Genomic DNA, 71,834 nt, shown 5'->3' with positions numbered 1-71,834 from the left:
CATCATCATCATCGTCATCATCATCATCGTCATCATCGTCGTCATCATCATCATCGTCATCATCATCATCGTCATCATCATCATCGTCATCATCATCATCGTCATCATCGTCGTCATCATCATCATCGTCATCATCATCATCGTCATCATCATCATCGTCATTATCATCATCATCATCGTCATCATCATCTACATTATCACATCAGCAACATCTTTATCATCTGATCATCACCAACTCAACAGCACCACACCCTTATACTCATCTTCATTGTCATCACCAAGCAGTGGCTGTCTCCTCATTAGTATATGCCATTAGCATCTCTAGCTGTGGCATCATCATCATCATCATCATCATCATCTTTATTATGTCATCATCATCATCAGTAGCAGCATGGGTATCTTCATCATCATAACATCATCCATTACGTCATCTTTATTATTATCGTATTGTATCACCATCATCATCATTACGGTAAACAGCAACAGCAGCACTCCTATCAAGTAAGGAATCTTCGGTGCCTGTGCCTACCGGCGCTGAAAGGCAGAGCGAGGTTAATCTTAGAACTCGCCAATGCATGGGCACCCTGTGCCTTCGTTGTACTGTTTATTCACCTCTGATCCCCACCCCACTGCTGAGTCGCAAATCTGTCTCTCTCTGGGCCTGTCTTGTCGCTGTGAGACCTTCCTGCTGCCATGCCCACTCTGCTCCCTTTCCTGACGTCCTCCTGCCTTCTATGCTGTTCATTGAATCAGGATTACCCTCAACTCACATCTTGGTAGAGATCTGGTTTCTGGGCATTGAAGATGAGTCCCGGTTTCCCTCATCAGGGATGGCAGGAGGTAAGAGGGGCTCACACTGAAGGCCAGGCATTGTGCTGGGCATGAGGGCTCTGGCTTGGCTCAAGCTTCATCTCCTCACTCAGGGCCCAGCATGGGGCTCTGCATAAAGTACCTGGCTCAGGAACATTTGTGCAGTAAATTAGTGCCTTAGTCTTTCTCCTTGCCAGATAAGACCTACTATTTAGGGAATGTGTTTATCTTTCTGAGAAGAAAATGCAGAGAAGCTCGGAGTTGGAAGGGCACCGGGGCCCAGGTGCTGGTGACAGGCTGCATGGCAAGGCTGATTGAGTTTCTGCATGGGAGCTGCCAGCAGAGAGGGCAGCATGTAAGGTCCAAGCCTGTGGTGGCTTGGGACAACAGGTGCCAGAGCAAGGCCATCACGTCAGATAAAGGAGGTGGCTGTCAGGCTGGCTTCCATTAGACCAAACTGCAGCATGTCGGTTCTTAAGAGTGTCAGTTCCAGAGCTGGAGAAGGATCCAGAATTCTCAGTGTGAAATTGAACGATTTTCCGGGGACCAACATGAAAGTCAGGATGGGTTCATGAGTATTTAAAAAACAGCTTTTTTATGTCTTTATTGATTTCACAAGGGAGAGGCAGATGTCTGATACGTGGAGAGAAGGCGACATATTGTGGAGGGAGAGGAGGAACTGAAAGAATAAACTAAGGGTCAGATAAGAGCCTGGTGGAGGAGGGCCTGCCAGGCCAGTGGGTGGTGCCCAGCTGGGATTCGGGGAATCCTCTGAAGAGGTGACCCTGAATGGTAAGGAGGATGGGCCCTCTGCAAGACCAGACAGAGTGCACCCAGGCGGAGCACACCCAGGCAGAGCACACCCAGGCAGAGTACACTCAGGTGGAGCACACCCATGTGGAGCACTCCTAGACAGAGCACACCCAGGCGGAGCACACTCAGGTGGAGCACACCCAGGGAAGCACACCTATACAGAACACACTCAGGCGGAGCACACCCAGGGAAGCACACCTATACAGAGCACACCCAGGCGGAGCACACCCAGGGAAGCACACCTATACAGAACACACTCAGATGGAGCACACCCAGGCGGAGCACATTCAGGTGGAGCACTCTCAAGTCCACTCAGGCAGAGCACAGCCATGCAAATTGTCAATGCAGCACACTAGTGACTCACCAGGAAGAGAGCTGCCTGGAATCAAGGAGGTAGTGGGACTCAAAGCTGGATGAAAGTCAGGCTAGGGCCGTGGGTAGCATTGTCTTCTGAGGGGCCTGCAGGAGAGTGGGCCACGAGTTACCAGTGCTGTAACCATGCTAAGCCTGTGCCCAAGCGGACCTCGGTAACCTAGCCCATGATGTGAGAAGGAGAAGCTTAGGTAAGATATAAGACCCATTTCCCCACTACTCTGCAACTGTTCCCACTCCACTGTTCTTGTGTCCCTGTCAGACCTGCCTTGGGCCTGAGATGGAGTCTTCCTGTCCTACTGTCCTAGCGTGCCCCACCCAGAAGATGGTCTGTCACGCTGTCCCATGGGGGGAGAGAAGCATCCATAAGACAGTTTGTTGCTGAGATGTGTTCTCACGTCTCCCAGTCTAGTCTGGGACTTGCTGTACAGAGGATGAGCTGAGCTTTTCATCATCCTGCTCCTACCTCTCAGGGCTGGTATAGCTGTGCACACCTGAGCCCAGTTTATCCAGTGCTGGAGACTGAACCGGCCGCTCCCCGCATGTCAACTGAGCTACGATGGCTGCAAGGAACAGTATTCAACATCATGGCAGTTGCCAGAGTGGAAAAGGTTATGAGACATTTGAGAACAGGGAGAGGGTCGTTGGTGGGTGGTTTTGTGAAGCCTCATAAATGAGGGAAGGAGAGAGTGGGGACACAGACTGGGGCACCCTAGGTCTGAGCACACCATGGAGCATGGTGACCTGAAGAGCACACCTACCTGTGTTTCATCACCAACAGTCTGCAGCAGCATGAGAGAAACCCAGTGCTAACTCTGGGGAGCAGGGGGGTTGGCACAGCAAAGCAGAGCAGGAGCTCCTTAGGGTTCTGTGCCTGGGGGCACAGTGTGGAGCCCAGGTGTTGGCTGGAGGTGAAGGTGTGTTATGCCCAGATTGCGGAGTCCCCCGAAAACCAACAAGAAGACTGAGTCCCATATATAAAAGCAAAGAGCCTTTCTTTAAGTCCAAACTCGAACTCTCTGTGTGTTCAATGCATTGGTGCCATGCACCGTGCCCCCGTGTCTGCGCTTGGTGCACTATTACCCAGTTCGCGAGCTTCGGGCAAGGGGCTGGAGGTTAAAATACACAGACACAGACAGACAGAGAGACAGCGACACTGGTCATCCTTGAATTCCCCAAGAATGCCCCCTTTATTGTGTTCAGGGGCAGATTATATAGAGATAACCACGCCCTAGCCAAACCCACCAGAAACCACCCTCCTGCCATCAGGAACTCCTGAAGGTCTCATGCTCAGAGCAGCTATAGGCACTTCAGATCAGGGGAAAACAAATTGATTACAAGAAATTCAGGATTTGGGGTCTCACTGCTCCCAACACATTGGCACTATCAGAGACTCTTGAGCTCAGACATTAGGTACCCTTGCATGGTCTGCCTGGGTGGTCTCTGTTGAGCCTGTAATGGCTGGGCCCTAAAGGTGCATGCTGGGAAAGAAGGCCATAAAGAGGGGTAGGTGTGGAGGCTATTGACGTTGCTGAGTCCTAGTTTGGGTCATGGTGGCTCATGATTGACAGGGCATTGTTCTACCTTTTAGAGTTCCAACAAGGGCTGGTAAGGGGGTGATGAAGTTTCTGAGGACAGGAAGGCACAGGGTGGCATGGGCTCTTAGGGGAAGTGATTCAGCATTCAGGAAGCAGAGCCATCACAGAGCTCAGGGCTCCGAACGGCCTAGACTTCAGTGATGGCAATGGGAAAGCCATGTGATGGTGACAGTAAACCTGACCTTCCTTGCTGGTGGCACCAAGCAATGTGCCAACAGTGTGCAAAGCCATTTTATAACTGCCCAGACAGCTATATACAAGTGTATCATCTCACCCAACCACTCCATGGCTCAGGAGAAATGAAAATTATGCCCACTCAAAACTGTCCACGAATGTTTGCAGGGGCATTATTCACCATCAGCAAAAACTGGGGACACTCCAGATGTCTGTCAACTGAGGAAGGGTGGATTAACCAAAGCAGAATGTCCTCACAGGGAACGTCAGTTGGCCATGGGAAGGAATGATGCACTCATACATGCTCCAGCAAAGGTGAACTGGGATTGTGACACTCCCTGGAAAAACCACACACGAGGGGCGGATGTGTGATTCATTAGCAGGGAATGAATCCCCAGAGGGGGCTCTCTGTGGGAATGAAAGCAGATTCTAGAATACCAGAGGGGGTGTTGTTAATGGACTGGGGGACATGAGGGAGTTAGCGGGAGACACAGGGTTCCCTTGTGGAAGAAGTGAGGTGCTCTTAAAACTGTTTGTGGCTGCACATTATCTGAACGTATTAAAAAAAAAACCCCACAGAATTATACACTTCCAAAGGGCAGAGCGTGTGCTTGAGAGGTAAGAGCTCAGGCTGTTTAGGAAAGGCTATTTCAAAAGCACAAGCCTGGGGATGAGAGACGGAAAAGGGAGGCTGAAGCTGCTGGGTTGTTGCTGCAGGCTTGTGGGTGCAGAAACCCACACTGTTCTGCTTCAGAAGGGGCACAGCAGGAGGACTGGCCTGAGGGCACAGTCCAGGACTGGAGATGGGGAGGGGCATCTGTGCATCATTTAAAAGTGGATCAGAAGCAGATTCCTTCCTGCCCAGTGACTTCTGAGGTCGGGGAGATGTGGTCTGGCTCGCTCTGGGCATCTGGGCGGGTTCATGCTTTGAAAGCAGCAGCAGATTAGAGAGCCAAAAGCAACAGCTCAGTCCAGCATGTCTGCCTTGGGACGGCAGCTCCGTCTATTGCTTATAGCTCAGCAGCACATCAGAGGTCACCAGCAGTGTAAATCTCTCTAGAAACATTTGTGCTCAGAAAGCAACAACAGCAAGACTTACTGTAAAGCCAGCATGCCTGTCAAACCTTTGGAAAATGCTGAATGTTGAGGAAACAGCCCTGCCGAGGCCACACAGCCTCTTCCCTCAGGAGACACCTACAATAGAAGAAAGTGTTAACAGAAGAAGGACACTAGAGGGGCAGGCGGGGACACCCCCACCCCACGTTTCCTACTTTGCAAGTGTTCCCGTGGTTGTGAGGTGCTGTCTGTCACATGACAATCTTTCCTCCGGGCAAAGCTGCTTCAGATCTGAGCCGCTCTCTTCCCACCCTTTTTATGTGGAGGAGGCCTAAATCAATAGGTGCATCCACACCCCCTTGGTGCCCAGAGAGACTGGAAAACAGCAAAGCCAGTTAAGAGACAGGCTCCTTTGAGGTTGGGCAGGCGATGTTTGCCCAGGCCTTGCCACGGGCCATCTTCCATATCGATTCCCAATGTGATACTTTACGATACAGACAGAGGAGAGGTGTAATTCTGTAAATTAGGCAAGGCAGGGAGGTTTCGGGACATTTAGGATTGCTGACCAACAGATTCCTGGTGAAGCACGCCACAAGCATAAACTGGTGAAACAGAACACTCTGGTGATGAGTCTGTCTGAACCATGCCCTCTTGCTGCCTCTGCTGGGAGCTTCTGCCTTCCCAGGGCATCTCTCCTCTTTTATTAATATGTCTGCAAATGATCAATACAACCCAGGATGGAGACCCAAGAGAGGAAGCCACAGATACATAGGAACGAGAACATCAGATACACAAATAGTTGACCTGAGCAAAAAGAAACACAAGGCTTTTCATCATGGAGATGGTTTTGGGGGGCTGGGGTAGGGAGCATGGGAATGAGGATGCAAAATGAAGAACATTGCCAGGACATGGTCCTGCTGGCACAGCAGCAAGCATGGGAAGGAGCACTCCCGGAGCACCGGAGCACCAAGGTTGGGTGCAGGCAGGCTTACGTGCCTGAGAAATGGGCCTTTGTTCCCTGAGGCAGCTGAGAGCCTTGGATCTTTCTTGGGTCTCAGGCATTGAGGGCAGAGAGAAGAAACTGAACCTTGACAGCTCAGGGAGAATGAGGGAAGCATTGGATTCCTGGTGATGTCCTATTGGACTAGAGAGAACCGGTGTCCTTGGGACCCCAATCTGTCGGAGGCTGGATGGGTGGTGCGCCCATTGGCTTGGCGTGGGTAAGAGAAGTGCATGTACCTGTTGGAGCTGTGACCTCCTGCAGGGAGTAGAGGGAGGGGAAAGGCTCAAGGCTTGGTGGTTGCAGCACTGAGCACCAGGAGTGAGGCTCAGGGGTCTGGCTCCTGAGAACCTTGGTTTCTTTTGCTCTTCGCCTCACGCTCAGGGGTGGCCAAATTGGGCCAGCAGACAGAGCCTTTCCATCAGCAGAGACCGTGCTGGGAAGCCCTGCTCTAGGTGCGATTGGGGCTCCCATAGGGAAACAAAACCAGGGGTATGAAACAGGGCTCGGCTTTCAGTAGCATTCTTCTCACCGAGGCCACTGTGCTGTAGGATAAACGGTGCCCACTGACTCACAGGTACCAAACCTCAGGACAAATGTACCCAGCACAATGGCAGGCACTCCACACCATGGCTGGCAGGGCTCCGCTATTGGTATATGCCCGAAAAGATAGTGTATACAGCTCATCTTGACCACTTTGGAGATGGATACCAGCCCTTGGAGTACGTTGATACCCTCCCCAACCCGCCCACATAGCAGGGTAGACACCTGGCAGAGGAGGGAGGATGCCATCCCTGCTGAGCATCCCTGCTGAACAGGCTTTGGGTGGTCCCCAAAGTCACGTGCATCTGTCCTCTGTCCTTTAGGAAACTCACTGATTCTGTAAAGCAGGGCTGTGTGGCTTACTGGTGCACTTGCCTTCAGGGCTGGCCTCCGGACGGCTGACATAAATTCACACAGGATAGAGTCCCAGGAGGACCCAGGCAGCCTCTCTCTCTTGCGGGGGAGCAGGTGTTCACTGCCCCAGCCTGTATTTCCTTCCAGGTTGAGCAGGGGATTTTAGGACAGGTCCCTCCCCTGTGATGGCACTTGTCAGAGGGTAGCATGAAGACACATGTGCAGTATGTTTGCTGAGGGCTGGGGGTACCTTTCCGTCTGTACAATCACCCCAGCTTCCGTGGCATGTGTCACAGACGGTGGCTCACACAGCAGACGTATATCGTTCCCAGTCCTGGGATCTGGGACTCAGAGTTGGAGGATCACCATTGGCCGAATGAGTGTAGAAGGCCCACCCTGAGTGTGGGCAAATGGTCTAATCTTCCTAGTATTCTGGACAGAACAAAAAGGCAGAAAAAATGGGAAGGCGCTGTCTGTCTTGGACATCCCTCATGTCCTGGGACAGGATGCCAGTCTCTGTCTTGATGCTGTGGGAATTCACTTCGCCAGTAGCTTTGGGGTACCAGCCTTAGGCTTGGCCTTGTGTTCCGCATCAGGACTGCTAAGCGGGAGAAGAGCATGCTCTCTTTCTTGGGCTGGCTGGTGCTTGTGTGCTTAGAGAACCAAGCGGTGGACAGATGGAACCAGATGCGGCTTCAGCCCTACTCTGGATTTCTGAGTTTGTTCTTTTCTTTGCACCCCTTAAATAAATCGCTTTTTTTTAACCTGTTGTGGGTTCACACATCACCCTGATTCTGCTCTCTCCATCTTCTTAGGACCCCAAGATCCATTTCAAGGTCTCAGATTTCACAAAACCTGTAAACTTCCTTCACCAGTGAGGGGGGATGGCATCTCCCAGGAAACCCTCAGGGGCACCAGACAGGTGTATGTCTCTAGGCCTTCACACGGGACAGTCATAGTGTATAGGTTTGACCCACTCATTGCTACTAGTCTCAAGTGGAGTTTGTAAGATATCTTTTGGATTGGTCCTTGGTCACCTGGAAGGGATACATCTTCCTAGAATCTCTCACTGGTAAATAACGCCCGGGGCTGGCACTGCCCACACAGGCCCTGAGTCGCTGATGTGAGCCGTCCAGCTGATTCCTACATACCTCACATCTCATGCTGGCAGCCCCTCAGCCCACCCTGAAGGCACCTGCTTCCATCCTTTCTCCTCACACCAAGACCAGCCCTGTGGAAAGCAGGTCACCCCACCCCTCCAGCGCTTTATTCTCTGGACACACCAGCTCCTTGGATATTTTAAGCCCTGTCACTTGACCACTTCTCTCCTTTCCATTTCTGTTTTCTCTTGGTCCCTTTCACCCTTCTCTTTTTAAGTAGAAAAGAAAGAATACAGCGAATATACTGCTCTCCCCCTACTGAAATGGGAAAAAAGAACCCACACAAATAAGATGTTAGGAAGCTCAAGCGGACAATTTGGGCCCATTTAGTGTGAAGTCACTCATTTCTGGGCCCACACAACCCACTCCCTGCCAGGGCGTCTTTATTGCCAAGGGTCCCTGCTGGGCCCCACGAGAAATGCAGATAGAGACCTAGTGACCCCAAAGCAGGATCAGACGTCTTTTACTGATGCATGCACTATTTCAACCCACCGTTCATGAAGGCTAGAAAGAAGGGGAGCGTGGAAAAGACAGAAAGAATCAAGAAAGGAAATAAATTATAAGCAGCTCCCAGATGGGTATTTTTACCCAGGTCTTGCTTCTGTGACTAATCTGAGTGCTGTCTGCGGTCGAGAACTCTGGGTCTTCTCTTAGGGGCCAGGGCTGGAAGGCGGCAGTAGGTTTGTCTGACCGTGAAGCCTTGGCTCCCAAAGACAAACCAAGTGCCACCTCACCTGGATCTCCAAGCAGGGGTTCTCTGGCAGAAAGGCCAGGAATTATCTGTATCAGGAGAGAATTGGCAACACTGCCTTTCATTATTCAACATTTGGCCCGTGTCTCTTTTTCCTTGGCGTGTAAGGACTTGGGAAACCGTGTCTAGTCACCATGGTCCCTGTCTCAGGAATGCTTAGGCAGTCAGAGATGTATGGCCACAAGGGGGCGGTGTCTGGCTTCTCAGATCTGCTCCCCTGGTGGCTGTTTCTTGCTTCCTGCAGGTAAATTGTCCCCTTGCCTTTCTGCCTAACCCTTCAGCAAGCTTACTGAATCTGCCAATTATTCAAAAGATGGAGCCAAGCTGTGAGCTGTGTGCCTGCTCGATTCCGGCAGGTAGGCGGGAGAACAATGAATCTGGAGCTGTCGGCCTCCGGCAAATACTGTATGTGCTGCCCACAGCAGTGATCTTTGCTGGGAGTCTTTCCCTCCAGGACTTTCAGAGTGTCAGTGTGTAAGTTCCAGAGCCAGGGTGAGGCAACCGGGAGGGGTGGCCCCCCAAACACAGCACCACCCCTCGGGGTTTGGGTACATGTTCCTGTGATCACTTCTTTTATGGAGAAACATTTATCTTTTTACACCCAGATTAGCTTCATTTCCAGTTCCTTTGCCCCCTGATGTTGTAACCAAAACAAGATGATGCTCCCAGCAGGGAGGGGACAGCACACAACAGGCAGATGAGTGAGGGGCTCGGGAGTATCAGTACCAAGTGGCAGACTTGGGGTCATCAGCTGGTGACTTGGAAAACATTTAATTACTTAGAGCAAACAAGATGGAGGGGGAGTCAATTAACAGAGAAAGATGCTCTTTAGAAGCTGGGAACCAGCCCCCAAAGAGTCAACTGGTTTTCTAGGGAAAGGCTGGGCGCATGTGGGGTGCCTCAGAGCAACAGGGAGCATGGCGGTCCCGCTTCCTCTTTTTCTTTCCCGTCAACTAACCCAACCTGTTGCTGGGCTTCTGTCCTGGGAAACTGGTACCACCATGGATGCTGTCCCAGGGGTTGCCTCCAGCATCCCCTTCCAGCACAGACCTGCCCGGAGGATGGAGCCTGATAGGCTCTTGGGGTGCAGGTGAGAAGCTGGTGGAGCCCTGAGCATGGACAGGATTCTGATCTGAGGTGATCAGCACATCTCAGGGCAGGGGAGGGCATTGCCCTGCCGATGGAGGCAGGATGTGGGCACAGGAGCTAATGCCCATGCCCACAGCAAGGCCTGGTGTGGGCTGATGGACTGAGGAAGATGGGAGGGGAGGCCGTGTGAAGACAGGCAGGTTTGGAAGCGATGCGTCTCCAATCCAAGTGTTCCCTGCTTCACTTCTGTTGCTGTGATAAAAATCAACACAGGGAGGAAGACGCTTATTTGTCTTGAATTTCAAGTTGTTGCTGCAGGGGAGTCAAGCAGTTAGTCATGGCTCACCCTCTGCTGAGAGCAAAGAGAGAACAAACATATCCTTGCTGCTCTTAGCCAGCTTCCTCTTCTCTTATACTGTTCAGGACTCTGCTTTGGGAGTGTTGCTGCCCATGGCGGACTGAGTCTTCTACATCAGTTATCAATCAAAACAATCCCCCAGAGACTAACCTGATCTAGATATTTCCTCTCAACACTGTGTGTCTGCTTCTACCAATCCCTACCTTATTTTCTGAGACAGGGTCTCTACTTAAATCTGGAGATCACCTCTCTGATTGGCTGGCCAGCAAGCCCTTGGATCCTCCTTGTCCCTCCATTCCAGCACTGGGGTTTCAGGTGCACTGGTGTATTTGGCTTTTTACACGGTGCTGGGGTTGTGAACTCTTGTCTGTATCCAATGGCAGCAGACACCTTACCTACTAAACCATCTCCCCAGCCCTTCAATTACTGTTTGTTTGTTTGTTTGTTTTGAGGAGAAAGGGACGTGTTGAGGATTTGACGTGTTGAGGTCTTGTCTGTGCGAAGCAAAGTTTGTGCTACTGAACCACATCCCAAGCTGGTGTTTGCTAATTTACTCAATTAGTGGCAATTGTTAGGGCATCCCCCAAAAGCTGGCACAATAACCTGGGGGCACAGTGCTAACTCTGACCAAGCGATGGGATAACAATCCATATTTTCTCACAACTCTCATTCCTTCTTGGTGAAGTGGGTCCCTTGACAGCCTCTAAAAGTCAGCACTTAGGCATGTGGGAATCAACACTATCCGACAAGATCCTGGCAGTAGTGCAGTGAGATCCAGACGGAATTCCTCTGGGACAGAAGAAATTCTCTTGCTTCCCACTCTCCCCTTTCCCTCCTCCTCCCTTCCCCCTTTCTCACCAAGGGACGAGGCACTTTTTCACCATATAACACATTAATACGGACTTCGTGGTCTAAAATAATGGACTTTTGTTCTCTGCATTCTCAGTGCCAGAGGCCAAAGCTGAGGGCTCACCAGAGCCAGTCCCTCCTGGATGCACTAAGGGCGTGGTCATCGATGCCGCTTTGCCGGCCTCCCCTTGCTCAGCCCTCCTTGTTGCCCTTGGCTTGTAGACTCAACTCTTTAGTGTCTACGGGCTTCTCTGTGTGTTCAGAGAAGCAAGTCAAACCTCACCTTGGCTTGCTCTTGGAAAGACACCAGTCACTGGACTGTGGGTCCAGCCTACATCGAGCATGATCTCACCTCAAATTACGTAATGTGTCTATAACGGTGAATCAGATATTAATTTATATGTTGTGGGAGTTAGGACTTGGACATATCTCCCCAGAGACCACTATTTAGTATATATGGGTTTCCATATATGCACATGTACAGCCTATATATTATACATATAACATGCCATATTATACATGCATGTATAATTTCCTTCATGTTCTAAAATTGCACCTACCTTTCAGTTGCAACCCATGTATGCATTAGCATGGATATTTGCATATTCTGAGCTGTCATGACTAGAACAGGTAGGCTTTATATTTGTTCCCAGCTTCGCAGTGAGGACCATAGAGTCTGAATTTAACCTTCTCTGCTGTTTAACTACCCTCTGAAAGCTGGACTCCTGGGCTTTCCTTCCCTTGTTGCAGAGTCTCCTTTCCCCGGGAGAGGTTGTCAGATTCAGCTTCCTGAAAGCCGTACAGGTCTGACCTGGGTCCTCTGCGTATATGTTCCTGCTGTGTAGCTTGGTGTTATTGGGCACCCCAACAGTGGCACCCCAGCAGATTCTCTGACTCTTTCACCAGCTTTTGGGACCCTTTTCCTCCTACTGGGTTGCCTTGTCCAGCCTTAATACGAGGGAGATGACTGCTCTTCTAGTAACTTGTTATGTCATGTTCGGCTGATATCCCTGAGAGGCCTGCTCTTCTCTGAAGGGAAATAAGAGGACTGGATCTGGGGGAGAAGTGAGGTGAGAGGTGGGGAGGGCTTGGAAGAGAGGAGGAAAGGGAAACTGCAGTCAGACTTAAATGTATGAGAGAAAAATAAATAAAATAATGTCAAAAAACATAAAAACAAAAAAAAATATTGAAAGTCTCCCTGATCCAGAATGGAAATGAGTGTGAGTTAGCTGGAAGCTGAGGCCTCAGCCGAGAGAGAGCAGACAAAATGATCAGCGACCGATGGCCACGCCATTCCCAGTGACCTCCCAGGCTCTTCCAGGTGCTTCATTTACTATATGCCCTTTCTTTGTTTCCTAGGATGGAATCAGTTTTGACAAATGCAGTCTCTGTTCCTGTCATCTGGATGTGGAGATATGTGGTTCTTAAAAATCAAAATGTCCAGGGCTCTACAGACACGTGGCAGAGGTCTCCAGACCCCCAGCAGGTGAGTTCCAGGGTTCCCAGAAGACTCTGTATCACAGCCGAGGAGGAGAAGGAACAGCAAGCACGTGTTTTGTTGGAAAGGAATGTTTTGTGGAAAAACAGCACTGTACAGTGCAGGAACGAAAGTCAAAAACAGGCTCCGGAATGGGAATGACCCGGAGGAATGACGTATCAGGATATACATTATTCGAATGCTGCAAAGAACCCTTGACTTGTCAGCTAACTGGAAATATTATGGAAAACCACACAAGCCATGTGTGCACCCGTGTGTCACATAGGCTATGGCCAAAGTAAGAACCACTGGTGGCAAATTGCTAGTGCCATTTGAAAGGGAACAAAACTTTGGAAAGTTTTAGCTTGACATGTCCCCTGAAGTTAGACTCAGAACCGCCTGGCTTTCAGATTGTCATCATGTAATGTCTCAGTGACAGGGGAAAGTAATTGACCATGTTTAAGGAAAATCAGATTAGAAAAATCAATTACACTTAACGTCTGTTCCTGCAAGGCTGCGAGCCACTGAGACCACAGCTCCCTCACCGCGCTGTCTGCGGAAGTGGGAAATGGGTCGTAGCAAATAGAGGAAAAGAAAACAAAAAGAAATGCTTATTACGGAAATGTTCACGCACGCTGCTCAGAATACTTGGGTTTGACACTCAAAATTATAGGAAGCAATCACCCGAAAAGCTGTTTGTATGCGACCAGAAAAAGGATTTAAAAGTTATTCTTTCCCCAGGAGCCTGAGACAGGACTGCAGCGAGGTGAAGGCCAGTCTGGGCTACAGTCAGGCAGTCTGAGATGCGGACCGAGGCCTGTCTCCAAACCAGACATTGTTTCAGCACTGTCTAGGTCGCCACCCTGTGGCCTCTGCTCAGGCCATGGCTGCAGGTCACATCAATAACCTGTTCCCCAAACAGACAGAGCCACCACTTTAGCTGCACTCGGTGAACAGTTTGTATGTAGCCCAGCCTCGACTCTTCCTCTATTGTTCCTGTTATTAATAAGATATGGCAGGCACTCTGACGTGAAACAGACTTCATTTATACATACAAAGGAAGGGTCTCGAACATTTATCTTACAACATTTTGCTGCACCAAAATGTCACTGAACACACTTGCAATTGTTGTCGGGGTTCAGAGTCCATCCTTTCTGCCTTAAGAAAATGATGTCCCTGGGCACCTTCTTGGTGGCACCAGGTCATAGGAATTACATACCAGGCCATGAGCTTCCTGCTCCCCACAGCACACCTGTTTGTCATGGAGGACAGACGCTCACGCCAAGTTTTCAGTGGGGAAAGTGTGAACCTGAGTCAGGGGCTCCGTTCCCCAACATCTCTATAGAGATAGTGTTTGACTCCACAGGGTGTGCCTAGTAGATCCAAAAACCATGCGTTCAGAGCTTAAAAGAAAAAAGTTCATTATTAGGAAAAACAAACCCAACCTACTATGAATTTTGTCAAGGATTGAGAAACCCCTCCATTAAGGAGTTTAAAATAAAACCTGACTTGACTTATATACCAATGTAAAAATGAGCCAAAATGACTTTCAAATAAATTATGCTTAAGGTATTTTAAAACTGCCACTTTCGGGACTGTGCTCCCTCTGTCACCCGAAGCGCTGTCTCTGTAGTTCAGTGCTGGGGTAGGCAGTGTCTTGCGCTGAGCACAACAGTTCAGTTATGTTTAGAAACTGTACCCAGCTCTTCAGAACACACATCTGCACATCCCCACAAGTGAGAGTGTGGCGGAAGAAAGATCCTCCCACCTCCCGTGGAGGCACGGTTAGATTCGGTTCGGTTGTATTTCACCAATTTGTAGGGAGAGGACCCCTATGTGCTGCAGAGTTTTTCCATTTAGCAAATCACAAGGAAGCCAAAGCACAGAAAACCCAAGGGCATGACACAGCAGGAAGTCGCCCCAGCGCACCTCAGAGGAGGACACGCAGGGAAGCCCAAAGAAATCCCAACAACACTGACTGCCAGGCAGAGAGCACCAGGGGCGCAGCAGATGTTCCAGGCAGAGACATTTCGTTTATTGATTTCAAAAGCTTGCTTTCCAAAAATCGTTACTTTCCCCAGGAGGGTGGGGTTAGTTCTATACACTCACATACTCGCCGTTTTTCGGCGACAAACCTTTTCTTCTGTAGTCTAGGGCTTCATGCGTTTTGTTTTCTGAGGACTACAGCATACAGAATACATCTGAAAAGAGCAACCACTGAAATGTCAGAGTGAATTATGGGGCTGGTTTAAAAGTTCACAGGAATCCGTGACATCTAGCCAGTCCCCCATTCCACTATGGCCGTGATGGCAACTCTGTTCACAGAGTGTCAAATGCAGCAGCAAGATTAGGGCGACTCTGATCTCAGCCAATCTCATGTCACAGGAGCCATTGCCCGAGATCTAGTGACACTGGCTGCAGGTCTATGGAGCAGGAACATCCCACGTCTGCAGGGAAGTGGCTAAGGGCTCCCCATCTCACTGTGCGTGCCCAGAGACCCTGTTCTAGTTAGGGCGAATGCGGCTGTGAGGAAACACCAAGACCAAAGCGCAAGTTGGGGAGGAGAAGGTTTATGGAGCTGACACCTCCGTATCACTGTTCATCACGGAAGGAAGTCAAGACAGGAACTCAAACAGGGCAGGAACCTGGAGCCCAGATCCTGATGCGGAGGCCATGGAGGAGTGCTGCTTCCTGGCTTGGTCCCCATGGCTTTGTTAGGGAACACAAGACACCCAGAACATCACCCACAATGGACCAGGCTCTCCTCTGTCCTTTACTAATGAAGAAAATGCCCTGCAGGCTTGCCTGCAGCCAGATTTTATAAAGAATTTTTTTTTCTAAATTGAGTTTTCCTCCTCTCAGATGACTTTAGCTTGTGTCAAGTTGACATAAACCCATCCAGCACACCCCCTCAGTCCATTCTGCTTTTGTCTAGACTGCTATAATCGTGACTGCAATCTTGTTTCCTCTTGGATCTGCCCTGTCTTTGAAAACTCTGATTTCATCTGTTTGGCCAGCACACTTAGCTCCTGTGTTTGCTCAAGAACTAAGCTAACCTCACTCATTGCTTTCCGGAGTGTCAACACTTTCCTGTTTTTCTATTTCATTGGCCACATGCTGTGGATTAGATGGGTCCTAAGGTTTAATGATACTTAATGTGTGAGAGCCAAAGGCTATAGAAATACTGAGGCATAATGTAGTAAAACACAGATAAATAGATAAACAAACAAACCAATAACCAAACACAGGACTGTACCGAGAAGCCCCTCACAGCAGCTTCCCAAAGCCGCAGCCGTGGAAGCGCCACTCACGCGCCCTCCTGCTTTAGCGTGGAACAGATTAACCCGGATGTTTCCCAGACACCACGAAACACTGGTGGCTGCCCTGATCTCATGTTAGGATAAAGGTATGTGCTCGCATGTGCCCACGTGAACTAGCGAGTGGTCTCATGAGAAGCACCACAAAGTGGCAGAAAACCACACAGCAGGATGGATGACCTTGGCTTTGACTTGACTGATGCTGGCCTGGCCAGGTCACTGATTCCCTGGCCTTGACTCTTTCTCTGTGAAGTGTGCATCAGGGAGAGGCAACGACTGTCCTTACACAGCTGGGGCACAAGTTCTGCTTCCTCACCAAGCTAATTCCTCTGAAATCCCTCATGCTGTTGGAGGGCTCTGATGAAACACAGACATGCAATTTCTACACACAGGGCAGCTCCTCGGGCCATGCTGGACAGTCTGCTTGGGCTGTGTCCTTCCACTGAAATGAGGCCAATGAACAAAGTTCTTGAAGATGGGAACAACAGGGAGTTAGCACCCGCCAGGAGGGCAGTGAGGATCAGAGCCTCGACAGGGATGGGCACAGCCTCGACAGGGATGGGCACAGCCTCGACAGGGATGGGCACAGCCTCGACAGGGATGGGCACAGCCTCGACAGGAATGGGCACAGCCTCGACAGGAATGGGCACAGCCTCGACAGGAATGGCACAGCCTCAACGGGGATGAGCACAGTCTTGACAGGAATGGGCACAGCCTCGACAGGGATGGCACAGCCTCGACAGGAATGGGCACAGCCTCGACAGGAATGGGCACAGCCTCGACAGGGATGGGCACAGCCTCGACAGGAATGGGCACAGCCTCGACAGGGATGGGCACAGCCTCGACAGGGATGGGCACAGCCTCTTCTGTATCTACTAGAGACCCTTCTTTCTTTCACTCGGCCATGGATAAACCCCACTGTGCCATGACAGCCTCCTGCTGAGGAAGGGTCTGACTTATAGAAATGGCTAGAACGTGAGTGATGTAATTTGTGTTGGCTTCCCCTGCTCCTAGGAGTTACCCTCGTGGCTGCCTCTCACACTGGTACTTGTCCTCGGTGTGAGAGAAGAACACTGGGGCATGGAGAGGCACTGTGTCTGGCTGATTTAATGCACAGGACTGGGTGTAAATGCAGGGATGGAACTAAAGGATAGTTTTGTTTTCATTACTGTGCTTCAATCATGTTTAGAGCCTGTCACCGCACTATAACTTGCCAATGCTGTGAGTTGAATCTGTCAAACTCACACGCTAGTCTTTGGTCTCAAAAGGGCTTTCCTTCCAAGCTCTGTGTCAATGTGACATGTATCTAGTTAAGAGATTGCATCTGAAGAAATCCAGGCAGGTGAACAGACACATCAGAATTGTTTGGATATATATATATCTCAACCAAGGGTCTTTTTAACTGGTTTAGATTTGCTTCTCTAAAAACAATGAGGTCCAATTTTGGCAGGTGGCACAATCCTGGGAGCTGAAAAGTTGGGAACTAACCGTTGGATCATAAAATGCTGAATTTTCATGAACGACTCTTACAGGAGTATTGTGTATCACCAGAGCAGTGGGTGTAGCAGCAGAGGGGCTCATGCAGGGCTTTCTAAGATGCTAGCGACTCTTCACCTTCTACAGTCACCCGGTGGACCATGTGAGGTGCCAACGTGACATCTGCAGGTTGTGGCGGGTGCTCAGCATGCTGGGGAAGGGGCTTTGCACTGAGAGGAAGCCCAACTGTGTGCGTTTTTTAGTTCTTGAGGCTTTGCTATGGGGAGATGTTGGGATACAAGTGTCTTCACACACTCACTGTCCAGTCACCTTCTTTTTCCCTGTAGGGGGATGGATCTGTTAGCTTTGTGGAAGTGAGATTCCAGGCAGTGGATAGGCCTGGAGTGAGCTTCCTTCTCACACGGGACTCCACAACAGGCATGGCCTTAAGAGGGGCACAATGAGGCCCACCAGGACGCAACAGTTATGGTCAGTGTGGAGCGGACATGGTACACCTACACTGCCCTACCACGGCACAGACCATGGGGAAGGTGGCTTCTGGTGGGCAGAGTCATAGCAATATTTGGACCTTAAATGATCTCCTAGCATTTTTAAAATTTGAAAATTTACCCATTTCAGTCTTTTTAAAACTTTAATTAAAAACTTCTTCTGCTGTGTGTGGTATTGCATACTCATGCAGAGTCCAGGGACTGATGTTTGGTGTCTGTCCTTGATTGCTGTTCATCTGATTGCTTTGCGACCAGGTCTCTCAGTGAACCTGAGGCTCAATGATTAACCATCTACACTGGCTGGTCAACAAGCTTTGGGGATCTGTTTTGCCCCCACTCCCTCCGAGGCTATAGTTATATGCCTACGCTACTGTGTATGGCTTCTAACGTGGGTTCTTCCAGCTTGCATGGCAGAAACACCTCTCTGAAACATCTCCCTACCTAAAAATGGCATTTTGAAAGCAAACAATTGATTTATTCCATAGATTGATACAAAAATAACACTAGTGGCGGATGGGATTCCCCTCTGTATGCTGCGAATACCATTGGTTAACAAAGAAGCTGCTTTGGGCCTATTGCAGTGCAGAGTGGCGCAAGGCTGTAGATCCAAGCAGACAGAGGAGGAGAGAGTGGGCGGAGTCAGGGGGATACCATGTAGCTGTCACAGAAACAGACTCACTGGAGCCTTGCTGGTAAACCACGAGGCTAGTGCTAAAATATAAAATAATGGAAATGTGTTAATTTAAGATATAAAAGCTAGCTAGAAAGATACCTAAGATATTGGTCAGGCAGTAATTTAATTAATACAGTTTCTGTGTGGTTATTTTGGGCCAGGGAAGCTGGGAAACAAATGAGCAGCCTCTGCCAACATAATGCCATGCAAAATAAACTCAACTCCAGGTGCCAGAAAGAAGTAAAGTAGAGCGTGACACCTTCCCACTTGGTGGCTGGAAGTCACAGGGCCACTGAGGGTGCCACCAAGTCTCCTGAATGCACCTCTGTGCACCTCTGGAATATCCCATCCTAGAACAATGCAGGGAACAGTTTTCATTTAGCCAATAAACTAAAGCAAGTGACCCGGCTTTGCATCTGCATCCTTTTCTCCTGAAAGCATGGGTTGGAAGAGGAGCTTGTCTAGAGATTGTCCCTCTCAGTATCTGAGGAACAGTTTGTGTCCTGAGTCTTCAAGAGCTGCAGCTGAAGGGACGCTGTAACAACCAACAGCCACAGGTGCAAAGACCATGGGCCAAAAGTCAGTATTCAGCGTGGGGATGTCCACACGCTTACTGCCACCTAGTATCTACTGATCATGGCTGCTTTGGAGAAACTTTTATTATTCATGTAGCATGAATAATAAAAACCCAGAGTCAGATATTGGGGTTCAACCTGAAAACCAGAAAAACCAAAGCAGCCAAGCCACTATAGAAGTTTTATATCTACCAATGCTGGGTGATCACAGACCAAGCATCCTAAGCCTCTCTCTCCTCTCATTTGATATTCCCTCTAGTGCTGTGATTAAAGGTGTAGGCCTCTTGGATTTGTTTCTGCATCGATCTTAGCCCAGGGTGATCTTGAATTTACGAAGATCCATTTGCCCCTGTCTCCCAAATCCTGGGATTAAAGGTGTGTGCCACCACTGTCTGACCTCTAGGTCGGGACTTACGTTTGCCCTTCTGATCTTTAATCAAAATTTATTAAAACATAAATGAAATATCGCTATATTAGCAAGCAAATCACTCTTAGTATCTCGTCCTTTTAACCCAGCTGTTGCTTTGTGTATATGGGGAGAGTAAGAAAAGGGGTAAGAAGGCTGGGCGGTAGCTGAGTTGGTAGCGTGCTTGCCTGGTATACATGAAGCTGTGTCCAAGCCCCGGTTCTGAATACACAGGCCAAAGTGATATGTGTCTGTAATTCTAGCACTTGGAAGTTGGAGGCATGAAGATTAGGACTTCAAGGTTTGTCTCACCTATGTAGTGAGGTTGAGGCCCGCTGGGAATACATGAGACCCTGTCTCAAAAGAACTGATAAGAAGCAAAACGACAATACTGGCTCTATCTGGTTGGCCCTCTTGCCTTTGAGATGAGTTTTCCTGGGTCCCCACGCATCTTTGAACAACAAGAAGCCCAAACAGTCCAAGTAATTGCATGGAATCAGCCAAGAAACTGGTACTTCCTTCATAGCTGGGAAACCAAAGTGGCAACATTTGAGGATGGCTAGGCATACAGCCATGCTTTCTGGTACGTTCTAGACTGCTTCCTGGAACTGTCAACCAGGTGTTTACAATACTGGGCTCCTAAGATATGCCTCTGTTTTGTAAAATGTTGCCCCTGACATGTGATTTCATGCAGATGAAAAGCTTCCAGTGGTGCTGGAGAGCCGGCTCCATGGTTAAAGGTACTGACTACCCTTCCAGAGGACCTGGGCTGGATTCTCAGCACCTTCATGGCAGCTCACAACTGTGAGTCCAGTTCCCAGGGACTAGATGCCCTGTAATGATTTCTGAAGGCACCAGGCATGCATGTGTTTCATAGACATTCACAGAGGCAAAACATCTATAATCATGAAAAGAGACAGACAGACAGACAGACAGGCAGAAAGGAAGGAAGGAAAAGAGAGAGAGAGAGAGAGAGAGAGAGAGAGAGAGAGAGAGAGAGAGAGAGAGAGAGAAAGAAAGAAAGAAAGAGGGAAAGAAAGAAAAGAAGAAAGACTTCCAGTAGGTTAGCTCACAATGATTGATCCTGAGGCCGGCTATCAGGTATGCATGGTTTTATTTAAAATGTGTCCAATAGGATTTTCCACTTGGAATGAACATTTTACCTCTTTCTGCATGTTCTCATAAACATTATCTCCTCATTTCATGGAGTTTCTTAGGAATTTCTAGGTAATTTAACAGAAGAGCAAAATGAAAGTGTGGGGAGATTAAATCACAGGAGGTTCACACCGCGGTGAGGGTGCTCCTGCCTCAACCTCGGGGACGCACAAGTGACGAGCGGGTGAAGTAACAGACCGGGTCATGCAAGTCCTCCTCGAGTCACTTGGTGTCCTTTGGCAGTTCTGGTGTCTCCTGTCACTAGCACGGAAGACAAAATGAGTCCGATGACCTCAGCAAATGGGCAATTGTCTTGTGGTGGCTGAGAGATGGATGCAGACGCCCTGTTGTCGAGCATTCCCTAAAGTCAGAAGAGAATGTTCCCTCTGGCTCATCTGCTGTGCTGAGCCCCAGGGGGGTGCGTGCACCTTATGTCCTGAACCTCCCTGGTGGCCGCAGCACCCCCTGCCTCTCATCAAATGGCACTGGTTTATCTGTGAACAGCAGCACAGCACAAGATAAGCATGGGAGCACATTTTAATCGAGAGGGCAGTTGTAGTTTTAAGTCAGCGCTAGAGCCTGGCAATGTTAGATTTGTGTTTTCATGAGCCAAAGGTCATAGCATGAATGAGGTCTAAATATCATCACAGCAGACCACAGGCCACAGAAAGAAAGATATGTCTTCAAGTTATGTCGACCTGCCAGGAAGAGAAACAGATACAGAGTACAGCGAACAGGGGCCAGCAAGGCCTGGTGGTGGTGGTGTGTGGTGCTCCTGACTTGGGAACAGAGCCTTGTACATGGAAATGAAGTGGGCGGGGCTTTGAGATTCCCGCCGGCTGCTCAGAGCTGCTGTCCTGGAAAGAAGCTAAGGGCAATGCAACAGGTGGGTAGGGGGGTGGGGGGTGGGGCTGGGAAACATCACCATCTCGACCTTTGTTCTAAAGTGACTTAGAGACGGTCATTTATTATGGAAACACAATCCCGAACAGTTTGCTCTTTCTCTCCGTAAACACATCAGTTCATAAATAACTTAAGCGTGTCCTCTGCATTCAGGACACAGTTCTGGCTGGAGTAGAAAAGGGTAGAAGACGCGCAGCGGTGGGAGAAGGTGGCAGGATGGAGTGTGGACGGGCGGCTCAAGCGTCTAGGGTGCGTGCAGGCATCAGCCATCAGACACGGGAGGGGTGACCCAGCCGTATTTCTCATGAGTCTTCACCAAACTCTTGAAGGTTGCTTCGGCTTCCTTGCGGCTGAAGGACTTTTTTGACTTGCCAGCTTTCCTGCAGATCCGTCCCTGCGTGAGATGGAAAGAGACACCAGGTTAGAGGCTCAGCCGAGGACCCGACTCCTCATAGGGTTGTTAAAGGGTCATACGGAGGTGGGCGTAGTTCTCATGTCTGAATCCAGAGGATGTGTTGGCCACCAGCAAGGATGATGGGACACTCTCACGGAGCAGATATGGAGGGATGCAGCTTCGATAAAGAGCACACTGGGGAGCCATGTACTGTAAACATTTTGGGGTGCAGGCACTTTTCCCAAACCACAGCCTCAGCTTTATCCAAACTGGTTCAATCTGTGAGCCTGGAAGGCAGCTTCCCTGCATTCCTGAGACACAGCTGAAGGATCCCTTAGGAAAGGAGCCTTCTCGCCCTAATGCTTCAAGTCTAATTTCTTGGTTGTCTTTGATAGGCATGGAAATAAATACATTTATACATAGATGTGTATATTATGTGTTCATATTATGTGTGCAACTAAAGACTGAATTTTAAAATCCAAGCTTGGGAGCTATTACAGCACTCCCGGCAGTTCATACAGCTTGGGAGGCAGGTAGGGGTCAGAGGTCAGAACTATGCATGTGCTAAAGCTGAAGACCGGGTCGTGCAGTGGACCAGAAGATTTGGGTGGCTGAGAAGACTCTGAGAAGTTGGGCGTGTTCAACTGTTTGGTATGTGACAACATGTTCTCATCTACAGAGTTCATTTTTGAAAACCACATAACGGAGTAACAAAAAGAATGCAAAAAAAATTCATGTTTTTTAAAAGTCTTCATTTTTTTTTAAAAAAAGATTTATTTATGATGTATATGGAGTTCTGCCTGTATGTCTGCCTGCAGGCCAGAAGAGGGCACCAGATATCACTATGGATGATTGTGAGCCACCATGTGGTTGCGAGGAATTGAACTCAGGACCTGTTGAAGAACAGTCAGTGCTCTTAACCGCTGAGCCTCCTCTCCAGCCCCCAAATCCCATCATGTTTTCAGTAAGTTTATACTTTGGTGTTGGGCCAAATTCATAGCTGCCCTCAGCCACATGCAGCCCGAAGGCAGGGAGTGGACATGCCTGCTAGACCTTCAGAGGCGAGAAAAGAGGTGTCACAATGGAAGCAGACTATAACTGAGAGCCTGTGGCTCGTCACCAGAAGGTGGGATGGCAGTGGGCCCTTACTGGATAGCTTGCTGTGGCTCTTAGTCACCTAGCCTTGTAAGTGCCTGCTCACCTGAATTGGCCCCTTTGGCGTTGTGGACTTACTTACTCCTAACTAGGGTCATGCTTTCCTGGAATTTAGCTCTCTTTGAGTAACCCTGTACAACCATGTACAACCCTGTACAACCATGTACAACCCTGAACAACCCTGTACAACCACGTACAGCCACGTACATGCCATACACAGATGGGGCCCAGACACCCAGAGACACAGCTGCCTTCAATCAGCCAGCAAGCGCCTGCATCTGGTCGCCCACCGCTTCTTGGTTACTGAGCAGGTTCTCTGCATTCTGGTACGCTTCACACGGATGTCACAGCACAACTGTGTGTATATACTGGACCTTAAACTGGAGTCAGGTCTTCAGGGTCCACTACCACCCACACACTGAGGGGGGGATCTACCCAGGCTATGGGATCGGAGGCTGCAAGCTTGCTGCAACCCTAGCTCTCTCCAATAAGCCAAGTGAGAGATGCTGGACTGACTCCTGAATCCTTGGCTGGTGATGTTGGATCCCAGTAACCTGATTATGGAAGAGCAGCTCGCAGGTGTGAACTCAGAACTCACACTTCCAGTCCACGGGGGCCTTCTTATCCACAAGGCAGAAACCCAGGGAGGGTTGCTCTGCACCAGTGGCCCTCTGCCTTACTGCTACCTCCCTGCTCTCCGGGACACTTAACACTCTTTATAGAGGCTCCTAGTCAGAACAAGCGAGCTTTCAAAGGGAGAAAGAGGACCTGAGGGGAGGGGAGGCAGCAGCTCCTGATGGCTGTAATGATGTCCCCAAGTCTCGCCAGGGCATGAGCCCCATCTTTAATTATTTACTTCCATACCTTATGAAGGGTGGGGTTATACCTTATAACAAGGGACCACCAAGATTTAGAACTTGCACAGCCATTGCTGAGGTCAAAGCCCAAAGTTTTGGCATCAGATGTAGAGGAAGGTGTCTGTGTAGGGATGTTGGTTTACACATCCACGAGAGCAGACAGTTTTAGATAATGTGAGTGTTTTATTCCTTTGTACCGTACTGATGACTGCTAGTGTGGCTGAGAATTCGGAATTAAGGGAGCCAGACAAACAGGCTCGCAATGACTCTGGATTATTCAGTGGCTTTGTCAGGAACATAAGCTTCGCCTATTCTTTGTTCAAATCCCTACTGTTATGAGATTCAACCAACAAACCCTTACTGGGACAAGTGGCCCTTTGTTGCTTTTTTTTCCTTCCCGGGAGGATCATGAACATAGAGTCCAGTGCGAAGTCAATTTGATGGCAGGAGAGAGGCCGCCAGGAGCCAGCAGCTCAGTGCCTTCTCCCTCCCCACTGAGCTAGCCAGCGAGAGGCCCTCAGCCCTGCAATGAGCACATACCGCCTGCCGCTTCAGATGGGCCGCTTCCTCACACAGGTCAACGTTAGCTTTTGCAGGAAGTGTTTCTTTCCCAAGTCCTGCCAGGGGGCCGAGTTGTTCTCACTGATGTGTCTGCCCTGCAGTGCCATGAGACAGGGAGAGGACGCCCCTCTCCCACACGTCCTGTGGCCACTGCCGAGCCCATAAGGGAGTTTCTAGATTGCATTGGCTGAGGGGCGAGACTCACAGTGAATGTGGCTGGCAACATTCCATGAGCTGGGGTTCCTGACTAAGAGGAGAAGGCCAGCCGGGCACCCAGCATTTATCTTTCCCTGCTTCTTCATGGAGCTCTGGATGTGGTACTGCCCGACGCTCCTATTGGCCTGATTCCCTGTGGTGATAGGCTGGACCCCAGATCTGTGAGCTCAGATAACCTGCCTTCCCTTACATTACCTTTGTCAGGACTTCAGTAGCAGCAACAAGAAAGTTAACTAAGCACTTGTTCCAGATTCACGGAGACAAGAAGTGAACTGGAAGCACTGAGGATTGTGAAGGAGATACAATTAAGGTCCAGCTGCCTTATTCTCAGAGCATCCATCTTCCCTGTCTGTTTCCATACAGTAACCAGAGTCTAGTCTCAGATACTCCTCTGAATAATTCTCATTTCTCCTCGACTATCCTTACTTATATTTCACGAGAGAAGACTTGGAGGTGACAGTTCCTCCTCGATGGGAGAGTAGGGTCATTCTCCAGAGTTTACGACAACTTTCTTGGTGCCCTTTCCATCTCTGGAGCTGCAGGTTGTTAAGGGGGGCACCAGGGAAACATAGTGCTTAAGGGTTCAGCCCAACAGAGATGAAAAAGAGGATTAATAAGAACACAGGAGGGCTGGAGAGATGGCTCAGAGGTTAAGAGCAGTGACTGCTCTTCTAAAAGTCCTGAGTTCAATTCCCAGCAACCACATGGTGGCTCACTGCCATCTATAATGAGATCTGGTGCCCTCTTCTGGCTTGCAAGCATACATGGAAGGAATGTTGTATACATAATAAATAAATAAATCTTTTAAAAAAAAGAAATAAGAACACAGGAGCTGGGCCTGCACCTGTGACACAAAACCATCAGGGGGGCCTTCAGTTTGATCTTGCTTGCCAGCGGCTTTAAAAAATATAAGTGTGTGTGTGTGTGTCTGTGTGTGTGTGAGTATGTGTGTCTGTGTGTGTGTGTGAATGTGTGTGTATGTGAGTATGTGTGTCTGTGTGTGTGTGAATGTGTGTGTATGTGAGTATGTGTGTCTGTGTGTGTGTGTGAATGTATGTGTATGTGAGTATGTGTGAGTGTGTGTGAGTGTGTGTGTGTCTGTGTGTGTGTGTGTGAGAGAGAGTCACATGATTAACCATGAAGACATCCCCATGTCTTAGTAGCTAACAGGCTAACAGGCAAATCTGAAGACTGGTCCTCTCTGACTCTGCAGTTCCCACTGTATCCACCTACACGCTGACCTTCCGTTGTCAGAGGCACCCTCAGCTGCCTTGTGACTTCATTCATTCCATGTGTTGGGCACTGGCTCAGGAAACACCAGTGATGCCGCCTTTGGGAGCTGTGGGACCGTCATGTGGACACGATGAGGGTGCAAGTGTGTTGTGGCTTTGTTGGCAGTAGTGACACTCGGCTGGGGTATGTCTGCTTGTAGGTTACCCTGTACAGAGTATGTATATGTGTTGTGTCTGGCCTCATTCAGTTAGGTGCTCCGTACGACGCTGTACTTATCCAGGCAATGTCAAATGTCTTGGAAGAACAGTCACTACCAACTGATACCCGGCTTGGGGTCAAGCAAAGGGGCTGGGCCTATCCTTGCCATTCAGCAGATACACATGGCCTGCCCCTGGAGTGGGAGCAGTGCTGGTTGCTGGGGTGAATAAGATCCTAAACGTCTCCCAGCCCAGCTTTGTCAAAGGAGAGGGAAGGAAAGGTGTGGGGCTGGGAAGACAGCTCAGTGGTTAAGGCTAGGCTCGCAACCGAAAACACCAGAGGAAGGGTGTGATGGGTGGCGCCTGTGTCCTCAGAGTGTTTTCTTGGTGGTGCTGGGATCAGCTTTGAAGTGTAGCCCCAAGTAAAAGCTTAAAATAGACTGTTGCACTCTGGGAGCCACGGCCAGATGCTCTGTGGGCTCACACAGGGAATTTTTAGGCTGTGTGGTGCACGCATGCATACGTGTGTGTACGCTTACGCATGCGTACGTGTACCGTGTGGGGGAGGGGCAGAATTCAACTGATTTGCTTTTAAATCCTCATTCCGGCACTCCCTGTGTGTGTGGCTGTGGGCAAGCTGCTGGCTCTCGGTTTCACTGCCGGTAAAAGAAGCACTGCCGGGCTTCCGAAAGGATTGGACTTGCAAAGCAGTGACCGGGTTGCTACTGTCGTAATCATATCGTCCATGTCCTTTAAGGTGATGCCAGTTCGCCTTCTTTTAAAAAAGTCACGGAAATACTGCCTTTGAAAGTGGATATTATGACTTAGGTTGTTTGTTTTAAAGCTGCCTCCAGGCGAGCAGGACGCATCTCGTTATCTAAATCCTCAGACTTCTCGTGTCCACTGTAGCTGTGGGACATTAACACCCCAGTTCTGCATCGCTCACTTCTGTGGGTTTTTATTTATAAATAACTGTTTGGTATTTGTGCGCCGTTTGCCTGTGAGTTTCGAGGGTCTACTAATGTTTCCAGGGTCCTCCCGTAGACTTTCCGGGCCCCTGAACATTCTTCTGAGCCCTAATTCCAGAGACAAGCCCTATTTTCAAAACTTTTGGAAGTGTAATTGCTGATTTAAGGCATCCAGAAACCTTGTCCTGCAGCACAGGTTCCAAGCCCAGGTAGCCCTTCCCCAGCCTTGCTTTCTGTCACACGACTCCCTGGGGAGAAACCCAAACCCCAGAGGCTCCTGGCTTGAAGGAAACAGACATCCGGCGCCTGGAAACTTGAAAGGATGCCCCCACCCCTGACTGGTACACTTTCTGTTAAGGTTGTAAATTCAAACAAGGCCTAAGCAAAATCCATTTGTACATTTCCGAGAAGACAGGTAAGACACAACCAGGACAAGATGGCTTCAAAGAAACCAGCTGCCCCGTCACAGCCAAGGACATTTAAGCCTTAGGAAAGAAAGGTCTCTTTCTGGAGAACGGCATCAGATGGAAGGGCCTGGAGCACACGCAGTCATTAGCATGACCTAAGTATGTGTGCATGCGTGTGTGAGTGCATGTAATTCATATACGTGAGTATGTACCTGTAAATGCACACGTGTCAATGTGCACAGACACATAGCTTGCCATCATGTGAGCCTGGGCAAGTGTGACCCCCATAGTGGTGGCATTCAAACTGTGGGAACAAATAAGTTCCTTGAAGGAATGTGACTACCGACTGCCGCGCACCGTGCCCCCGTGTCTGCGTTCTGTGTGGTGGCACCCAGTTCGCGAGCTTCGGGCAAGGGGGCTGGAGGTTAAAATACACAGACACACACAGAGAGACAGAGACACGGATCATCCTTGATGTTCAGGGGCAGATTATATAGAGATAACCACACCCCAGCCAAACCCACCAGAAACCACTCTCCTGCCATCAGGAACTCCTGAAGGTCTCGTGCTCAGAGCAGCTGTAGGCACCCACATCAGGGGAAAACAAGTTGTTTACAAGAAATTCAGGATCTGGGGTCTCACTGCTCCCAACATCTTCCCCCTAAATTTTTTATAAAACAGAAGACCCTCCTGACCACACAGCCTTTTGGTCACTTTGATTGAACCTGTACTCAGTAGTGACCGCATCTCCTCAGGAGAATAGTCGCTTTTAGGGAACACAAGAGAGCAACTTAAGCCTGTAAGACAGGTAGATTCAAGTATCCCAGAGACTGTTGGTTCCTCATACTATTTCCCACACACCCTCTTCCCCTCAAGTGAACAAAGGTGTGTGACCATTTCAGACTCGGGACTTTTAGGAGTGGCTCTGCCATGACCCCAGGAGCAGACAGAAACCACTGCTCCCTCAGCAGTCCCCTAAATAACATACGCCAGCTGCCATACCCCCGTGGCACATTCATTCTTGTCAGCTGAGTGCATGGAAGACACCTTCTTGCTCGTGCACCTCTTTGGCTTACCTAGCAGCCCAGCTGATCCTGCTTCTGCTAAGGAACCCTCTGGCTAAAACAGTTACAATCTGGTGTGCTAACTGTAACATTTCAAGGGTTATTCAAGTAACCATTGAGTTGTTTCACCACATAAGAGGCATTAGCAATATTAAGAGATGTCATACAAATGAAATAATGAACAAGACATTTGTTTTAAGTCCACCTGCTCCTACAATAGGGCAGTCTGTTGATTAAAATTTGCTCTGCCGCAGACTCTTCGTTGTGCAGAGCCTGGAACTGCCACTGCCTTCTCCTTGTCCCGCTGCTGCATTCTCGGGCAGCCCAGTGGGGTCTGTGCTCCAGCTTGTCTCAGCTCCAGCACTTGTTGCTGATACTCCTGGCACTGCTGTGGCATCTGCCAGGCTAGGCACAGACTGGGCTGAGGCAATGTGCCTTCCACCACAGCCACCTAGCAAAGCTCTGCTCCAGCTGCCTTCTAGCCCCAGCTGCATTTGTTCTGGGTCCAAACTGGTGCATGAAGTGGAGGGGAACTCAGGGAAGCAGGCTTGCTGCTCTGCAACCACTGAAGGGGCCCCACTTAAATTATCTTTTAGGGAATTTGGGCGTTGTCAGTCTGTCTGGCTACTTCCTGCTGAGCGGGTACGCTGCATTCTTAGGGGTATTTACTGCAATTTACTGCCATTTTTAAGTCGCACTTGGACGCGGGTCCAGGCAACGGGGAGAGGCGGAGGCTCCACCTCCCCATGGAGCTGGAAGGTGGAGGTGAGGTGGGGCAGAGTGGCTGGTGTCTCTGTCTCTCTGTGTGTATGCCAGTCAGGCCAAAATCAGTAGACTTCGATGCTTTCATAGTCAGAAATTTCAAAGAAACAGATACTGTAAATTTTGAAGACATAGCTTCCTCAGAAAACTTGTTACATCTCACTGCAAATAGGCCCAAGAATGCTGACTGAATATTTGTCAGTTTATTCATACTGTATCTTGGGACACAGAACTCATTTTTGTCAGTATGGTGTTCAATCTGCTGTTGAAATAAAAGGACTAAGAGCTGAGACCTCAGGAAATTTCCCATCCAGGGGAAAGAGACTTGTTAAAGCAATAGCACTCTATTATGGAAGCAAAGAGTGACTGCAGCCCTCTTCAGAGATGGGGAGGAGTGGCATGAAAATTTTTGCTGCTCCTCCGAGACGGGGATGGTTTGAACTTACCTTTGAAAGGTCAGAGCAGCAATGCTACTGAACTATAGGAGAGAAAAAAGACTCACAGCTCACTCATCACAGACACCTCCTCTTGTCTTTTGATTAGATTGGATTTTAGAGAAATGTGATTTGACAAATTGTGTGTTTATTGTTAATTTTCATACTAGAATTATGGTATTGAGCTGTCAATGCTCGCAACTGCTTTAGTTAACTATGATGATGTCATTGATTAGAAAAAGATTATAACTTGTCTGAGAAAAATTTGACATGGTAAGTCCTTAGATTTGATATGTTTAATAAGACAAATTTGAGTTTTGATGTAGCTAAAAACTGTTAAAGGCATCTTAGACCAATTTAAAAAGTCCATCCCCTCTTGATCATCTTCTGCTCTTTCCTAGGAGATATTGTACCCATAGGAGTATATGTATCACAAAGCATTATCTGCTTGCATATCTAGTTGTTGGTGAACTCTCTTGACAGGAAGTTGGCTCAGAGGTGCAGCACTTGCCTACAGCCTGCTCAAAAATCTGGGGTCTCACTGCTCCCAACAACCAACCAGAGAGACTTCCACAGTGACCTCAAGGCCAGCGTTTTGCTGTACAGAGTGAGCCCCATGTTGTGGGATAACACTCTTGTACACTGTAAAGATCTGCCACTCATATTGGTTTAATAATAATAATACTGATTGTCCAGTAGCCAGGCAGGAAGTATAGGTGGAGCAACCAGAGTAGGAGAATTCTGGGAAGAGGAAAGGCAGAGATGCAGTCACCAGCCAGATACAGAGGAAGCAAGAAGAGAATGCCTTACTGAGAAAAGGTACCAAATCACATGGTTAAACATAGACAAGAATTATGGGTTAGTTTAAGTTGTAAGAGCTAGTTAATAATAAGGCTGAGCAACAGGCCAAACAGTTTATAATTAATACAAACCTCTGTGTGCTTATTTGGGACTGAATGGCTGTGGGACTGGGAGGGACAAAAACTTCCATCAATAGCCCTAGGCCGTATGGATCAGCCAGAATGCCAGTCAGTTCCGTGCCCAGGCAGAGGCTAAGTCGCTCTTTCCACCTGCAACACTGCGGGCCAGGAGGACAAAGACCGAGGGACCTAAGACCATGGGAACATGCCCTTGGTGCAGATGCTCTGCTTTGGAATGCCAAGCGGGGGTTGTCTGAAGTGAAAATCCCAGGTTGCTAACTTGCCTCATGCCTTTGTAGGGGTGGTCACAGACATACAGTCACTGGATAACAGCTGCTGTCTGGCTGTTTTCACACGGGCTGTCTCAGCAACTTCATCTAACCCTCGGGACTTGTATGGAGCCAGATATGCTATTTCTTGACTCACTAAAGGTTACAGAGGAGCCAGGGCTGCTGAGACTGGAGGCCCCGTGCCCCAGGAGACCGTGGCAAGACCTAGGGAAGAACATGCTGGTCGGGCCCTCTGAAGAGGACCAGGATACACCAGGAAGAAGGGCTTCTTGGGAAGGCTGGAGGGAGATTTACTGAGTGTGATGGGCCACCTTCAGGGACCCAGAGTGTTCCAGTGAGCCCTGATCCTCATCAGCCCATCTGCCCAGCTCCAGTCTCCAGCACCTGGACTTTAGGTTCCTGTGTTCTCAGATGGGATTTCATCAAACGGTCTCTGCCAAGTGTGGCTCAGGATCCCTTTCATGGTTCAGACACCCCGTAACAGATTCACTTAAACCCCTCTCTGGCATGATGCTCCAGACGGTTTGAAATCTGAAGCGGTTCATGTTCCGAGCATTTTGGGATCTCAATGCAAAGTCACATCACTCAACAGGAAATGTTTCCTTATTAGAACCTCATGGAGAAATCTAATGTGCTGACACATTGTCTAACCCAGTCCCAAATACTCTCCCGGTTCTTCAGCAGGGTATGGATTCAGGTATACGCTCAGCTTTGTGAAGCTTCTTGGAAGGGCAAACACACCATTGGTTTTGTGTACATTTTGATGGTGTTCACTGGGAATCTTTCAAAGCGAAAGTCTTTTATTTAACAATGCCATAAAATTTCCCCAGCCACTGGCAATGCCAAAGGCATACTTCATGAATTCTCATAAACACAGAACATCCAGAACATCATTTTCCTCTCCAGCCTGAAGAAAGTTCTAGCGATTGTTGAATCTGCGTTGGAACAGATGGTATTTTGTTGGAAGAATCAAGCATAGAAAAAGCAACATTTCTGCTAAAAAAAAAAAAAGTGCGTGCTATCAGATGATCATTTTAAAGGTGCCACTGTGAGCCTCACTAGCAAGCTTCTGCTTGAGCAGTCAGGTCCTCAGGGTGGGGTGGGGTCCAGCAGTGTTTGTCTCAGTACGGTGGAGAGGCAGCAAGATTTGGCGAAGGTAGACACAGGCCACCATGTGCCAGACACCTTCTCCAAGAAGGAACAGTCCTCACATGAGCTATGCCAGGGCACCCTAGCAATTGGGCTCAGGGACCTTCTGTACATGTTAAGTAACCGAGACATAGAAAGATCAGTGAGGTGTTTAAACTCAGAACACCCCGGCCAGATCCTCACAATGGACCTTTGACTGTGCAGCTAGGGTGACCAAGAGAACAGAGGACAATCAAGCCACTGACAGCCCGCTCTCCATATACTTCCTTTCTTGGCCTCTCTGTGACTTCCTCCCCAGAGAGCTCTCTCTCGTCATTGGTCACTTCCTTTTTGTTCTGGAGCTTGAACCTCATCATGACCACTATGCATTTTGCCAGTTTGCCCGGGCATCAGCCCTGTCTTTATTGCCACTGCTTACCCATCTTCCCAGAGATCTGGTCAATTCATGGTACCTGCTCTAGCTTCCTTCCTGCCGCTATGACGGAATACTGTTCAAAAGCAGCTTAGGGGAGGAAATGGCCTATCTGGCTCCAGGTCACACTCCATCACTGAGGGGACTGAGGGCAGGAACACAGGCAAGAATCTGAAGCAGAAATCACGAGGGGCTGGCTCTCAGGCTCACGCTTAGCCAGCTCTTTCATACAGGCCAGCACTGCTCACGCAGCAAGGATGGTGCCACAGTGGGCAGGACTCTGCTGTGTCACCTCACAAGCTGTGTCTCCACAGACACGCCCACTGACAAGCCTGGCAGAGGAATTTTCAGGTGACTCGCAGCTGGCTGCACCAAGTTGACAGTTAACACTGGGCTAGGGCAGTCTTACTCCAAGATAAGGAGTGACTGGCAGAGTTTTGGATCTTTATTTTTGTGCTATGCAAGGAATTGAACATAGGGCCTCATGCATGCTGGGCAAGCACTCTACTACTGAGCTGTGTCCCTATCGATGGGTTGATTGATTGGGCTCCGTGTATCTTAATCTAGCCCCAAACTCAAAACGAAGTAAGGAATGGCCCAGAGTGGCCTTCCTGCCTCCACCTCCCAAGTTCTGGGACTACAGGCATACACCACCAACCCTGGTTTATGGATTCTGGAGATTAGACCCAGGACCTTGTGTACGACAGGCAAGCACTCCACCAACTGGGCAACATTCCCAGCCCTCCCTCTCTTCATTCTTTAGAGACTGCTTTACATGAGCCGAGCTGGGATGCACAGTCACTGCTGTGCTTCCTCTTTTATAGTTCTAGAGTCTGCATGGGAAGTTATGGGAATATCTATGCCCAACTCATTTTCATGGGCAGACCTACAGTTTACGCTACATTTGTATTTCTGCATTTGCTGAAACATCTTACGTCAGGTCTTAGCTCCAGGAGTGTACATCCATGATGTCACCGCCCTCAGCAATGCTTCTGGCCCCCTCGTCAAAGATGACTTGGTGTGATTGCATACTCTTTGAGAGTGACTTTCAAGGAACAATGATATCCTCCCAGCCAGTTTGGCCCCTTGCTTCATATCTTGACCCACTTTCTTCCCTACCTGTAGATTTTCCTTGGGGTTTTTCTTACGTTATCAGCATTTTCCATCTCCTTGGGACACACCAAGAAAATGGAAGCGTGCTCCCATTGCCCAGAACTACACAGGTCTGTTCCCATCTGTTCTCACTCCTGTTCTCCTGTTTGGTCTGGGGACAACTCTGCTCATTCCAGGCTGTGGCCACCTACCGGCTGCAAGCCCACGATGTCATGGATGTCTTTATCTGTTTTTGCAATCCTTGTCTCACCCAGGGGCTTTCCTAGTGTGTCCCATAAAAATGGATAGGCCCATGGGTAGCCACACTGTGGAAGAGGCTGCACTGACTTTGTCACCAGGGAGGACACACCCCAGAGTGAAATACACAGCCGAGCAGATGGTTTCCAGGGAGAAATGATGTGACAAAAGTTACACACCCTTCACACTTCCTTCCTTCTATCCTCTCCCTATTGAAAGCCTGACACTGACATGGCCCCCTCTCCCCCACGTATGATCACGTTTGTCTGTGACCTGAAACCCTCCCCTGTCAGATGCCATTGGCTTGATCACTGTCCATCATGGAGAATCGGAACTTTTCTTTATTTCAGAGCTCCCTCCTGTTATTCAGTTCCCTTGGCACAGATAATAAGCAATGCCTTTGAAGAGAAACCCCTCCCAAATGAGGGGGCCAAGACAGCACTAGATAACATGACAGCGGAGAGTGCCAGGGGACTGGTGTGCCAGGAGAGAGAGCAGCCACACTGATGTCTGCCCCTGCATGCAGAACGTCATGATTTGGGAGAAAACCGTTTGTTCCGGAAAAAATGCATCAAGAAGGCAAACAGGATTTCTCAGGCAGCCAGGGCGGCGAGCCTGGCATTCACTCTGCAGATGGTTTTTAACCTTGAGGCGCAGGTCTGCCTATGCACTTGCTGAGACATTTCATGGCTGCAGTCTGTTCTTTACGCAGCAGAACTTGTAACGGCAGAGAAAGTTCACCTTGCATATGACAGCCCCGGCATTTGCAGATGGGGAGAGCATGATGGCGTTAAACAAATAAAGCTAACTTCAGACATGTTTTGTGGACAATTCAAGTAAGAAAAACGTTATGGTTTGGGCACACACTACAAAAAATACACACTTCTTTTTAGAATAGTTTGCTCTTAGTATAAAAGCACAGCAACAAGACTATATGGCCATTTCCTTCATCCGTTTTACCAAATGTGTCCATGAGGACAGGAAGTTGGATTTCAGCTGCTACACACATATCCACACACTTGCTGGGCAGACGCCCACCAGGTTCTGTGGCAGAGTTTCTGGGGACAGAGCACAGTGCCCCTGGTGTGACTTTCTCATACAGTGTCAGGTAACGACCAGTTATGCTGGGGGGAAGGGTTGAGCCTCCGGGAAGAACAGTGAATGTGAAGGTCTCTCCAGAGCTGCCCACTCTCTATCCAGAGTCCACGTCATTTACCCTATGTCAGGGACACTTACAGCTTCAGTCATCACCAACTGTCACTTTCACTCCTTCCAGACCATGTTGCCCAGTGACACTCCCTGTCTCAGAGTGGACATCTTAAAGATCCAAATGATCAACCATCTTCCCTAAGTGTCCCCTTTGAGAAAGCTCAAGCAACTCCCAGGGAGCTGTCTCTCTGAAGTCTGCAGCATCACCAAGATGCCTGGTGGAGGACTCCACCTTCTGGGCAAGAGGACATGCCCCGTGCAGCCATAGCTATCCTGGATGAGGGACACAGGTAACTTCCATCCGCATTGACTTCTGTCCCTCGCAATGACAGCCTGCTGCTCCAGGTCGACTTTAACAAGAACCGCTGGGCTTTAAGGCCAGTGTTGAGAATTCTTGCTGTGGCTGAATTTGCAAGGCCAGCTTCTACATCAGCATGACCCAGAAGACATCGTGGCTGGAGCTGAGTCAGGCAGTGGGGTTTAGTGAGTCTAAGCAGGTATGTGAAGGTGGACAGTCTCAGGCAGCATGGTGGTTATAACTGCCTCTCTAGAGGGACGTGGGGGCTGCGTAGGTGTGGGCATGCCATGTCCGTCCATCTTAGTGCTCTCATGCCCCAGAAAGGTCTAAGCTGTCAAGGACGAAGCTTCAGTGCCAATGCTGCCCCACTGTGCTTACCTGTGTGGCTACCTTAGGTGGACTCTGGTGGAGGGGGGGGTTTGTAATTCTTGGAGTTGGTGGGGATCAAGGACAAGGGAGGTGACTATTACCAAGCCCAACTATGCCTTCCTGCTGAGGAAACAGTGTCATAGCAAATAAGTTGAAGGCCGTACATACCCCAAAGGGACTGATGAATGTTGCCACAAACATGCTGTGCCTTCACGGGTATAAGCTGAGCTCAGGAGCACACTTGTCCGAGGCCTTTGCCCTTGGCCTTGAACCTCGCCCTTAGAACACACTGTTTTCAGCCCATTTCCCTAACGAGCAAGCTCAGCGACAGTGGTGTCCTATCTGGGGCAGGCACTCTGTGACCCAGCGGGCAAGCTCCAAACACCGGCTTAAAAATGGATGCCTCTGCCTGTGGAAAATTGGACCTTCAGGCCCTGAAAAACTTTTAATGACCAAACTCCCTATAAGAAGCTGTAACCACTGGATACGCTTTGCCCAGAGAACAGCCTCTGGATTGTTTTGTGCGGTGTCTGCTAATGAGGCGCTAATGAGGTGGCAGGCTGGAGGTGCAGGAGCGAGCATCCACTCAGCAAGCATGAGGACTCCTCCCCTCCCTGCTGGGACTCAGGGCTGCAAGGGGGAGGGGAGCCCAGAGTCTCCCATCCCTAGGATCCCAGGTGCTTCTGCAAACTGCTTGCTACCCTGATTTCAAAAGCCACAACATGTTGTTTGGAGTCATTTAAGTGGGTGCAAGGCCTTTCACACAGGTCATCCCAATACACTTTACAGAACCACTCCATTTCCAAAAGCCTGCTCCACGGCAGATCTGGCTGAGCAAGCCCGCAGCCACCAGCAGAGGCTAGCCCCCAGAGGCCTGGGTACCTTCCAGTTGGAACTTCAGTGCTTCTAGATTATTCCACCTGCTCTCTCCACACCTTCAGGGCAAGTATCTCCTGTAAGGCTGGGGGTTCCAGGTCCCAGCTGGCAATGACCAGAACATTCTATTTTACGGCCTGAGGGTAAAGCTCCCTCCATCCCCAGCCTACTCAAATGATTCCTTCATTTCTACCCCCCCCACCCACATTGTCTTCCTACTCCTCACTGTCTACAACATGATGTCTTGTTCAAATTCAGAGCCCTGAGGACAAAGAAAACACCAGCCCCACAGTGTGCTGTGACCAGCTGGAGGAGGAGAAGCTGCCATACGACGTGAGGGTGCAGTAAGTCCTTCAGAACTCTTTCAAGCCTGCTGGCATTATACTGGTGCTCCAAGCAGCTGGGGCTGGCTCCAGAACAAATGAGATCCGACACTTTTTTTTTAATGTTGCCAGTGAAATAGGGCAGAGATATGGCAGGAAACAGCTTAGTGTGTGTTGCCAAAACAAGTTGGGGACCTCAGTCTAAAACATAGTGTTCTATTACAATAAAATAGACTAAAGATTGCCATCAAGGGAGGAAGCTAGTTCTAAATTCCAGTTTCCAGTCTCTTTTGAAAAGCTTAGAAAACCGAGGAGCTTATTTTTCCTCTGACCGAATAAAATGAGAAAAGGCATTTTCTATAAGTACCTTGGGGTGGCTGCGAGTACTTCCCAGTCATTTCTGAGGGTATGTCCTAATGGTTCCTTGTTTTGTAAGAGTTTGTGGAAATGTAGCCTTTGCTTTTTGAGCAAGAATTATACTAATGTAAAGAATCCCACCTGCTTTATGAGCATCCCTGGAAACCTTCAAACAAGGCCTACTCTAATCTGGCGTAGGTAAAGCTTGTGGCAGACGCTGCTCTGAGGACATATCTACACTTCCCAGTCTTCATCCAGGTGAGAACTCCATAGTTTCTCCTGGTAAGGAAGAAACCGAGGCAAGGTTTAAGGAGCACAGAGTCACACAGCCATCTGTGGACCATGCAACACTAAGTCGTAGTTTATGGTTGTGTTCATGTCTTCCTCTGTTGCAGCAAAGGCTCTGACCCTGACATCTGCATGCATTGCTCAGGCACTGAGTTCTGCAAGCCTGCACAGCTCTATGCCCAGCATCCGGCGGGTGCTCAGGCAAGTTCGTGGAGCAACCCACGTTGACTGTTGTAGAATCGCCCCTATTACCTGAACTGTAACCCTCAGATTACTGTTGGTGCACACATCGCTACTTTTCAATGTGTCCCATGTGGTATTTCACACACCAGTGCTGGGCTAATTTTAAGTACAGCTGTAGTTTTGCAAATGAATGATTGGAGAATTTGGGCCTGATAATTTCTCTGTGGTAGCAGGGCAGCACCATAAAACTTTGTCTAGTTCTAGAATCAGGGCTGAACCCCAGAATGTTTGAACATTCACCCAAAATGTCAGCCCCTCATGGACTCCTGGAATCCTTCAATTCCTCTTCGATGAGCCACGACATGCAGCCTCACTGAGCTACAGAATAGCTAGCTCTCACCATGCCACGCGTTGTCATCGTTGTTAACACTCTGAGAACCCAGACTGTGCTGATCAGGTGACGAACACGACCTCAATGATTATTCTGCTAGATCTAGCACACATCCCATGTTGAAGGCCTCACAGAGCTGGACCTTCAGCCACACTCAGGTTCTGATCTAGAGTCTCTGGGAGAATCCTTCACAAGGCAAGCAACTTCAGAACCCTCAGGGCTTCACAGGAAAATCTACCAATGTTGTTGAAAGTGGGCAGGGGCTGGCTGTTTCCAGGCGACCCTTGACCCATGAAGGAGCTCCTGTGGAGAGCGTTAGGGAATGTCCAGAGGAGCTAAAGAGAAAAGCCACCAAACTGCCCCTCTCCTCACAGCTAGAAAGGTCACCCAGGTGTACTGTGTACACTAGCAAAAGAAATGAATTCCTCTTAACTCTGTGATGGTGGTATTGACTTTGCCTTGCTTTATGATTTAAAGGCTAACAAAAGCAGCTTTATCCAGCCTTATGATTTGAAGGGACCCAGTCCAGTTCCTCTCCGGCTTGGTTCCACCTGTGCTTGCGTTACTGAGGGGTTGTCCTATCACTGAGACGCAGCCTCACACTGACTTTGCTGTTTGAAGATGGCAGAACCGGATATGGGGGAGTGGTAAGGGCCAGGCTACTTTTGAGGAATGTGATCTGACATAGGGAACATCGGTGCCCTCTCCAAACTGCTGTGTGACTCTTCTATCTCCTTTACAGCTGAACTGGCAAATGGGCACTTCCCACAAGGGACTGCACCACAAGTGGGGTAAGCCCCTGGTGGGTCCAGCTAGGAAGGGTGCGAACCTGATGCCCACATGCTTCGGGTCAGGGCGGGGGCCCGACACAGGAGTCATGCCTGCTGCAGCCTTGAAGTGCAGGTCACTGGCCAGGCCTGCTCACCTGTTGGCACCAGAGTTTTTCTGCTCTGAGTAAAATTCTTGACAAATAATTGAAATATTTTAGCTACGAAAGCTTGGACGAGAAAGCCATTTCCTGTGTGCAGCCTAGCGAAGCCGATCTTTGTCCACACGATGGAGAGAGACGCCAAGTGATGTGAAATCAAAGGCCATTGGTGTAGACAGAATGTTCTGTGGGAGCTGGGAGAGAGGTGGCCTATACACAGCATCTACCACCAAAAATGGATGTGCATAATCAGGGTTCGTTTTCCCATTAAAACACTAGAGGTGGAGAACACAGAAAATGTAGGAAATACTGGTAGCGTTTAAACCCCACGGAGGAAAAACAAGCTAGAAATGGAGGAATTCTAAGGAACTGGAAACAAAACCCATACAACCAGGACACTTAAGGCACAGATGCCAAGTCTCAATAGTATAAGAAAATACAAGTTTAAAAAACAGCCATGTTTTACCAGTAAGGGTAGGTGGTTCAGTGATTATGGGGGTGAAGAGGTCAGAGCTCGCTCAGGGTAACTTCTGAGGCAATTTGCTGACACGTGTGCAATCAGTAAGCAGCGTGACCCTGCCCTTTGATCCAGCACCCCACTTGGGAGACTTTGTTTATGGTAGTGAGAGCACAGGAGGAATCTATGGACTGTATGTACTGCTGACAACAGGGGAGGGCTACGAGACCCTGACTGTCTGCCTGGTCTTCTCCCAGTGGGGTGTGGCGGGGCCAGCAGTCTCTACAGAGGTAACTGACCAGAAAGAAGCCTGGCGGATATGGGCAGAGCAATGTGTGAGCTTCAGACCACTGCGCAGGCGTGGTCCCGGGTCCCGTGTAAGTCACGTGAGCACATGGGGATGCTGAGAAAGTGCGCGACCTCTGAGAAGCGGAATCTGAGAACGTCCACCTTCTATGGCATAGACTTCACACAAAAATCTAGGGCATTCTCTAGTCAGCGAGCTACAGCGTTTAAACCTCTCACACTGCCATCCTGTCTAGGGTCTTCTGATCCTTTCAGGAGGAAACACATTCTGTTAGTCACAGAGTAACAGTGGCTGCCCTACCAAACTAGAGTGGGCTCGTTGGTGCCCAGACAACTGTGGGCCACTGGAGGGACAGAGATGACCCCTGGGGAGACATGCCTTCTGAGAGGTCCTAGATAAAATGTCGTGTTCTGTCTTCTGGGTAATCCCGAGTCTTTGGAGAAATTCCGTATTCATTGCTGGTTCACGCACTGAACCAGAATGGAGCACAGCCCCTAATCACCAGCTCTTTCAAAGTCAGCACTTTAAAAAAATTTAATACAATATTTTGCCCTGTATGACAAGAACTTTAAGTCTCTAAAGAAAGAAATTGAAGAAGACATCAGAAAATGGAAAGATCTCCCATGCTTTGGGGTATGTAGGATCAACATAATAAAAACGGCAATCTTGCTAAAAGCAATCTACAGATTCAATGCAATCCCCCATCAAAATCCCAACACAATTCTTCACAGACCTTAAAAGAATATTACCCAACTTCATATGAATAAACAGAAAACCCAGAATAGCCCAAACAATCCTGTATAATAAAGGAACTTCCAGAGGCATCACCATCCCTGAACTCAAACTGTATTATAGAGCTATCACAATAAAAACTGCTTGGTATTGGCATAAAAACATACAGGTGGATCAATGGAATCGAATTGAAGACCATGACATTAATTCATGTACATATGAACTCCTGATTTTTGACAAAGAAGCCCAAAAGGTACAATGGGAAAAGAAAGCATCTTTAACAAATGGTGCTGGAATAACTGGATGTCAAAATGTAGAAGATTGCAAATAGATTCATATATATCACACAAACTCAAGTCCAAGTGGATCAAGGACCTTAACATGAATCCAGTTACATTGAACCCCATAGAAGAGAAAGTGGGAAGCAGCCTTGAACACATTGGCACAGGAGACTACTTCCTAAATGGAACACCAGCAGCATAGACACTGAAAACAACAATCAATAAATATAACCTCCTGAAACTGAGAAGCATCTGTAAGGCAAAAGACATGGTAAACAAGACAAAATGATAGCCTGCAGAATGGACAAAGATCTTCACCAACCCCACATCTGACAGAGGGCTGATCTCCAAAATATATAAAGAACTCAAGAAATTAGGCAACAAAATACCAAATAATGCCATTTAAAAAGGGGATACAGAGCTAAACAGAGAATTCTCAGCAAAAGAGACTCAAATGGCCAAAAGACATTTAAGGAATTGCCCAACATCCTTAATCATTAGAGAACTACAAATCAAAATAACTCTGAGATACCATCTTATGAGTCAGAATGACCAAGATCAAAAACACTGATGACAGCTTATGTTGGAGAGGATGTGGAGTCGGGGGAACTCTTCTCCACTGCTGGTGGGAGTTCAATCTTGTACAGTCATTCTGGAAATCAGTATGGCAGTTTCTCAGAAAACTGGGAATCAATCTACCTCAAGACCCAGCGATATCACTCTTGGGCATATGCCCAAAGGATGCTCAATCACATCACAAGGACACTTGCTCAATCAACTATGTTATTAGCAGCTTTATTTGTAATAGCCAGAACCTGGAAACAACCTAGATGCCCTTCAATTGAAGAATGGATAAAGAAAATGTGCTAATTTACACAATGGAGTATTATCTAGCTGTAAAAAATAATGACATCATGAAATTTGCAGGCAAATAGATAAAACTAGAAAAAAAACATCCTGAGTGAGGTAACCCAGACTCAGAAAGACAAACACGGTGTGTACTCACTGATAAGTGGATAAAAGATATAAAGCAAAACAAAGGATAACCAGATATCAGTCCACAGCTCCAGAGAATTGGGAGTGTGTGTGTGGTGGTGGTGGTGGTGGTGGGGGAGTAAGGGAGAGGGTGGAAAGAGAGAGGGAGGAAGGAAGGGAAGTGGGAAAAATATATAGCTCAATAAAAAAAAATAAAAAATATAGCATTTTGCTATGCATCCCTGACTGGCCTGGAACTCACAGAAATCTGCTTGCATTTTCCTCCCAAATGGGAGGATTAAAGGTATGGGCTACGACGCCTGGCTTGCTAGACGGAGGTGAGGTTTGACTCCAGTTTATTCATGAAGCATCTCTGGAAGATGGAATAGGGGAGCCATCTATTTCTCTGTTAAACAGTTACCATCCTGAGGGCAGATGGCTGAAGTCAGCAGCAAAAGACAAAATCCATACCTGTCATTTGTCATTTAATTGCCTTTTAGAGGAAGGTACGTTTAGAAGAAGAAAAAATTTAAAGATAATTCTCATTGTCATATTGCAAACATTGGGGATATTTCTCTGAAGTTAAGATGTAAATATCTATATGCATCCTATTTGAATAAAAATTTATGTATTTTAAATATCCATTTTAACTTTACAAATATCTACACACTTGCATACATATATGCATGCATGCACATACAGAGAACCAAACCTTAGCTATTCTTTTATGTTTTTGGTAGGCCTCCCAAGGAAATAGAAATATTAACCAAACATGACATATTAATCCACAATAAGAATAGGCACATACCAATTGGGTGGTGGTGGCCCACACCTTTAATCCCGGCATTCAGGAGGCAGAGGCAGTGTGGGGTGGCTGGAGGCATGAACTAAAGCAGGAGACTCTTAATCTCAGGGTCATGGGTTCGTGCCCCACGTTGGGCACCCGATAATGTGAGAGTTACAAAGCTGTCTTTATTGTAGGGATCCAAAAAGAACACACAGACTCACTAAACACCGGACAGGGTGGAAACCGCAGTGTCCCGCAGCTCTGGGGAGGTGTGAACCAGCTTGCTTCTGCTCCTACCTCCCAAGAGAGCAAGCACACTTCTTCTCTGCTCTTGGTGCACACGTAGCACCTCAGACCACCCCCAAAGAGTCAAGACTTCAAAAGCATCAGCTGAATGAATTCCAACTCTTAACGAACTCTTAATGGTGTCTGCTGGGAGCAAGAAGGAAGGGTGATCGTAGGCTGTTCGTGGGCCTTGGGGGCAGACTGGTGGTGACGTTTGGGGACTATTCTAACAAACATCTCTACTTTTTAGTAAAGTCAGAACAGACACAAGGAGCACACCAATAAACAAAGGTGTCCTTCCTGATGCGCCTTGCATTGGTCTGGGGTCTCCCTCGGGGCAGTTTGGTGTCTTCCTCAACCATACTGTTAAAGCTACCACCAGTTCCTGATCGTTCTCAGATGTGACTATGACCAGGTAAGAAAAATCAGATCATTTAAAGAAGAAACAAAAGACGATTAGAAAGATCTTCAAACACGACTAAATTTCACACTGAACACACTGCCTGGCAAGGTGAGGACAGTGAGTCCTCATTCACTTCTCCAGTGGCCATCGGCTGATGTCCAGGCAAACAGTAAAGCAGAACACTTCCAAGGCTACCAGACACCAACAAAACCCCGCAGAGCCACTTCACACTCACAAAAACACCGTGGCTGGCAGGCGCGATGCCCAGGGAGAAGCAGGAACTTCAGATCGCTTGGAATGCTCACGGTGCTAGGAGTGAAACGGTTGTCCTTGGTGTCAACCACAGAGTGTCCTTGCACGGAGTGTGGCTGCGTTGCTAAAAATGCCCACTCTTCCCACACTGCCATTATCCTCCGGCTTTCTCTAGTGACTCATACCTCGCTGTACCCCCACGGACACCTGCTCTGCTTCATTTGGTGACATCACCTGGCTGTCTTCTGGGCTTGCCCAAGGAGTCCCATGATTCTGCCAGTCTCCCCCCCCCCCGGGGAGTATTTTCATGCATTTCTCTACATTTGTCGAATGATAACTGAACCCAAACACAGATGGCGGAGAGACACCGCTTTCACAGACACAGCTCGCAAGGACTCGTGAGTCTCATGCAGACGCATTAACGGCTTGCTTCCTCCTGGGTGTGGGGACACACGTCTTGGCTGTTCAAGGAGGCTGCAAGGGAACGCTCTGGGGATGGAAGGCAAGCACCCACTTCATGGGAGCCTGGAAGGAGGAGGGATGAGGCTTTCTGGAGAATGGAACAGTGCCGTAGCCTGGGTGGATGGGTGGGACATTCCAGGTCCTCTGAGAGAGGACCGTGACGTAGTCATATACACTGAGCAACATGCAAAAGACTTCCCATAACAGATGACTAGGTCCTAAGGAAGGCTGGCGGTAGACCTTGCTCTGATTTTCAAAGCAGAAACAGGAAGGTGAAGGTTCACTAAGACTCAACACCAAGCCAGCTGTATGAGTTGTTTGAATTTGGGTCTCTGCAAAAAGTCTCAGCGTAGGCAAGCAAAAGGGGCATGCTGGAAAGGAGCCCGTCCTGACATGCAAAGATCCCTAGGGACTAGAAGGCACTAACCAAACTCGAGAAACACAGGAGCCTGGCACAAGTGCCTTGGTGACAACCAACTTTCCCTTCCCTCCTGACTTCCTGTAATGAAATTAAAATACTCCCTTTTATAGAGAGACGGCAGACACTCCTCTCAGCTCTCAAATCTGGAAAATCTACAAAATGAAAACTGGTCATTATGTTTAAGAAGTGTCCTGATTCTGGTGACGAGGATTCAAAAGTCCTTTGTAAGGGTGATGTTAGCTATCACTCAAAGCTGTAACTACTCTCTGGGCAGCAAGACATTCACCCCTAAGAGTCCTAAATGCTCATTTCTGAAGAATTAAAACACCCAGAGGTCAAAAGATCTACCCCCCCTCCCGCCCCACGCACCGAGTCAGGGTGAATCCATTCTCAAAAGGCCATTAGTGTGTTTAGCTTGACACTGGAGTTCTCTGGGACGTTTCTCATACAACCAATGAAGTCTCCAGGGTCACAGCAGCCTCTCCTGCTGTGCCTTCCAGAGTCCAATCACCTGCTGCCAACTATCAGCAGCTCAGATCCAAGAGTTATCTTGTCCTCCTATGGGTGACCTCCATATTGCCCAAGGCCTTCTCTAGCTGGGCAATGCAGCTAGGAGTGGGTGAGCAGCCTGTCACATCAGAGAAGCAGTCACTTCTGATGAGGCCTGGGAATATGAAACAGACAAGTGGAGAAACACCCAGGAGGTGTGCGTGGTCGTCCGAGGGAAGCGACAGGCACTGCTCCTAAGCTCTCTTTGTCTAGAGACAGCATCTCATCACCTTGGGTGAGATAGGTGGAACTTGTCATTCATATGCAATACTCAACACTGAACAAGATGAGAATCTTCACAGAATGAGGAAATGGTGCCAAACTCCTCTCAGCTTTACACAAACCTACTTTTCTAACTTTGCTTAGTGTGAGACTTAAGGCATTTGTTTTTAAAAGTCCTAAGAATATTCTAGAACGAAACTCTCCTAGAGAGCACAAATCTGTATCACTGTATCATTGGCCAATGGGGGAGGGATGTCACATGTCTTGTGCTCCCCCTCCACATCTGTTCTGAGCACACATTATGCACCCCTATATCTACTCATGTGGCTCATTTTCTTCCAGTAGTTTCTGCTCCCCAAACTCATAATCTTCCCCTACATATGTGCCACACTTAAGAGACGGTGTGCAAAAGTTATGTGTAAAGGATTTACTCACCAGGTTCAAAGTTAAACCTTCTCGAATAGTGTTTTCTACAACACTATTTGTACCTGAATATTATGACTTACTGATTTAAAGAACAGCAGGAGGCAGAAAAATAAAAGAAACTGAAGGAAAGTGAAGATAATTAAGAATGAGTACAAAATTAGGATTGTACCAATTCTTGTTATAAGTGTATAGAAAGAATAACATGCTAAGGAAAAGGCAAATGCCATTGCATGGTGTGCAGACACATGCTTCTGGAAGACACGATGGCTATGTGTTCTTTGTATTATTCCACTGGGCTTGACTTTAGAGGACCAGTTGATACCAATGTGTTATTTTTATTGAGATCCACCCAATGTTTACAAAGTAGCATGTCAGTGGATTTCATAGCTGGAAATATCAGCCACGTCTCCACAGAAGCAACTTTCACATTTCCCTGAGCCTTGCTGGGAATCCCAACTTAATGGTGAAGTATAGGAATTCCCATGAGATTCAGATCCATGGGCCCGTAATTGTGGAGAGACTTGTTCTGCTTTGGGTGCAGTGGAATGAGGATTGGGTGGTCTTGTAGTTCTCAAATCCTCTGAGGGGCTCACTGGTTCAGTCAGATGATGTTCCAACAAGAGACCACATGGAGGGAAGATTACCCTGGCTTTGTTCTCCATAGAGAGGAGAGTGAGCCAGAGTTCCCAGTGATTACTGAGATCCTGGTATATCGTGGTTCATTCCTGTCACCCTTAGGAGCCTATGAAATCAATGAGCTCGTCTTGCCTCTCAAGACTGCCGGCTCCTTGTTTCTTATGCCAAACCCTTCCAGAAACCCCCAGTTGTTCTGTTTATTCTAAAGCTGAACCCAAATCAGAGGCTTGGACTTCAGCACTTCAATTAACGACTCCAGCACCTGTGGGTCAAGCCCCCACTCCTTTCCTGACCCCTCCGAGGGCAACTTGTTTGGTATCCTTCATGCAATTCCTCCCACATTTGGGTTAGCATGGCAGAAGACATGTACAGGGCTGGGGTATTATATAGCCGAGAGCTGAGATCTTATCCCGAGTTAGAGACGAGAGAGAGAGAGAGAGAGAGAGAGAGAGGGGGGGGGGGGCTCAAACTGGAATGACTCGGGCTTTTGAAGCTTTCAAGCCCACACTCAAGTGACACACCTCCTCCAACAAGGCTGCACATCTCACTCCTTCCCACAATACTTCTGCAAACTAAGGACCAAACATTCAAACCTATGAGCCTATGGGGGCCAATCTCACACAAACTACTACAGCAATAAGCAGTTAGTTCTGAAGGCTTTGCGTTTCTTCTAATCACAGAGATGGCAGGGGGTCCTTCAACAGTCCTGAGAGGGGTCACTTGACAGTCACCCTTGCTTACGTCCACCAAGCCACTGACTCCCACCAGGGACAGAACATCAGCACTGACTCAAAGCTACTGCAGAACCTGCCGGGTTTGCCCTTCCAACTGAGTGTGGATCCTTAGGGCTGGGGAGGGATCTGGCTGACTTCAGGGACATCTGACGATGCTGGAAAAGCCCAGCATGATGCTAAGACTTGAGCATGTTCTCAGAGCTGCAGACACGACCCGTGTAAAGGTTTGTAAATGGAAGACTCTCAAGATTTCATGTAGGATAGGACGACTGAACTGCTTTCAAGTGAGATTAGATTCAGCTAAAGAAATGATAAACATGGATAAATGTGAAGAATAAATACAAGACTCAGCCTGAGCTGCCGGGCAGAACCGTTTCCATTTGCCAACTATGATACGCAAACCGCGTCATGCCTACATCGGTAGTTATGACAACACACCGAGGTCCCACATTGGTTAAGCTATTCCTGTAGGCTCCTCTACCGTGGAAAGATGAAATCATTTTGTAGGGCTAGTCTGGAGTTCAGCAAACCCCAGAGATCTTTCTATGTCTGCAGCCTGCAACTCCCCTGCCCCCTGCCCTCTGCCACTACAGCATGAGTGGCCATGCCTGGATTTTTACATGGGTATTTGTATCTGAATTCAGGTTCATGCTTGTTCAACAAGCCCTCTCAGCCACTAGGCCATCTCACAGCCATGGGGCCGGACTCTTAGGAGAGCACAGTTGAATAGACTTATACAGGCGAAAACTCCCAGCTTCCAATAGAAAGCAAAGTTTAATCACTATGGTACAAGGGGAGGTAGCTGGGCACTGCTGGCCTCAGCTGTCCGTCTTGGGTGGCCACTGTCAGAAGTATGATGGTGCGAAATGCTTTGATGGGGGGTGAGATAGATGAAGTCCACAGAAGCCATGGCAAGGGCTCATCCTGAGAGTCTGCAGGGGTGAGAGAACAAGAAAGAGGGCTACCCTGAGCTTCCTCACATTGAACTGGGGCTTAGTGTGGGCAATTTCAGCCAACCGGCTGTGAGTGTGGGCAGGAGACTCTGATATGACAGCAGATCACTCTGCGTAGTGGGCGTTGCGTGCAAACTCACGGCTGGGCCTGTGGTTACCATTTGTTGTATTTTAGCAAGTTCTAGTCCTTCAAAGAAGGGTGGTCTCCTCATCGCCTCTTCTCTGGGTATCGCCATGCTCATCATTTCCCCCGTGTGGGTTCCCCTGTGTGGTGAGATGAGTGCTCTTCATCTTTAGGGGAGGCACCTTAAGCTTAGCAGTGAAGTGTGGTCAGGAAGAATAATGAGATTAGAACCCCTGTCTATCTCCAGGTCCAGGATTTTATCTTAAGCCGACCCAACAGTAATATGGCAGAACCAAGACGTGTGAGGGTTGTAACCCTCTCTCCCAGGGGTTCTGGCTGTAGAATAAGCTTTTTTTTGGACATTCCCAAGACTGCCATTGTCTCAAAGTAGATGCCACCTGAAGCTTCTTACCTTCCCCAAATGCTCCCAGGGACTGTGACTCAAGTGCTCCCAGGGGCAGTGACCCGAGTGCTCCCAGGGCCTGGGACACTGAGTGGCAAAGCTTTTTTACCTTCTCTAACTTGTTTTGAATTAAATCACAATAACAACCCACAACTTCATCACTGGAATCCCAGCACTCGTCAGGCTGAGGCCGGAAGATAGCCATGAGCTTCATGCCAGCTTGGGTTATACAGTGAGGTCCAGGCTAGCTTGGGCTGAGAGTGAGACGCTGACCCAATAATAGAACAAACACAAAAGGAATTCCGCATTAAAACATGTCACACCATAACTGTGCACATTTGTAAACATGGCAGAGGCTCATGACTGGCGGATGTGGGGGGTCGCTGCTGGTGCCTCTTGGTCCTGATAGTGTGTTAGAAGTGTCATTTAACCTTACAGCTCAGCTCATCATATTACAAATGTAGCAACTGTAGCCAACCATGACAGTCTTCTAATGCATTTTATTTCGTACTTCTAAAGCATCATTCTGTGGAGGTGACCTTGTGGGGGCCATGTGCTTGGGGGAGAGGCTCCAGGAATCTATTTCTCCATGTGCATTCCTCAGGAAGAACCACAGGGCTTCCATCACTCCTGCTAATGAAAAGGCAGATGCCAGGATCCTTTTAAAACAGAATTGCTAATAAAATCATCAGCCTAACTCAATTCAGTAGAGTTCAAGCTCACTTTTTATCAGGTTAGTCCTATTTATAAATTAAGATAATGTCCTTAAAGTTTTATGTAGTTTTATAGATTGACGCAGTCAACAAAAACTCTTATCCAAGCTCTCTCAGATTGCCATGTTTTTTAACATCCATCCTAAAGCCAAGCACAGGGCTGGGCTAGAAAACCCTTAGTGTTCTGCTTGCCTGCCTGCCTGCCTGCCTGCCTCTGTGTGGGATGCAGGGGCTGTCCTTGGAGAACTCAGCCTTGCTACTGTGGGCAACAAACCTCCTTTCGGCCCCCTCCCTTCTCCAGGCCAACCTGGAAGGAAGGGAACAAAGACAAAAAGACAGGATAGCAGACCCTTGCTCCATGACAAGTCCTCAGACCCCTGCAGGCAAGAGCTGCAGGAGGAGCTTCTGACTGTGAGCAGGTACAGAGGCTGGAACCATCCTTGCCTTGCAACCCCGAGGACCTGCATTGTAACCCTAGACCCCAGCAAGAGACAGGCCATTCTCTGGGGCTCATTTGCCAGACAGTCTAGCCTATTTGGTGACTATTTGGTATTCCAGGCGTAGAAGAGAGGCTGTTTTGTTTTCTTTCTAAACATGGACAGTGAAGGGGACATCGAAAATCAATCCTGTCTCTCCTGTTAGATGGAATGTGCCCCAATGCCTAATGCATGTGCCCCCCACAAAACAACAAAACAGAAGCCAACAACAACACAACTATGATTCATACTCTGTTCTGCTGTCTTCCAAGGAAGGGGAAATAGCACACAGTATTAAAAAGGGATATGCTGATGCCTGGCAAAAAGCTACGTTTCATAGGCTTGCGATACCCAGCCAAATACAACTTGTTAAACTAGCAACAAACTCCATTCTTGGTAGGTTTCTCCTGTAGCATCTCCACGTCCCCTTCCAAGAAGGCACATTGCATAACGTGTGCCATTAACCCCCAGGGATCCCTGAACAAATGAACGCTTGCAGCAATTGCTATGTATTTGATGCAAGCCCATCAAAACCCCACTTCCTGTGAAGTCACCTCATGCAGCTCCTGACTCTTAGAAGTCACAAGGGCTGTCAGAACTGTTCCCATCAGGTCTAATATGAGTCCCTCCCCACCAAAGCTGTTGTTTACCACTGCCATGATAAAGAAAAATCTGTAACTCCAGATTCTGAATTTTGGAGAAGTCTGATTTTTAAGATTAAAAGCAGAAAGTACCCTTAATGGCATTTATCTGGAGATTTTTCTCTGCAATTCCTGAATGGGCTGAGCACATTTTAACTTGAGGTGTGATCTTATCAATATAGAGATAGCTTTTCCTTATCTCCCTCATCAAAAATCTAACAATTTTTCTGAGGGTGAGGGGAAATGCTTGCCAAATATTGTGACGGGAAATTGGTATTTATTTTACAGAAATTATATTTAAAGTAGTAATTTCTTCAATCTTACTGATTTTGCCAATGTGATAATTATCTTTAAAAAGCACTTCATTCTTGAGTTATTTTCAGAATCTTTAAAATTCCTTTCTCTTTTGTATAGAGAAGAAATAAAACGGTGATAATTATCTTTCTCTTACAGTTTCAAAGAATTGAGGCATGCTTTCCGTTCTCACAATAGATTCAACAAGGCTCCATGGAATCTGGGTTTTGCTGACACTTCAGAGCCATGGTCCTAATTTGATGGACACACTGTCCCTTGCCTGGTTCAGTCCTGACAGCTGAAGCCACAGGGCACTCTGAGTGTGAAGGCCATTATACCATCCACAGTCACCCACGGTGAACAAACCAGCTCTGTATGGAACTTGGGTGGTGGCTGCTGACTCTGTCGATGCTAGAATGGATGGCTCTGGTCCTGGGGCATTTGCTGGTGCCTCAGCCCCGTCCCTTTATCTCCCTTGGCTTCTGGCACACGAGTCCTCACCTGCACGTTCTCAGTTTCCTCCTCTGTGATGTGAGAATAGAAACAACACCTAGCTCATGGGCTGCTGCCAGGATTTGATGAAATAGTCCGTGGAAGCTCTGTGCAAGCAGCTGGCTCCTAGGAAGGGGGACCAGTTAGAGGGACCCCACTCTCCCTACGATAATTATGTAGGCATTGCCAGAGCACCATCAAACACTCTCAAAACACCGCTAATGTTGATGAGACATCTTTACTGTAAGCATGCCTCTTAATGTTTATTTTTCCTTTAAATAAATTAAAATGCTGGGACAGTTTCATTTCCCACTGACAGATGTTAGACACTTATCTGTGCCCCAGATGCAGGTGTCTGAAGCCAAGGATTATCAGTCAAGCAGCCAGCTGGACTCTCCTCATGCCAGCACGGGCTGCTTTGAACACACCGCGATGCCTTGAGGAAGCGACACGGCAATCGCAGCTGCTTGCTGCCAAAGACTGTTTCCAAACAGCTCGCGCCAGACCTCTTGCTATCGCGAGCTGTGGGGAGCTCTAGATGGCCCTGCAGTCCATTTTTGCTTAGGCGAGAGGCTAAGCGCTTCTCAAGGGGCCCAGCGGAAGGCTGGTAGCTGGTACACACAGTCGCTGATTTGCATGAGACCACAAGAACTGGTACAAACGTAATCTTTCATTTGCATCCAGGACCATGGGCGGTGCCCTTACCCGACTCCCTTTGCAGTTATTAACGCAGGCTGCTTCCTCACACTTGGAACTAGCAAGGAGAAGCCTTCTGTGCCCTCCTCTGGTGTTGCAACATTTAGACAATAAAAGACATTTATCAGCAGCCTTCCCTTGCCTACATGTGATCTTTATCATTAATCCAGCGGACTGAGCTGGTACCGAGCAGAAAAGAAGGTGGTCGCAGAGCTGGCCGCATCATTGTAGTGATGAGAGACCAGCTGGCACAAATGAGTGGCTTTTCTCAGGGTAGAAATACAGGGAACAGAAATGGCAGAGGACTGGGGAGCGGTGAAGATAAGAAACTGGGACTCGGTTTCGGGAAGAACTCTGTGAAGCCACGCAAGGACCAAAGGCCTCAGGCACCTCGGGCCTGAGAGTTGCGATACTAGTCTCTCTCAAGGGTTGAGCATCCTGACACCCTAGATCTCAGAGCTGTAATGCTGGTCACCGTAACACTGAGGGGCCCAGCATCTGAGGCCTCCACTGTGCTGGGATAACAGAAAGCACGCCCTGCCTGCCTCTGCTCACCACTGACTGTGGCCACCGCCTCCTGCTGCTAGAGAGTGAGGTTCACGGCCAGTACCAGGAAACTGCAAACCATGGCGAGAGAGCCTCCAATCTGAGAGGAGAGAGCAGTAAGTCTCCGGCCCCTCGAAACAGAAAAGTCCAGGTTGGCCAAGGTTGAGCTTCCTTTTGCCTACCCACAGTCCTCCTTCACTGACAGCAGAAGCACCTGATGCATATTCTCATTCTTAGGTTATGCTGCAGAAAGGGGGCTGTGAAGGGTGTGGACACCTGCTCAAGGAGTGGGATGCCACGAAGAGAAGGAAAATACAACCTCCAACTCATAGTGCCTTGTCGGGCATGCAGGAAGGGAGTGTTTCACAGTCAGTGCAGATGGGAACAGAGGAGGAAGCCACCGCTGGGACCAGAGGAGCCTGAAGGATAGACAGGGGTCATTTCCAGGGAAAAGGGCCAGAAGGCATTCCAGAAGGAGGGGCTGGTGAGACCCCAATGGGGCCATGGAGCATGGAGCATTGCTACTGTGCTGAGTGATACTGGTGACCTTCGGCTGTGTTCTAGAAAGTTCATAATGCGAAGTCTGAACAAAAGAGGTCCGCCTTTCGAGACACCATGTAAGAGGTGGGGTAGAGGGAAGCTCTTGGGAGACTGGGAGAACACACATGGTGGTCCCTTCCTGTGTGTGTCCCCTGAAGACAGCTGCCTTGCTACTGGGAGAAAGGCACGCCCCACTAACTCCTTCCCTACTCTCATAGCCACACCCACCCTCACTTGTCAGTCTTTTCTCCTGGATGTTCCTAAATCTGTTCCCTTTGGCTTCCTTAGTCTGATACTCTTGACATCCTGGGTGGTCCCAAATCTGCTCCACTCCCCACTGGCTTCCCCAGTCTGGTATCCTCGTGCCCTGGGTGGTCCCAAATCTGCTCCACTTCCCCCTGGCTTCCACAGTCTGGTATCCTTGTGCCCCTGCTCACAGAAGTTCCTTAGACTCACAGGATTAACAAGCCACGAGAGGACCAGGGACTTACACAGAGTAGAAAAAGACACCACAGGAATGTCAGGAGTGACTTCTCCAGCAACAGAGCCTTGAGGATGCTCTCATAAATGGATTGTGTACAGATGGTGTCCCCTCCCCATCTCCAGCTCTGCCTAGCTGGACCTGGGGATGCTGGGTGGACTGACCTGAGCACACTGTCTCTCTCCAGCCTTCTCCTTCTTGGGCTGTGTAAGCGGTCAGAGGGAAGGAAAGGTTTGCTTTCACCGTGGCCAGAGAGAGGCTTACCAGCAGCCTCTGTCAGGGTCTGCACCTAGACCATGACATTAAGCTCTGAGGACTGGGCCTCGACACTGGAAGAGTCAAGATCGTCAGGCACATATGTGTCCCCACATGTGAGAACTGCGGGCAGACAGAAAACACAGTCACATGGCCTCCCTTCTTTTTCCTTATCAACCAAGCAGCATATCTTGGGGATATCTACCATAGGGATAGTTAAAATGTGGCACAGAGGACCCATATAAGTGGCTCATTTATTCTATTGTTATTAAAAATTATTTTTTGACTATTTGCATGCGAGAGCCACTATGACTGGTTCCTTATCTGTCCCCAACACGGTTGGGGTGGCAGGGTGGTCATTCTCCCTCTAAACTTTGATCCAGAGGAATCACTCCTGGGCATAAAAGAAGAGATGTAGAGGAGACAATGGAGTCTTCGGGCTGTGTTACTGTCAGAATGTCTACGTAGTATCTCATGACACAGTAGTAACCGTGCGTGCGCGTCTCTTCAAACAGAGGCCTCTCTCCCATCGGTTAAATCAGAGAGGCGAGCAAACACACCCCAGCATCCTGTCCTAGCAAACTCTGACTCTCCGGACTCCCAAGGCAGGAGACTGGTAGCTCCTATTATTAACTGTGCTAGGTACTGGGGGCGGGAGCTCTCGACGGAGCACTGGGGTTGGTGTGGGGCTATTTTTAGGATGCAGAGTCCTGTCTGTGTCCTCCTCCTGCCCTACTTGATAGGAGAACAAGTAGCTATTTTTTTCTCCAAATAGTCAGGCATATCGATACTCCAAGCTGCAGAGTCATCGTCGTTGGTAATTATCTCTGTCCTTTCCCTGCAGCACAGGACCAAACGGCACGGTGACTCATAAGAATAAAACCCTTGTCTCTCAGGGTGAATCAGACATACTTGCTACCCCAACCCTAGTTGACACTATGCAGGATGTAGACTTCCTGGCTTCCCTTGGAGCATGCTGGCACTTCTCGGCTTGGCACTGCAGTCAAGTTTCACCATCCTGTGCCTTCACAGCACAGCTTCACTCATGATGCCTTACAAACCAGCCACAGGCTCTCTGGAACCAAGTTGTCCAACTAGTTAATAAATCCACATAGGGGCTGGCTTTGGGTATGTCTCCCTCATCCCAGTTTAAATGTTGAGCCCAGACCCTGGGAACATGACCTGATCTGCAGACAGGGTCTTTAAGTTTAAAGACAGGGTCTTTAAAAGGTTATCAGGTTAAGTTGAGGTCCTCAATAGGCCCTAATTCACTAGGACTATGTCATCCCAAGAGGCCAGAAGAGAGGCACACGTGGAGGGAGAATGGGGTGAGAATCAGAAGGGATGACACCATGTACAAGTCAAGGACAGAGGCCTCAGGGGAAGCAGGCTCTGTTGCACCTTGACTTTTGATGTCTAACCTTCAGAGTCGTGGGAAAATGAAGGTCTGAAATGGGAACCACCAGGTCACGGTACTTCCGGGAGACAACTCTTGCAAATTAACAAAGCTCGGACACACACTGTACATTGCAGTGGGTTAGAAGCTGTAGGGCTGAGGAGCTCAGTGGCTGGTGGCCTGGGTCGCTCATTATGATGGTGTGGATTTGTGCGGTCATAAGCAAATGCTGTTGGTTGGCCTGCTGCTCGGGACAGAGGTCTCAGGAAGGGTCTTGCTTCTGACCCTGCATGTGCACCTGAACTCAGACTCTCTGACACAGTGTCATATGTCCAACCTGAAATCTACATACAGGCCATACATGTTCCAGGAGAGTTATGAGCACGACTCAACACAACATCGAATCTGCCCACCTGCTTTTGTAACTTGATTGAGTGTGCCATTCTTGAGTGTGAGTATTGCAGATGACAACATGGTATTTACAGTGTCAAAATATTGGACAGAGGTCATTTAGAATGGAAATTTCCAACTGGTCAGAGCAGAGAGTCAGTGACTGTGAAGGGTTCGGCTATAGATGGGACACCTGTATGACCCCCACAAGGTAGGAGGTCCCTATCCTAAGAGACCATCAAAGAGGGTGTGTGTGTGAGTGAGAGAGAGAGAGAGAGAGAGAGAGAGAGAGAGAGAGAGAGAGAGAGAGAGAGCGCGAGCGCCAGAGGTCAGGGATGTCTGGATCAAAACATGACAGGGCTACTGGTCTCATAAACTTGCAGTGACTTTGGTTACCAGTTTTAACCAGTAAATAACCCAGCAATGGCGGTGGGGGTGGAGGTTTGTGAGCTCGCACATCTATCTGGGAAGCCACTGGCACCTGATGGTTTCTGTGGGAGGGAGAGTTGATTTTAGACCTCTGGTAAGTCATCTAGGCACCACGGATGGGTTCACATCCCTGAGTATATAGGACACAAACTAGAAAGCCGGTTATATGAAGCTGGGAGAGATGGGGGTATGGGGCAGGGATCTGGAAGGAGTTACACTGGGTGCATGCATAATATTCTCAAAAAGTTAATAAAATATAATTTCTAAGAAGGTTGCACAGGCCTGGCTGCAGACCTCAAGCTCTCATGTGGCTCCTGGGCTATACCCCTTCCAGGGCTGCAGATGGGCCAGCTGGGATGCACAGCCCTCCCTCAGGCATCACACTCAGACAAGCAATGATTCTGCTGGGTTCCCTTATCAATACAGTCTTAGAAACGTGGTACTCTTTCAGCTGCTGATCAGTTGTTATCCGAACACTAGACTGGAGGATGGTTGGGTCCTGAGGGTTTGTGGACCTTTTGCAGGTAGCTGGCTACTGCTGCTTCTCCGTGGGCGACAATGAATAAATGGCCACCTGCAAGCAGCGTTTTCTTACACCTTTGACTCAGGGGTCTGACCTAGGATGCTAGGAGAAGCTGAAATGGAGACATAAGTCATCCTGACTCTGAAGAGCTGTGGTTTCCACAACTGTAGCCCCGGAAAGGTTTGGTGGCTGCTGTTGTGCTCAGCTTGGTCAGACTGTGGCACTGAAAACAGGAAATGTTAGCTGTTGCTGTCACTACTGTTTGTAAGGAAGACTCTCAGTTCTGAGGGGGACAGGAGAAGGGAGAGGAACTGTCATTCAGGGCCATCTGGTTCTCTGAGGACAATCATAGCTAATTAATTAAAACGGGGACACTCAGGAGGTGTGTAAGTGTCGGAAGAGAGACCCGAGTTAGGGCGTAATCAAGTGCCTTTTATCTGCAGCCATGGGTGGGCTGCCTGCCACACGTGCGACCACGGAATGTGCTCCACCTGGAGACGCTGGTGAGCTTGGAGGCACGCTGTGACCAGGCTTTCCTCTTCACTCGGGGAACCAGTGGGCCTAGGCTTGCAGGCTCTGCTCCCAGTGATCTCAGAACAGAAACAGGTGATGCCTGTTAGTGCAAGCTGTTTGTGATGCCTGCTAGTGTAAACTGTTGGTGATGCTTGCTAGTGCAAGCTGTTGGTGATGTCTGCTTGTGCAAACTGTTGGTGATGCCTGTTCGTGCAAATAGTTTGTGATACCTGCTAGTGCGAGCTATTGGTGATGCCTGCTAGTGCAAGCTGTTGGTAATGCCTGCTAGTGCAAACTGTTGGTGCTGCCTGTGCAAACTGTTGGTGCTGCCTGCTAGTGCGAGCTATTGGTGATGCCTGCTAGTGCAAACTGTTGGTGATGCCTGTTTGTGCAAACTGTTGGTGATGTCTGCTAGTGCAAACTGTTGGTGATGTCTGCTAGTGCAAACTGTTGGTGATGCCTGCTAGTGCAAACTGTTGGTGATGCCTGTTTGTGCAAACTGTTGGTGATGTCTGCTAGTGCAAACTGTTGGTGATACCTGCTAGTGCAAACTGTTGGTGATGCCTGCTAGTGCAAGCCCTGTGCTGGCACTGCAGCTTCCTTCAGTTTCAAGCAAAACTCTGAAAGCGATCCAAAGCTAACACTGCCAACCGTGGAGCTGCGAACTGTGTTCCTATGGCTCTGTGCACGACAGAGGAGACAGACGCTGTTCTAAAAGCTTTTGACATTTGCATGGATTATTTCAGAGGCCCAGAAATTGTTCATCAACTGCAGAGGACTAAGCATTAGCCAAGAATCTCTCCTGCTGAGTGTGAAGGGTCAAACCTGTAACCCCAGCATTCGGGAGGTTGATGCAGGAGGATTGCCTGGAGGTCCAGTATTATCTTTTTTTAAAAAAAGTCCCTGTTGAGAATTCCTTGATTTAGCCATAAACAGGTAAGAGGCTTAGGTCTCTTTATACACAGAGTATAGCATATAAGAAACAAATGTGTTCATTTAATTCAGAGTCATGCACAGTGCAACGTGAAGGTCACGTTGGAAACACAAGACGCACATTCAGTACAGGAAAAGCCTCATGAAGTTCCTGAATTCTTCACACACAGAACAAACCTGAGTTTTGACTTTGTAGACAACATTATTAACCAGATACTTTTGCATGTTACACGTTAAACTCTTAAAGCTGTCTTGAGATGCTTCTGCAGACACTGGAAGGGTGTTTCCTCAATTCGGAAAGTTAAGTGAGCACTGAGCACTTTCCTCTAGGAAAGGGACAAACAAGCCTTTTCTAACTGCAGCTTAAGGACACAAGCCCTAAAAATTTGAAATGCAAAGAGAAGAACAGCGCCACTAGGGGCTGACAGTCCGTTTAGGTGATTATGGGCCAGTAGCGGCCCTGCTTCCTGGTAACAGATAATCAGGTCTTTGGATGGGTCCAAAGCAGGTTACCTGTAACTATGGAAATAGTTGGCATCTACCACATGTGCGGCGAGCAGCTCTTGGCCACAGCTCTGCAAAGGGACCTAGACGTCACAGTCCTCAGGTTACCAGAGATGCTGCTGTCCCGTTATACCCAGGCCCTTAAAACTTTAATGGCTATCCATCTCTTCAGTTCTTTCATTGCCTTTGAATATTTCATGTGTACCACGTTGTCACCGCCTTTTGGAGGACTGTGTGTTGAAACCAGGGGATAGGAAATACAGGGAGAGTAAATGGCTATTTTAAAAAGCAGCAAGTCTTGGCCACCACTTTAAAAATACCACGACTCATCAGATAATACGAGGCAACCTGCTAGGTGGACGGAACAGGGTCTGATTGCTTATCAAACTAAGGAAGAAAATGCGGCTAACTTTGTTTTTGGTGAGAAACCCTCTCATCTGCAATGCCGTTCAATTTATCTATAAAGAAATAGAACATACACATAGAGCCCTGGAAGTGGACAGACACCGAGGGAGCTGCTATCGTTTGCAGCATTAAGTAAAAACTATTTATCAAGACATTTCTGTTTACAAATTGCACTTCCTCATTCAAAATCATTATTTCCCTGAACCTCAGAATGCAGACCAGAGCTTAAATACCCCCCAAGTCCATAATGCCACAGACTTGAGTCTGTGAAGCAAATTTCATTCCTCTTCTCTGACCTTCCACATCATCTTCCCAGAGGAGAAGTGATTGATAAACAAATGACCATGGCATTTCTGGGGACCATCCTCCCATCGCATTCTGGGGACCATTCTCCCATCGCATTCAAAGCCTCAGTGGGAAACAGAGCTAGCCCTCATCTCCCAGGGGCAGGCGCTCAATCTCATACACACTGTATTCTGGCCAGTGTCTCATGGTGAGGAGAAGGAAGCCTGCTCTGGGGTGCTCATGCCCAGCCTACTCCTACCAGGACTGTGACCCCTGGAAAAGGTGGACTGGCAGGATCGCTCAGGATGCAGTGACCTCTTCGCTGGCCTTGGGATGCCTTTCTTTTTCTTTTCTCATTCTTTTCTAAACCCCAGGCGTTCTGCCTTGAGGGAAGTGGGTAGAATAAGCCCCATTTGATTAGCGTGTTTGATTAGTGTGTGTACCCTCAGCGAAATGGCAGCGACAGGCACCGAGGAAGAAATGACCGACTATGATAAGCTGGCTGGACAAGGACCATGTGGAGTTCGCCGGGGGTCTTTTAAAGGAAATGAGAATTCTCTGTACATGCTGAAGATATCCAAGCCAGATAGAAATGTGATTTGACAATACGATGTTAGAAAATGCCCACCGTGGATTTGAGTGTGGCCAAGAACATAGAACGTAAGAAAACAGACCCAGCAGGTCTTCCCTGCAGTTGGGTGGGAAAAGTCATTCATCTCTGTAAGTTTAGGGGTTGTTTCTCTGTAAAGTGGCCCCATGATGCAATACCTGAGAGGCTCAGATCTGTCTAGCATTCCTTTCTGTGCTTGGTTGAATCTTTAGCTTTGACACCCACGGAGGGGGGTAGAGGGGAGCACAAGTAAACAAAGAGAAGAGACAAGGTCTGAAAGACTGGGGCCCAGCATAGACTCCAGAGGTGTTCCTCCAAGGGGTAAGTACCAGGCTGAGATGGGGGCTGGGCAGGGCAGCTTTTCTTGGATGGAGTCTGGCCTGATCTAACACCAGGAAAGACCACACTTCTGCTTGAAGAGAGGCTTCCCAGAGAACTTTCACCTTTACAAGGGTGGGCTGCTGGGAGGGAGGGAGGGACTAGGGGAGAGGGCTTATCAGCAGGCAGCTGGCCTGATCTGAATAGAGTCCACCTGAGAGGTTTGAAGAAGAAACTGTGTGTGTGTGTGTGTGTATGCTCGTGCAGTGTGTGCGAGGGCGTGTATATGTATGTGTGTGTATGCTCACATACATGTGTGAGAGTGGATGTATACGTGCGCTTTTATGTGTGTACACCTCTATATGTGTGTGTGTGTGTGTGCCTGCGTGCGCCCGCATGTGCCTGTGTATGTTGTGCTGGGCTGGACGCTTAGATCCTAGGCTTCAGTAAAAGTTCGCACCTTTGTGGTAATCACGCTGACCAGAGACTTAGACAGTGGAGAGGAGGAAAACTGGAGAAGGGCAGGAGAGTATGGGAAACTCAGGAGGGCAAAAAACAAAAGGGATTTGTGGAAATGGAAAAGGGGAGGGAAGAAGAACCATCAGAAGGGAAAGGGAAAGAGGGAGTGAAGTGTAGCCAGGGGAAGAGAAAAGGAGAGAGGCTCCTGCAGCAAGACAGTAAGCAGAAAATGGAAAGCAAGAAAGAGAACCAACAAGCCAGAGAGACCAGCGCCGGAGATCAGGGCTGCAGAAATGGACAGGAAGAAATAAATCCCTTAGGGAAAAGAAGCAGAGGCGGTGGGACCAAGTGTCCCCATGTAGACTTGGTCAGAATGAGATAGACCAGCTCTTACTTGTCCCTGGAGGGGTCAGACATTGCTTCCCATCTCCGGCCTAGCCTCGAACACCCACCCACCCCTACCCCTGGCCCCTGGCTCCGCAACCTTACCTGGCCCTTGACCAGGCTGGCAGCAAATTGGCGCATGACGGCCTCCACGGTGTAGGCGCTGGACCAGCCGCGCGGCGTGAGCAGCTCCATGCAGATGGCGCCGCCGTCCAGCACGTAGCCGTTCTCCAGTCGCGGGCTGAGCACCCGCATGAAGGGCGGCGAGAAGGGGAAGTTATCCGGGAAGGTGAGGTTCAGCAGGATGAACTCGGTGTTGGTCTCCTTCATGTCCTGCCACAGCACCGAGTCCTTGTCCACCTGGTGCAGCTTCACGTTCCAGTCGAAGAGGCTCTCGTTCACCAGCTCCACCGAGATGAAGCGGTCGCTGAGGCGCGCGATGTCCTGTAGCTCCTTCATGAGCCGCCGGCTGCGCACCTGTGTGCAGTGCTGCTGGCGCGCCGCGGGCACCAGGCTGCCGCCCGCCGCCGCCGCGGCCACCGCGGGGCCCGGCCCCGCCCTGGCGCCCGCCGCCCGTTCCCGGGGCCCCCCGGCGCCCGCCGCCCCCGCCGCCCCCGCGGCCGGCTGCGGTTGCTTGTCGCGCGCGGCCACCTCCGCCGCGCGCTTGCTCTTGCCCTTGCCCGGCCCGGGGCTGGCGTCGCCCGCGCCCCCGGGGTGTTGCTGCTGCTGCTGCTGCTGCTGTTGCTGCTTGTGGCCGCCGCTCTTGCCGCCGCCTTTGCCGCGCAGCGAAGCGCTCTGCTGGCCGCCGCCTCCGCCGCGGTGGTTATGGTGGTGCTTGGGGTCCTCCGTGTCCCGGTTGTGCAGGCGAATGAGCCCGATTTTACGGAGCAGCGTGGCCATCTTAGGCTCGGTTCTGGCGGGGGGCTCCCCGGGTCTCCTGACACCGGAGCTGGAAAGGTGGGACGCGCGGGGTTTGGGGCGGCGGCAGGAGACCGCTCAGCGGGGCGAGGCGAGGGCCACCCCAGGAGCGGTCGGCCGTGGCGCAGCGAAGCTGGTAACACCGGCGCTCGTTGGCCGCTGTCATATGACGGGCCCGCTCCGGCGAGGGCTCCGGCCGCCCAAGGAGGGAAGGCGTGGAGACACGGAGCCGCCGCTTTCCCTGGCAGGTCCCAGGGCGCAGTTCCCGGACGCCCGGTGTCCGTGGTCCTTTGTGCGTGGCCGCAGACCGGCTGGCCCGGTGTCCAAGAGCAGTACCGAGGAACGCAGAGCCGCCCGCGGAGCCCTGGAGGCCGCGAGGTGGCCGCGGAGTCGCGCTGTGCGCGTGCCGGGCCGTGCGGCGCTGGCGGCTACCGCGGGGCCCGGGCCACTGCCGCTCTCGTCGCCGCCGCCGCCGCTGCGGCTGCTGACATTGCAGAGGCGGCTGCTCCGTCTGAGCCGAGCGCGGCGCGGAGCGGGCGGCACTGCCGTCCGGGAGGGGGGAGGCGCGGGGCGGAGCCGCGGGCTTGACTGCGCCGTGCCACCCCCGCCGCCGGGTTCCTGTGGCGACACACGCGCGGCCGCTGGGGGGAGACAGCGGTGCGCGCTCGCACCGTTGGCTCTGGGCTGCGCGCGAGCTGCCTGAGCTGGGGAGCCGGAGATGGCTTGGCCTGAGAACGCTAATAGGGTCTCAGAATCACTGCGTTCGTTCTCTGTCCCCAATTCTGGATGCTATGTCTGGGTTCCCGGTCTCAGCCCATTTAACCTCCTTAGGACAACGTAGAGGGGAACGGCGGAAATCTACCTCTTTATTAATGCTTCCAATCAGATGGACGAGCCCAATGTTTCTACGCAACAGTTCTGGGGCGGGTGAGAGCGGAGGATGGCAGGAGGGACACTTTCTTAAGGACTGATCAAAGAGTCCAACTTGAGAGTGAGAGCGGGATGAGAGGCCAGGCCAGCCCCAAACCTAAAAGCACAGCCTCCAAGTCACGACTTAGAGCAAACCTTTTAGCCAACCCACCCAGCCCTCACTGGGCCACTCCCCTCCTGCCTGCTGGCAGCAGACTCTCCGCTCTCCCTGGCCAGGCTGTGCGCAGTGGAAGCTTTTCAAAATACTACGGAGAAGCATCAAATGCCTTCTCTGGTGCTGACCGGCGCCGAGGGCGGGAAAGGATCTTTTGAGCAGCACCACTCTCGTCCCCAAGACAGTTCTCCGTGAGGAACCTTCCCAATGCTTGAATTAAGGAGGGATCAGTTTTCCACCTGCAGATTCTCAGTCCTTCCTTCCTCTTTTTTTCCTTTAGCCTTGGAAACTCACACTAGAAATCCGGTGATAATTTCAACTAAAAGATATTTCAGATTAGTCTGAACTGTGAAGGTTCCGGTGTGCTGCGAGTGTGGCCCAATCGCGAAGGCGAAACCAATCTCTCAAGTGCAGAGTATATCCCTGTGCTGTCCTAACCGGCGTCAGGTTCTACTGCCGCTGCCGGTTTGTGGATGCTAAGGAGCTGGGTCCGCTCAGTTCTTGTTCCTCCTGGATGCCAGCACCTCGCCTATCTACTTCTGACATCTTTTTACCAAATTTTGAGTTTTCAACGTTGAAAAGACACAGACCAGAAGGGAGTCAGATTTGGGGATAGATGTGCAATGGGGGAGCCAGCCTAACTGGTACAGAGGAGCAGAAGGTTCATGCCCGCCTGGCATTGCACTAGGAGAGGGAGGTTCCCGGGAGCCCCTGGGAGTCTTGATTGAGCAGCACCCACACTGTGTTTTGTACTAAGAACAACTCCGACTATTGGTGAAATCAAAGCGAAGCGGACCCAAGGTCTGTTTGCCCTGGTCTCCTGTTCGTTTTGTTTATGACTTTATTCTATACCATTCTTTGATTTTTATCATTTGCAGCACCACCACCACTGCTATCATCATCATCGTCGTCATCATCCTCATCACTAAGGAAGGGCAAGAGGGTAGAAGTATCTGCCTGCAACTTCCTGAGAGTTCCTTCAAGCATGCAGACTGCATCAAATTGGAAAAGCTGACACAGAAAGAGGCTGGGTACACATCAGTACCAACTGCTTTTCTCCTTGTTCTGACAAAATGTCTGGCAAAGGCAACTCAGGAAAGGTGTGCTGGCTAGTTTATGTCAACTCGATACAAGCTAGAGTCACCCAAAAGGAGGGAGTGTCGATTAAGAAAAACATCTTTGTAAGATATGGCTGCAGGCAAGACCTCGAATGTTTTTTTTTTAGGGATTGATGGGTGGGTGGCACCATCCCTGGGCTGGTGGTCCTGGATTCTCTAAGAAAGCAGGCTGAGCAAGCCATGATGAGCAAGCCGATAAGAAGCAGCCCTTCATGGCCTTTGCATCAGCTCCTGCCCCGTGGGAGACCCTGCTCTCGCTGCTCTTTGATGATGAACTGTTACATGGAGCTGTGAGTGAACTCAACCATTTCCTCCCTAACTTGATTTTGGTCATGGTGCTTCATCACAGTAACAGTAACCCTGATTGAGAAAGACGGAGAAGTTTGTTTTAGTAGTTTGAGGGCACAGTCACTCATGGCGGGGAAGGCATGGGGGTGGAGCCAGATGCAGGTGGTCACAGTGCATCAACAGTCGGGAAGCAGAAATGGATGCTGATCGAATTTGGCTTGCTTTCTGCTGTCCCCTGTATGTACTTAGCTAATGGCATGATGCCACCCACATTCAGGGTAGCTCTTCCTTGCTCAGGTAAACGGTTTCTGGAAATGCCCTATTGACATGCCCAGAAGTATGTTTCCATGGTGATTTTAAATCACACCAAGCTGATAATCAATATTAATTATCACAGATCTATGCCTCATGATTTTGCATGATTTAACTGCTGTGGAAGACCTCCCAAGTTTTTTTTTAAAGACACATTTTATTGGCAAAGAAACTGAATTCTAAATACTTCTAGCTGCTGGCTCCACACCACCATATGCTAAGAGAGATGGTCTAGCTGAGACCCATATCATGGTGGCCCTCTACCCGAGTGCCCCAGATCCCCAGGCCCTGAGACCTTCAGGTATAATTGGATGTTTCTCTCCCATTTGCCTGCTACCAATTATCTGGCAGTTGTGTCCCAAATAATTGACTCGGAGGCTTAATATAAATTATAAATGCTTGGCCAATAGCTCAGGCTTATTACTAGCTTACTTAAATTACACGTAAATTAGCCCATATTTCTATTATGCTTTGCCACATGGCTTGGCACCTTTTCTCAGTACAGTGTGCCCATCTTGCTCTCTGTGTGCCTGCCAGCAACTCTCTGACTCTGCCCTTCTTCCCAGAATTCTCCTCCTCTAGCTCTCCCTCCCGCTCAAACTCTTCTTGTCCAGCTATTATCCAATCAGCTTTTTTTTTTAAAAAAAAATTACCAATGATAAATAATAAGAATCCACAGTGCCCAGGCTTGCTACTGACCAACTGGCCTGAGACTGACCTGCTGTACCTTAGCGCCAGCAGAGAAGATGAGAAAGTCAGGCTGAATGAAAGAGCTGTGCCTTGCTGTTTGGATTTTCAGCTTGCTCAGTGGTGCATCAAACAGCTTCTTTTCTTTGAAAATGGCTCAGGAGTTTCCTTCTAGCAGCAGGAGGCAGAGTGGTACAGCATTTACACAGGGTGTCTGGTTGTGGACACCGTCAGAGAGAGAAATGATCAGGACTAATGCTGATGCTGGGACAAGAGGCCCAGTCAGGACTGGCACACTCACAGACTTAACTCATGGGTCATCTGCCTCACTTGCAGAATCCAGGACCACCAACTGTATAAAAGTCTAAAGCCAGGGCTGGAGAGACGGCTCAGCCGTTAAGAGCACATGCTGCTCTTCCAGAGGACCTGAGTTTGATTGGGGGGGGGAGGGGGCTCACAACCGCCTGTGATTCCAGATACAGAGATTCTGACGCCCTCTTCTGGCTTCCACAGGCATGCACACATGCACACTGTAAAAGAAAACAAAATCTTAAACAAAATCTCTAAAGCCAAATGTTATTTAAAATGTTAGTTAAAATATAAAAATAACCAAAATTTGTAAGTGGAGATGTTTAAGAGAGTCACACACACATTGTATTTGAGGACTTTCCGTATAGCAGGGTCATGATAGTCACAGGGATTATATAAGCGATGGAAGTGTTTACTGCTCACACAGAACCTTAAAGCAGCAAGTAGAGTGAAGAGCTGGGTCTGTAGTGTTGCACAGTAGCTACAATGACACACTGTGACATACTGGGAAGAAAGGGCCAGAAAGGGCGCTCGAGCAGAAGTTGCTATGTTGCTTCTTTGTTTCCTCCAGCCAATGGATGTGAGCTGCAGAAGGCTGGTCAAAGGAGGCAAAGGGGAGCCTGGGGGGCTCATCATTGCCTTCCTCCTAATCTGGTAGATTCCAGAAAGCTCTACATTATAGGACGAATGAAGAGATCAAACTCCATCCAAATGTGTGACGAGACTCACTTTGCTACAGTTGCCCCTGTTTACTTGATTTCCAGCCATTCAGAAAGGACGTTCCATACCCACAATGAAAACAAATAGAAGCTTAAAACCCATCCTGTTAATGATTAAGCTTATGACTTTAGAAGAGCTGAGCGGAATGCATCTAGTTGAACATAATAACATCAAAGGGGAACTGTTCCCTCCAGTGGTAGCTAGAGAAAGGGTGGCAAGGGAGTCTACAGCCAGAGCACAGAAGAATTGAGGGTGAAAACATATGTGGGAGGGAACTGAGATGGTTCCCTGCAGGCCGAGCGTCTGAGAATTGAGCTGCACCTGCCCAGGGCTTGTCTCGTGAGCCTTTAATCAGTGGTCCCAGATGTCATCTCTTTGGCGGAAGCTTTTACAAGAGACAGAGCGGGGTTTGTGCATTTATTCTTTGCCTACAAGGATGGCCTCCAAGAACTAGGTGTGGTGGTGAGTGTCTGTAATCCTAGGAGTTGAGAAGCCGAGGCAGATGAATTTTGAGTTCCTGATCAGCCTGAGCTACAAGCTAACCCTATCTCAGTGAGTGAACAGATAAATAAAGAATAAAAAGGACTGCCTTCCTGTGCTTTTGGTTATGCAAACCTCCAGTCTCAAGGTCAGTAAGACATTAACAATAATCATGTCAAGAAATACCTGCCCTAAATTTGCACATCGTGTTTGTTCTCATGGACATGTATTAAGGTCATTGTGAACACTGACATAAATGCTTCTTTGTATGGATCTGTGGTATTACAAGGTCACAGGACCAATCCTCCTTCATGACTTCATCAGCAAAGTCTGCATTTAGTTGCCATTACACTGTGTCTTAAGCATCCCAAGCACTGTGTACAGATCCTGTTTAATTCCCACAAGAATGATTCTGGATAGTCACTGAGTCCACCCTGGTTTTATAGTCAAGTGAACTAAAATGCAAAGATGTCAAGCTGTCCCAGAGGAGCCAGGATTTAAGTCCCCAGCTTTATTTAGTTCAGGGTGACTTTTGCACCCACATCTCCATTAGGCCCCCTGCATATTGTCACTGTGGGGCTGTTGGAGGAAAACCCTGCTGTTCTGGAGCTACTTTCCCATGAGGGGGCATCTCTGTCATTTCCCAGCTTCATCAAAGACCCTGGGGACTCCAGGGCAGGTGATGCAGTCACTCTGCATGTGCTTAAGACGAGGCAGACACATACACACTTTTGTTGATGTTGTTGAGTTAAAAGCCCAGTCCTTCATTTCCCAACACGGATGTCTGAGATCAGAGAAGACTGTGTCCTGCCTGGAATAATAGAGGCCAAGGGAGGGAAAGTTGACTCCCAGACCTAACAGCTTCTCCGAATCTGTCTTGTGGCATCATGTTCTGCAGGCTTCTGAGTATCAAGGTAAAGGGCAAAAGGAAGGAAGAGGAGAAGGAAGGGGCTTGAGAGGGCAACTACTGCAGCCTCATCTAGGCAGGACGATGTTTGTGCCACGGGGACATCATCAGCAATTCTTTCTACCCTTGGAGAGTTCCCCTGATGCATCTTCCAAGGACACACCCACAGATCACCCCATCTTATTCCTTCTTTCACTGCTCTCGATGGGAGAAGTGGGTTCTGGGCTCCCTTCAGTCAACTCCGGACTGGGATTGACTGATCTAACCAGCGGAGGACAGGTCTGCAATGAAGCCAGGTGACTGCTGAGGTCACCGTTGTCACAGGACGACGAGCTGACTTGTTTTCTGCTGGCACTCTCGTCTCCGCAACCCAGTTTCTGTGTGGGGAATCTCAAGCCCAAGCCCTGAGGTCTTGAAAGACAGCCCAAGGCAGTTCTGGCAGGCAGATTCACGACTCCAGTCCTCAGCCTTGGGCATTCCAGAGGAGGTCCTGGACTTGTAGTGAGTTCCTCAGCCACAGAAACTGTGAGAGATTAAAAAAGAAATGCTGTCGGGGTAAGCCATTGTGTTTGGGACCATTCACTATGAAACAGAGGGTAAATCACACAGAGCTTGTGTACCCACAGCCACTCCTTTCAGAGACCAGACACTCACTTTCCCATCTCGCCTTACAGACAGGCAGACACGTGATCTGGTTTTGGTCAATCTAATTCCTACAGTGAAACTTGGGGAGACCAAAAGGAGTGATGAGGGTGTTGGTGGGGGACCACTTGCTTCCGGAGGCAGCAGCATCCAGAGTCCTCACAGGGCTTTGAAGTTTAGGGGTGATGGTTCTGCCATCCTTTCCACATCAGCCTGGGTGGCATTCTAGGCTTCATAGTTTCCAGATAAATATTTCTGAACTATTATACAATTCTTTGGGGTGGGGGACAGGGAGATAGTGCCTTATGTATGGCTCCTGGCTGGCCTGGAACTCAGAGGCCTGCCTGCTTCTGCTTCCTGAGTGCTGGGATTAAAGGTGTGCCCACACCTAGGTCTATTATAAATTCTTAAGGTGAAATTTGTGTATTCCTTTCTGGTAACAATGGCTGAGATGACCCTCTGCTCCATGGCTTATGACCCAGGATTTATTTCACACCTACTGTGTGCACCAGGTGTTTCCTGCTTGGTATAGTGTTGGTGTACAGGCTCTCTCACACATGCCTTGTGCTAGTGATCCCTCATTCCTTAGTTCATGGGCAGTCACCTGCCTCTAACGTCTCCAAACCCTCACCACTGTGGTCACGTGTTTGCTATTTTCCACCCAAGCCGAACTCAGGAAGGTATTTATCACCTCACGAGTTTGGACCAGTTAGCGGAAGTGGCAACAGCTGTCTTCCAGGAGAGTGTATTCTAGGGCTGGACTTGGACTGAACTGACTAAACAGAATCTAGAAGAAAACGTGGTTAGCATAAGTCCTATGGACTTTAGGTAACACATAGCTCACTAGCAGAACTCACCCTTTGCAATAATCTTCTCATATTCAATAGTGCATGCTCTGCTGCTTTAATAACAGGCAAGCAAGAAAGTTTGTTTCTCTCCCACGGAATAAGAGAGGGTAGTTAACCCTTTTCCCTGAGACGGCAGCCACTGGCTTTCCCAGAAAACACTGTAACTAAAGAATCTGGCCATTTCTACGGCACCTGTGCTGGACTCCACTTCCATCTAGCTACAGAGCGAGCTGGGGAAGGACGGTGTGAGTCCAAATGATTTCTCACTAGAAATAACCAGGGGCCAGTGGACATATGGTGGCAATAATAGTCTTTCCTCGTGACTGTCCTAAGTGGACTTTAATCTCTTTTTATTTTTTGAGATTACAATCACTTCATTTACCCCTCCCCTTTTCTACCTCCAAACCTTTCCATATACTTCTTGCTCTCTCTCAAATTTATGGCTTCTTTTCCTTATTTGTTGTTACATACATGTATGCACATGCATATGTATTCTTAAATATACAGATACAACCTGCTCGGTCTGTATAATGTCACTTGGCTGTATGTTTTCAGTGTGGAGCATTTTGGTATTGGCTCACTAGTGGGTGTGTTCTTTTATTTTCACAGCTCCGGTCCAGAGAGAGAAGCTGCAGGTCCAACCATACACAGCCTTCCCTGTGTTGGGTTTTCCTCTCACCTACACTAGAGAGATTCCCCCTCTGCCTTTGGTCAGGACACAGGTTCCTGCCAGGATTGATTGACACTGCAGTGTGATTCCTTGAGGAGGTAAGCCACCTCTTCTTGAGGCACACACAGTATTGGTGCCCCGGTGGTTTGCTGGATTCTGGCTTGACAATAGAGAGTTGGTAAACCCTTTGTGAGGGTACAGTCAGCACTGGGTGATGTGTTTCCTTTAGTGGGTATTCTATACCTATTCACAACAGATAGAGAGGGTACTGGAGGCCAAAGAAACAATTCTAAATCTGGCTTGATGAGCCAATGAGTTTAATTGTTACAGGAACAGGGGCGAACTGAGCGAGAACATCACCAAAAGCCCCATTCCAGCTGGGGTGGCCATTCATGAACGCTGCCAGTTGGGGTGGTCGTTCATGAAGGCTGCATCACTGGAACCTCCATGTAACTCACAGGCAGACCCTCCAAAACTCGCCTTTTCTCCCCAGCAGGTGCCTACTACTGTAACTCCAGGATCAGCTTGGTGAATCCTGTGAGCTTTATGAGCCACCTCCTTCCCCACAGGAGGGGATGTGTCTGTCTGGAGGAAATAGCTACACAGCCCCGGGTCTTCAGACAGGAGACTCTTCCCGCCAGGTCAGAAGGGATGACTTGTGGATCAATGGAGGTGAACAGTATGAGGATGTAGGTTCTCAAAGGCCAAGCCATCCCAGGTGTCTTCCTTATTCCCAGGTCACAATCCACCCCTTTGAAGATGGGCTTGACAAGACTGCAGCTTCAAGGCTCTTTATAAATTCTCAAGACTCAAATCTGTGGGCGCTGATTTTCAACAAGGTTTGTGCTGTAACTCTTCTGTTATGCTTACTTCTTAGAGACATTCCAGGTTGTCCCTTTGCTCGTTCTCTCCTTCCTCTCTCTCTCCTCTCTTTCTCCCAATATAAACAGTCACAAATCCTCTGCCTGTTTCTCAACTCATGCATTCTACACTTTCCCATATCGACACCCCTTCTTCTGCTGCAGCTGAGGGCAGCAGCTACTCGCTCCCAGAACGTCCCTTTGGTTCAGCCTTCACCTGGGGCCACCACAGTCAGTGCTAAACATGGGATTTTCGAGGCAGCTGCTTTTCCCTAACTATTGCCCTCTCCAAATGTCACCTACACAGTGACCAAGATTGGGTTCAAAGTCAAACTAGTTAGCTCTCTGTGTTTGGTACATTCCTTATGCCTAGCCCTGAATTGATTCGACTCTAATCAAGAGCACAGGGTACAATGTGTATTCCAACAGAGGAGTTTAATCCAGTCCTAAAATACTGGGATGTTCAAGGACCAAAGAGAGAATGAGAATGTAGAAGAAGTAGGTAGATGGGGCTGTAATCCTGAGAATTCCGCTGACACTCTTTCAGAACACAAGCCCATATCTAGGTCATGACCCTGGAATTGCCATGCAGCACTGCATGGTTGATGGGCGCCTTTTGTGCTTACCGCGGCATCTGTTAGAAGCACCACATCCCCACTGTTCATCTGTGACCTCCAAATGTCCAGCGGTCAGGCCCTAGCACAGTTGGCTCTGTAGCCTCCTGGAGGACCTAGTATCTAGTGGCTCTCCCGGCCGTTCCTCGTGGACTGTGCTTAGCTCTTGAGCAGGGAAGAAGGGATCTGAGAAGATTTTGTCGTGATGGAGTGTAGCTTCTCTCTGGCAGCTGAGTGAGGAGATGACTCACACGTTCCTTTCCGAGGAGGAAATGGCTTAATCCTAAAGAGATGTCCAGGAGCATAGTCTCATTTCTCCTGTCCTTCTCATCTTTGCTTCCGGCAAAGACAGTTGCTCTCCGGTTGTGTGGAAGTGCAAGATGACAGCTGACATTGTGTCAAGATAGTGTCTCTATTCCATGTCACCTTCAATGCTAGGTCTAAATATAGGTTCTAATGTAGTATTCTGAGAAAAGAAAGTTGATTCGGCTTCCCAGTTGCTGAGGGTGGTGAGTGAAATCCCATAATTAGTTGAAACGCAGGATGTGTATCTTAGTTATATTACATATTCTCAGAGCATTAGAATGGAATAGGTTTTTTTTTGCTGTTTATTTGGCTGTCATGATGTCTGTTGCTACAATGTCAGCGCTGAAAAATACAATCAAGAATAAATACT

At 49.0% G+C, this 71,834-nt stretch overlaps 1 protein-coding gene across 1 annotated transcript; it reads right to left on the bottom strand.

Annotated features, from left to right (window-relative positions):
* Window positions 1-20,457: 20,457 nt before the first annotated feature.
* Window positions 20,458-61,739, bottom strand: Ube2ql1 (ubiquitin conjugating enzyme E2 QL1). Its single transcript, XM_075975720.1, has 2 exons — window positions 60,807-61,739; window positions 20,458-21,812 (listed from the first exon to the last, which is right to left on the bottom strand). The coding sequence occupies exons 1-2, from the start codon at window positions 61,599-61,601 to the stop codon at window positions 21,681-21,683; spliced, it is 927 nt and encodes a 308-aa protein (XP_075831835.1). The 5' UTR covers window positions 61,602-61,739; the 3' UTR covers window positions 20,458-21,680.
* Between the last annotated feature and the right edge of the window lie 10,095 nt (window positions 61,740-71,834).

The sequence above is a fragment of the Microtus pennsylvanicus genome, chromosome 6 (genome assembly GCF_037038515.1).
Source record: "Microtus pennsylvanicus isolate mMicPen1 chromosome 6, mMicPen1.hap1, whole genome shotgun sequence".
Classification (NCBI taxonomy): domain Eukaryota; kingdom Metazoa; phylum Chordata; class Mammalia; order Rodentia; family Cricetidae; genus Microtus; species Microtus pennsylvanicus.
This window is presented reverse-complemented; position numbering and strand designations above follow the sequence as displayed.

Bases quoted from the DNA above. Each gene is read 5' to 3' on its own strand.
- Ube2ql1 (XM_075975720.1), bottom strand. From the start codon at position 61,601: ATGGCCACGCTGCTCCGTAAAATCGGGCTCATTCGCCTGCACAACCGG. The intron at 21,813-60,806 runs GTAAGGTTGCGG...CATCTCACGCAG, and splicing joins CCAGCCTGGTCAAGGGCCAG to GGACGGATCTGCAGGAAAGC.